This window comes from Labrus mixtus, chromosome 8 (genome assembly GCF_963584025.1).
Source record: "Labrus mixtus chromosome 8, fLabMix1.1, whole genome shotgun sequence".
Lineage (NCBI taxonomy): Eukaryota > Metazoa > Chordata > Actinopteri > Labriformes > Labridae > Labrus > Labrus mixtus.
Window position 1 is genome coordinate 30,014,181 of NC_083619.1, and position 63,483 is coordinate 30,077,663.

At 37.2% G+C, this 63,483-nt stretch overlaps 1 pseudogene and 1 gene segment (V, D, J or C); one reads left to right on the top strand and one right to left on the bottom strand.

Moving 5' to 3' along the window:
- Window positions 1-16,840: 16,840 nt before the first annotated feature.
- Window positions 16,841-18,914, bottom strand: LOC132978410 (E3 ubiquitin-protein ligase TRIM35-like; annotated as a pseudogene).
- A 6,711-nt stretch (window positions 18,915-25,625) lies between these two features.
- Window positions 25,626-60,322, top strand: LOC132978556 (T-cell receptor alpha chain constant-like). The segment is given in 6 exon segments: window positions 25,626-25,682; window positions 26,604-26,745; window positions 58,639-58,836; window positions 58,954-58,995; window positions 59,091-59,198; window positions 59,976-60,322. Coding segments are annotated over 6 exon segments (549 nt in total).
- The last annotated feature ends 3,161 nt before the right edge of the window (window positions 60,323-63,483 follow it).

Genomic DNA, 63,483 nt, shown 5'->3' on the forward strand with positions numbered 1-63,483 from the left:
TATCTGATACTGGGGTCAGTAAAATCCCTAATTTCAGCCTCTTCCTGAAACGCTTCATTTCAGCTACTGTCGCTTTAAGTTCCCACTCCCTCTAAATGGCCAGCTTTATTTGCAGTCGCAGGGAAATTTTATTGGAGTGAGCGTCCGGGTGGGCTTGTCCTACAACTTTGCTCCATGCTCTGCTCTGATACGTCGGTAGAACCTGACGTCAGGTTCTGTCAAAGTGTCGCTAAGTTCTCGTAGTGTCTCGTTCAGAGCAGCAGGAAACTACGTTCAGGGATTCGTGGAACAACTGTGGGCTTTTTTTTGCCTTTTTTATTAGACAGGACAGCTGAATAGAGACAGGAAATGTTGGGAGGAGAGAGAGAGGGTCGACATGCAGCAAAGGAACGAGGACTGAACTCACGGCCGCTTCGATGAGGACTACAGCCTCCGTACATGGGGTGCACGACTTGATGGCTAGGCCACCCTGCGCCTCAAATGTTTTGTTTTAATTAACTCCTGCACACTGACTGAATTGCCCAAAACATTGGCAAAGTTTGTCAGTGACACAGTGCTCTCTCTCTTACTCTCCCGGCTTGGGGTATCAAGAAGTATCGGAAACTTTGACAACCTCAGTAAGAACTAAAAGGAGCAAGGTCTTTTGACCACGTCCCCCTTAGAATCACATAGAGAGCTATTCTGCGTCAGCGATGTTACGAAGCTCAGTGGCCTTAAAGGTCCCATATTCTTCTTTTTCTGGTTTTATATGCTCTTTAGTGTGTTTTCAAAGTGTCCTGTGCATGTTTAGGTACATCTATGTGCAAAATTTAAAAGTCCGTGTAAACGCGGCTTCTCCTACGTCCTCCTGTTAGCTGTAGCATTAGCTGCATGTAACGCTCGGTTCTAGCCCCCCTCTATAAAAATTTGCCAGTGTGACGTCTTGTCAGTGTGATATCACTGATCTAAGCCCATTGGCTCGTTGTGGCCCAGCAGCTCATGTTGCACGTCCATTAACTTCTGTAGCACGCCCACGATATGCCGTAGCCTGCGGTAGCACAGTAGTGCTAAGGTGCTAATGTTTATGCTCCCCTCGGAGCCAAAGTGGCTGCATTCCCAATATGGTAAAAGGGGCGGGACATTTCCGAGAACCGTGCTGAGCAACTGACCAATTACGGCTGAGCCGACAGGCCGACCAATCAGATCAGACTTGGCACACGTGGGGACTCTGAACGTGGGCACTTCAGAGCCTTAGAGAGAGAGTCAGAAGAGAGCCGGTGCATGGAGCGGCAGAACATGAAAACAGACACTTTTTTATAACTTTATCTATTGTGAACATACTTTAGTAGATACATAGATTAAATATACAAACCCCAAAAATTGCATAATATGACCTCTTTAAGACATTCATACTGATTCTGCAACGCCATAATACGAGTTCCCCAGTCTGTGCACTCACATTGCGTTACAGAGACGCGAGAGCACAGCGGGAGCTCTACACACACACAGCGCTGTTCTCCCTCCCTGGCTCAGCTGATCCAGTTTCACCCCTGTAACGCCTCTGTTACTACATCAGAGGTGGATCACTTCGTCCCCCCATAACGCCTCTGTGACATTCATATTGAAGGAAAAACGTCACAGGGGCGTAGCTATCACGCCATGAAACGTCAGTCTGAAGAGGGCTTGAAACTCCAAGACTGAAGGTATTTAAAGAAATGTAACGAGAAACTGTGGGGACGACACAGTCTGATGGTGGTGGCATTCATGGCTTCTGTGGCATTTATATTTTATACCCATTAAATAATCATTAATGAATAAAAACAAGAATATATTTATTGTTTGTGCCTTCCACTAATACATCTAATTACATCAGACTGAGTTTAATTTTGCGCTCGCAGTCTTTCTGCTTTCCGTCCAAACTCTCTATGACATAAACCAGTTAAACACACAAAAAACAATTTCAATACTACCACATCCACAATCTTAATGTGTAATTTAATACTTTTTATGTGAGGACTCATTAAACCAGGCCCCAAGAGTAAATGCAAACGTCTTAAACAAGACTACAACCATCATAAGAAAAGGGAATGACTCATGCCTCAGTCTGCCTCAAGTGGTCACACCGGGATCTGCAGTTTTTAGTATTTTTGAGTTCCCAGCAGCCTCAGCTGATCAATCAATCAATCAATCAATCAATCAATCAATCAATCAATCAATCAATCAATCAATTTTTATTTGTATAGCGTCAACTCATAACAAGTGTTATCTCGAGACACTTTACAAAAAGAAGGTAAAAGACCTTACTTATTGTTATGTTATATAAAGCAGGTAAAAGACCTTACTCATTGTTATGTTACATAAAGCAGGTAAAAGACCTTACTCATTGTTATGTTACATAAAGCAGGTAAAAGACCTTACTCATTGTTATGTTACAAAAAGCAGGTAAAAGACCTTACTCATTGTTATGTTACATAAAGCAGGTAAAAGACCTTACTCATTGTTATGTTACAAAAAGCAGGTAAAAGACCTTACTCATTGTTATGTTACATAAAGCAGGTAAAAGACCTTACTCATTGTTATGTTACAAAAAGCAGGTAAAAGACCTTACTCATTGTTATGTTACATAAAGCAGGTAAAAGACCTTACTCATTGTTATGTTACAAAAGAGCAGGTAAAAGACCTTACTCATTGTTATGTTACAAAGCCTTACTTATTGCTATATTACAAATCACTGTGTGATGCTAATTATCTAGTGTTAGCATGCTAACTGAAGTAGGTAAATCTGTATTTTCTTTTGATGGTCGGAGCTCTTCCCTCTCTTGCAGAGTTTAGGAATTTCATTTCTAGCCACCTTGTAGTGTTTGTAGTTGTTGTTAGTTTGCTTGTCTTACTGTGCTTGTAATCTTGATGCCGTTGTAAATTAGGGAAACCTCAAAGTCATTTCGTGAATATATTAAAGTTTGAATTGACTTGTCAGACCCCTGCATGTTAGCATTGTCATTATAAATTTATTGGCATGCGTACGTATGCATTTGCATTTTAACCAGCTGTTTGACTCGTCTGTTTTAACCCATATGTCATGACTTGTCTGTTTAAACTTGTACGTGGAGCCTCACCTGTTTTAACTCGCCTGTTTCTACAGGTCTGTTTTAACTCGCCTGTTTCTACAGGTCTGTTTTAACTCGCCTGTTTCTACAGGTCTGTTTTAACTCGCCTGTTTCTACAGGTCTGTTTTAACTTGTGTGTTTTGACTCGTCTGTTTTGACTTGTCTCTTTTGACTTGTCAGTTTTAACCCATCGGTTTTGACTGGCTTGTTTTAACTCGTCTATTTTGACTTGTTTGATTTGACTCAACTGTTTTGACTCTGTTGTTTAAACTCTGTTGTTTAAACTCTGTTGTTTTTGACTTGTCTGTTTTGACTCGTTTGTTGTGACTCGTCTGTTTTAACTCGTCTGTTTAGACTCGTTTGTTTAACTTGTCTCTTTTTACTCGTCTGTTGTGATTCATCTTTTTTAACCCGTCAGTTTTGACTCACTTGTTTTAAATCGTCTGTTTTACTTGTCTGTTTTGACTCGTCTGTTTGAACCTGTATGTTGTGACTCGTCTGTTTAAACTCTGTTGTTTAAACTCTGTTGTTTTTGACTTGTCTGTTTTGACTCGTTTGTTGTGACTCGTCTGTTTTAACTCGTCTGTTTAGACTCGTTTGTTTTAACTTGTCTTTTTTAACTCGCCTGTTTTGACTTGTCTGTTTTGACTTGTTTATTTTGACTCGTCTGTGTGAACCTGTATGTTGTGACTTGTCTGTTTTAACTCGTCTGTTTTGACTCGTCTGTTTTAACTTGTATGTGGAGCCTCGCCTGTTTCCTGCAGCTCTGAGGTTTTTGTTCGAGGGTTTTTCACCGTGTATACTTGGGGTACCACTCTGACTGAAAGTGCACACAGAGCTGAACAAAAACCTCCAGTCTGCTCTAATCTTTCTGTTTACTCTCAGAAACATCCAGAACAAACAAATAAACAACAAATAAACAACAGGTAAACAACCAGGCACATTAAGGTATTCAGGTGAGTCATCAGCTCATTCTTTGTATTCTTACTGAACATTGTCTGACTGCTGCTCTGATGTCGATTTGTCTGACATTATCTAAAGAGAATTTAACTCAGTGTGTGTTTCTGTCTCTTACAGCCTGGTGTGTGTGTTTCTGTCTCTTACAGCTCGGTGTGTGTCCATGAAAAGTGGATTTTTTTACTTTTGGAGCCTCTGTGAGGACGATCAGCAGCTCTGAGGTTTTTGTACGAGTCTGTAACACTGTGATGCTTTGCTGTTTGGAAAAGGAATACGTCTCACAGTCCAACCTAAAGGTAAGAAAACACTCTTTATACTTCAAAATCGTGTTTACAACACTTTAAAAAGGCTGGGAATACAAGGGAATATGTTTTATGTTTAAAAATGTAATTTGATGGATTAGTGGAAGAGAGCTTCAGCTGACATCCTTAAGAATTCATTCAGGGTAAAAAAAAAAGTGCACCAAAAATGCATCCTAGTGTAACTTAAACTAAAACTAAAACTATGTTTTAATTTAGTTCAAAACCTGAAATGATCACCGATTCAGTTACTGCAATGTTTTTAAATCCTAGACGTCTTTTATCGTGTGTTATAATGAAGTATAAAATAATAAAAAGTTGCAGGTATCAAAATAGAAAAAATTGTAACGTTGATTTACTGCAGCTCAATTTATATATGTAAAATATGAAACCATCAGATGTTCAGTCATATTTTAAACTAAAAGCTGCCGCGAGCATAAAGAGAGAGCAGTGCTGGTTCTTCAAAATTCAAGGGTCAACAACTTCTGATGTTCCTCAAGTTCTTACGCTGTTTCATAGAGATGCAAAAGTTACATTTATAGCTGACAGCACTCATTAAAAACAAAGAAGTCATTATAAGCACATCGACTTCATCAGACAGGCATGCCTAAAGCTGAATTAAATCATTTAAAATTCTGAGAAATGGACAGAAACCAGAGCAGGAAATCCTCTGAAGTGTCTAAAAGCCATTCAATGTCTTGAATATATGGATTTAAAGAGTCAACAAAATTTTTTAGATGTTAAAATCTCTCTTGACAGCCCTTTTTGTCATAAATGAAAAGCAGAATGCAGACTGTAAAAAAAACAGAAATTTTTTTTTAAAAGATTTTAATTTGTTGTTTTAAATGCAGAACTGCCAAAAAAACTTCAATCAATAAAAGGTGAATGAAAAACTATTTTACAGTTATAGATGAACTTTAAGTTGAAGCCAAATAAATAAAACGATAACTGTTTTAATTCTTAATCCCAGCTGGTTTCTAACTCGCTGTTCACAGCTAATGTTAATACCACTTAAAATGCATTCAAGAGAATACCTAAATGATAAAACATTTAAATGGAAACTTTTAGATCAAAGCCAAATCTGAAGTGAAATAATGTTTTAAGGGCTTTTAAGTATGATTGAAATATTTTTAGTAGTGTGAATAAAATCATGTGAAGTTTGAGTTAAAAGAGTCAAATGATCTCGATAAGTCATCTAAACAAATTGAGAATGTATAAAACTGTATCATCTGCATATCGAATGATGTTGCTTTTATACACAAACCATGTAGGTCAAAGTTTAAGTAAAAACAAATCTCGAAAAATGTTATGACTTAAGTGCTTTTAAGTACGATTAACATGTGTAATTCTTTAATTGCCCACAAATGATGTTACAGTCTCATATTAACCTGCTGTTTAAGAAAAACTAAAAGTGTAAATTGAATCATGTGAAGTTTGAGTTAAAAGAGTCAAATGATCTCGATAAGTCTCCTGAACAAAATGAGAACGTATAAAACTGTGTCATCTGCATATCGAATTATGTTATTTTCACAAACAACCTTGTAGGTCAAAGTAAATAAAATCTATTAAAACCTTATGGCTTAAGTGCTTTTAAGTATGATTCCATTTTTCAATGTCCCACAAATTACGTTTTATTCTAACACTGCTGTGTCGAAAACAATTTTTTTTTTAACATCAATAACCATTTATATAAACTAAAGTATGATGAAGTTATTTTGTACAAGAAATCTATTTTAGAGTAACTTTAAATGTGATAAGAAGAAATTTTATCTTTAAGAGAAGAATGAAAAGTTACTGGAGAAGTTTTTAATTGCACTTAAACCAGAAAAGAGTCTTTAAAAGTCCTCAACCATTCCTAAACATGTCGATGCTGATGAATGTTGTGAGAATTTAGTCATTTTAAAATCAATCAATCAATCTATCAAAGTCATTTTAAAATGGCCTTAATCGTTTGTGTATTGAGCAATGAACTGTCATGATTGGTTTGCATTTTCCCTTTTGTGGAAAAACAACTTTAATAGAACTGTTAATGTGATAAAGATACGATTATTAATTAAGTAAAGTTTAACATGGGGTTAATCGTATAGTGCTTAACTTCAGTCCCTTAATAGTTTAAATTCAATCTTTTGAAATGTGAGTTAAAAGAGTCAAATGATTTCAACAGCTCATCTGAACAAATAGAAACGTATAAAACTGTATCATCTGCATATCGAATGATGTTATGTTTTTAAACGACCCTGTAGGTCAAAGTTTAAGTAAAATTAAATCTCGTAAAACCTTATGACTTAAGTGCTTTTAAAAACTATTAAAATATTTAATTTCCCACAAATTACGTTGTATTCTTAAATTTGTCTGCTGTGACGAAAACAGAAAGCATTTTAACATCAGTAACAATAAATATTAAGTGAAGTGTGATGAAGTTATTTTGTATGTAAAAAGAAGAAATTAAATATTTAAGAGAAGAATTATAAGTCACTAGAGGGGAAATAATCAAAGTTTGGAATTTGCTGTATCATCTGCATATCGATAAATGTTGCATTTATTACACATCCTTGTATGTCAAAGTTTAAATACAATTCAAATCTATTTAAGTTTTTTAAATGTTTGAATGTTTGAATGACTGTGACAGTGAGAAGTTTATTTTTGACTATACTAAATGTTAAAATATTCCTAACTAAAAAAAGGGGTGCAGGTTGCCAGGCGGTTAGTTTGTGCGCCCCAAGTACGGAGGCTTAAGTTCTTGAGATCGGGCAGCCTGGGTTAGAATCCGACCTGTGGCTCCTTTTTCGCTCTCTCTCTGACTCTATCCACTGTCCTGTCTCTCCAATAAAGACATAAAAAGCTCAAAATAAATAAAACTAAAACCGCTACAGGACTTCATAATCAAAATATTTTTCTAAAAGTCTTTGAAATATGGCTTCTCATCGTCTTTCACTGCTGAAGAATGAAATTCATTAAATAAGTCTTCTTAAGCTTTTAGTGCTATTATAACTTCTACCGCTTTATTGTGGACATCTGTTTAAGTATTAAATCATTTACTTGAACAAATTCAAAGGAAATTATTTCAAACAGACACGTGTTAACTGTCAGAGAACTTTTTAAACAGCAGAAAACTTAAAGTAGCCTCAAATAAATATGATTTTGAACCCGTGTTGTTTTAGTTTTATGTAAATGTACATACGTGTGAACCACCAACCTGCCAAGGGACTGCAGATGGACATGAGCCTGGCTCGTGGACAACATGTAGTCTACTCAGCCTTCAGTCTGTTGGACAGTTAAAACTATAAAATCTGCTCCTCTTCTGTGGTTTATGTTGATTTCATTACCATCCTCGACTCCCTGAAGTCTAGCAGCAGACGTTGAAGGACCAACATGTCTAACATGTCACTGTCTATCACAGAGAACGTTTATCCTCTGCTGGGCCGGACACTTTATTTTATTTTATTTAACCTTTATTTTACCAGGCAAGAATTGCTTGAGATCAAATTACCTCATTTTCGAGCAAGGCCTGGGCAAAAACTGTGTACCCGCTTCTTCAGGCACCACTACACCGCTACCACTGTTTAAAGGTCCCATATTGTACCATATTATATTTAGAACAAGAAACTTCACAGACATGTTTTGAGGAGCTCTGAGAATTATTTAAACTGGTTGAAGAGGAGGAGAATATGTGACCTTTAAAGCTGTTTGAAAATAAACATTTTGTCGGCCTTAACCGGTGGTTACCAAATACATTACTAAAATGATATTATGATTTGTTTGCTGTTGTGTTCCTCTGTGGTGTTTCAATATCAGGGTTTGGATATTGTATATTATATTGGCAGTAGGGGGGTCCTGAGTCCCTAGTGCGCTTTTTTGGGGGTTGGTGGGCTCAAAAGTCTGGGAAGCCCTGGCCTAAAACATTCTTAAAATAAACTCCACTTTATTATCGGAATATTTTGATTTGTTGTCTTTTCTTTTCTCCTTATGGTCTTCACTGAAAACTTGATTATAAAATCATAAAAGCGTGTCCAGTGAGATGTTTACGTTTGATAAATAGAATAAAGTGTTGTACGTAGTGTTTTTATTCACTTTCACAAATCCTCGTCCTCAAACAGTCCGTTTAAATCTGCTCTATAACGTTCTTCCATCGTGTTCAGTTCCGCCCCCCGTGGAGTTGTTCGTCCCTGGCCCTCTGCAGCCTGATGGGGTTCCCCTGGACCAGATGGTGGCAGAGGTGTGCCAGAAGAGGACGCATCCGACTGCCGTGACCACGAGCAACCCGCAAACCTACGCCGCTGAAACCACTGTCTCCTATAAGCTGAACGACGCCTCCACCAACAACACCAAAGGTGAGGTAGCGCTCCGTGCTGTGGTCAGGTGAACACGGATTTAAATCCTCAATAAATTTAATCTGATAGCTGTCTTTCATTTGGCTTTTTAATTAAATTAAAAATGTTTTTGATGTTAAAACGTTTATATTTTTATGTCAACGTTATTGTCCTTGAGGGTAAATTTGTGTCTCTCGCCCTCGTACGACCTCAATGATAGTGATGATGATGATGATGACTATGATGATGATATTTAGGATGGTTTTGATGCTGATAAGAACTCTCAATAACAGCTGTCCATGTTGAGCTCTGCCTCTGGTCACTTCCTGTCAGCAGCTCTGGTCACTTCCTGTCAGCTCCTGTGAGTCCGATCAGACTTAAAGCTGTTTGTTTGCATTTCCTGTCGTTCTCTCCTTGCTTGTGTTGTTCTTACTCTCTGATGTTCGTCACTTTGGATAAAAGCGTCTAATACATGAATTGTAAAGTTGTAAAATTTGTGTTCATCGATCATCTACTAGTTTTTATATCAGGGTTTTAAATACAATTCAATTAAAAGCACTGAAAAACATATTTTACAGCACATATCATTTCATCACAAATAGATGGTTTATATATTTTTCATCAGTTTGTCCCAGGTTGGTGGTCCGCAGGTTTTACCCCGGAGGTCCTGGGAGACGGGAGCACTTTTTAACAATAAGCTCCTGCTGTCTCACCTAGTCAAAGGTCCAGCAAACCCTGGATTTTAACTACATTTTAAATGAGGCCTTTTATAAACCCTTCAGGGTTCTTCAAGACATTTCAAGTATTTCTTAATCCCCTCAGTCCCCGAGAGCCTGTGCCCTCATTCTTAACTGAAACCTAACCCTGTACTGAAATTATTCAAACACATAAACTTTGTTTAACTTAAATCAAATCTAGTAGCAAAAAATGGAACCAATACTAAAACTTAAATCAGGTGAATCCAGGTAATAATAGGTCAGACAGGGCTTTGATAAAGTTCATATAGAATAGAATAGAATAGATGTTTATTGCCATTTGCACAGGTACAGGACAGTACAGGTACATTGGAATTCTTGTGCGTTTCTCCCTGAGTCAGCTTCTACAAAAAAAGTTAAAATTATATATAAAATAGACTAGCATGGTAAGAAAAAAAAAAAGAGTAGAAAAAAGTAGAAAAAAGTAAAAGTAAAAATAAATAAGTTGTATTAACAGTTAAGTAAATTAAAATAAACTGTACAGAAGTTATACACTGAAATATCATGAGCTGTTTTCTCTGTGTTCCTGACTGTCGTATTTTCTGTTCTCACCATCCAGCCGACACCTGTGACGACCTTCAACCAGGTGAGTCACTAAACACACTTGAATACCTCAGCTGTTTTTTTTACATTGTGTTTCAGGGTTAGCCCGTTCTAAGGATGTCAAAATATTAAATACTACAACCACCATGTAATCTCTGCATGTTATTTTAAAGATCGATAGTAAAACATCTACACACCTGTCTGGTATTGTGACGACCCTAGCCAGAAGTCACAGATCGATGTTCAGTGAAATCAGACTGAACTTGTTTAATTTCCTTTTTTTCACAGAGAAAGCCAAACTGAACTTCCTCCTGCTGCTGATGAACGGAGTCAGAGTGGTGTTCACGAAAACGGTGGCCTTCAGCACCCTCCTCACCATCAGAGCTGTCTTCGCCTAACAACCGAGCGACTCTTTGTCAAAGTGTTAGTAAAGTCAGGATGAGATCAGGTTGATGATGGATCATCTGAGGCCTGCAGAATGGTCACTGCTCTCACTGTCACATTTAGATTAATATGAAAACATCATCATTCTTCAGTTCATGTTTCAGAATCAGCAACACATGAAAATGCTCTGAAATCACACGTATGCAACACATTTTCACCAAAAACAATTATTTTAGTTTTTTAAAAGCAACAATCTGTAACTTCTCATGCTTCAAACAGTCATTTTAAAGTCTGTCTAATAGAACAATAACCTCCAACAGGGAGAATGCCGTCTCTCGTGTCCACAGAGCTCGCCTGTTTTCAGCACTATGTAACTTTGGCAGTGGGCCGAGGTCATCTGGTGAGATGTGTGTACGTCACTAGTTCACCAGCCTTCAGCTACAGAACATCAGTTAGCCCATATCTGTTCTGTTTGATACAAAGGCTGAGGCTAACTGCCAATGTCCATCAGCGACGCACACTTCTGTTGGGCCACAGTTACTCCGATGGAAATACACGGACCGATGAACATTATTAATGTTGTTTCTACATTTTTTTTTTTTGGCAGAGAGAACTCAAATGATTCCTCGTCAGCCTCGACATCATCTTTTCTTATTGTATTGATTGAGAGCCGCCTGGTGGCGGAATCTACGTACTGTGCCTTTAATATTTTCAACGATATTTAGGCTTCAGGTTGTTCTGCAGCCACCAAGATGATTCATTATTACACAAATACAAAACACATCAGGGAAAAATATACAATATAAAAGTGCTCGATTGTTTCCACCAATAAGGACATATAAGAGAAAGAAAAATCAATACATGTAATCAATGAAAAATAATAAAGTTGTTTGTATTAATCTTGTCTTTGGCATTGAAAATGTGGGGTTCCTCAGGGTTTAATTCTGGGGCCCATTTTTTTATGTTTAATTCAATCAAGCATAGAGTTAGATGTTACACAGACGATACTCAGACTTATGTCTCAGTCATCTCAATGACATGTTCTAATTATTTAACCTGTCTGTTCTCAAAACAACCTTTCACTCATTAATAAATACTTTGACTTGAACTGAAATGTTTTCTTCATTCAGGTTTCTGTCTGTCTGTCTGTCTGTCTGTACATGGTGTATTTTTCTCTGTCGGTTTTTCAGTTTGAGTTTCAGTTGAAACCACATTTCATCAGAAACCATCCCAACAGTCAAACCTGAAAGAGGCGATAATGATCAAACAGGAAACAGGCAGACGCTCAGTTTCACTTCAACAGAACAGACATTAGTTACTGAAAGGTTTTACAATCCGTCTGTTGGTTTGTAAATTGTTTATCAAACAGATCACACTGTGCTGGCTGAAGGAAACACCTCTAAATCTCTGAAAATTAAAAAAAAAGGAGTTCCACAGGGCTTGGACCACTGATATTCACACTTTATTTTAACAGCATTGGTCGTAATGTTTCTAACACAAGTTCTATTTATATGCAGATGACACTGTTATTTATTGCTGTGCTCCTACACAGCATGAGACTCTCCGTTACTTACAGGAGACCTTTTTTACTGTACAGGACACACTATATGAGCTAACTCATGATGTCTACATGCTCAAACCTGCCTTCTGTTGTTACGTCTAAGACAGATGTGACTGAGTCTGTATCATTTGATAAATACCTCAGATTTAGGATACGCTGTCTTTTAAGCTTCCTATTTGGGAGCTTAAAAGTTTCAGCTGGGTTTCTATTTTCGAAATTAGTCTTCATTTTCTTTTGGTGCAAAAAAACGATTTGTTGCTACTTTTATGCCCCTGATGGATTAAGTCGCTGTTCTGTGTACCCGTATGCACGCATTTTCTCAATGCCTTCACTCTTAGTGAATACCATGGAGCATTGAGGTTCATGACTAATCTGAAGTCCCTAACTGATCATTGTGCTCTGTATGATTGAGTTGGCTGTCCTGCATTGAACACTCAAGATACCAAATCATCATTTAATAATAATAATAATAATTATACATTTTATTTGTAATGCACTTTATATTTTTGGCAAAAATCTCAAAGTGCTACAGAGTTAAAAAATAAAAACAATAACATCAATAACAAACCATGGGGATAACAATAGGAAAGCAGCTAAGGAAACTATAAACACTAGGAAAAGGGTCTGTTAAAGAGGTGGGTTATTAGGGCTCTTTTAAAAGTGTCTGCAGACTGTGGCGCCCTCAAGTGGTCAGTATTGAAATGGTTTTCCTCCATATCCACAGTAACACCGCTTTCTGATGTGCCCTTCTCACGTGTGTTCTCACCAGCTGATCTCAGATGGGATGTCTTGACTCTGGCTCCGCCCCTCTCTAGAGGCATCTCTCCATGAGCAAGCACAGAAAAAATGCAGAAGTACAGGTTGTAGTTTGAATCGGCCCGTACATGAGCAGGAAGCTTTCCTCACAGTTAACACTGAGGGAGTGACACATTGTTCATTTACATATAATATCTCTACTGTAGTGATACACAGCTGGTTAAACATCTGCACATTTCCCCTTTAACTAACAGCAAGCTAACGATACGTCACCACGTCATCAGGCCTGTAACAGGGTCTGTTATATACAGATTAAATATCTCAGGTGTGACGAGTCTGAACATTGAAGACTGATGAAGCGGATTTCCATTCATAACAAAGAAGATGTTGTTTTTCTTTGTTTTAGTTTGTAGTTTCAGTTTTTGGGTCCATAGTTTCCTGATTTTCTCCTAAAGATCTGAGTCCATGTTGCTCTGCATGGAGGAGATTTGGGACATTTAGAGGAGGATGACATGCTTCTCATACAGATAGGACCAAATTACACACGTGCACAAACAGGATCTATGGACATGCATTAATGGAGAGATGTCAGAGCTGGGCTGATACACAGAGAGCGTGCCAGAGCTGTTGGGAGGGTTAATGTCTTGCTCAGAGGTACTTTGGCAGTACTCAGGAAGTGACATGGCACCTCTCCAAATTCCAAGCTTTGGTCTGCAGAGACTCAGACTTTGTCTGACAATGAAGTCCAATAGATCAATGTGAACACTAGTGTCCATTTGTAATTGTAAAAATGCTGTTTTTTTCAGGTACAGGCAGATCCCAGTCTCTCCTCCTCCAGTGGTTCAAACTGGAGTATTGTTGTTGGTGATAAGATGGTTAGCTTGTTTTGATCAGAGTTATCAAACCATACTGCTGCTTCTTCACTTTGGTCATCTCAGTAAGTTCCTCTCGTCTCATTGTGTTAGGTCTGTTTTTTGAGTTCATACCTTAGTTTTCATCTTGTTGATGTAAAGTTATATTAAGTTGACCTCTTTTATAGGCCTAGTTCTTATAATTTGATTTGTAAACTTGGTTTTCTATTTTTGGGTAAAATAAAAACCCACCTTTATTTAAATGTACTCCTGGGTCTTGTGCCTTACTGCTTGGTCCCTAAGAAATTGGTGGCAGGGGTGGGATCATTCAGTGAAAGACACAGGATTTTTTTTTTCTCTTCAACTGTTGAATTTTTTGTTGTTGTTTTCTGCCATGATCCCCTGAAAAGAAGACAAATGCATCATGGCGGTAAAAGTGGAGGGTACAAAGGAGGGCCTGCCAGCCCAGTGAATACCCAGGAAAGGCATGCCAGCGATGAAGAGGAAGACAGTGGAGCTTCTGGGGTGGTAGGAAGCACTGAGGGAGACCCCCCACTCCCGTCTGACAGGGATAGTCTCCTGCTGTGAGGAGCATGTATGAACAGCCAGGTCGGGAGAATCTCCGGAGCAGTCCTCCTGTAAATATCTAGATATTATCCGGAGTGCAGATGTGAAGAGGATGATATAAAAAGATGTTACAGGGGAACTCATGGGATACGACTGCTCATATCTACTTCTAAGAGTAAAGTACTCATGTTGTAATGTTTAACCTTATAAAGCAAATGGACTGTTAAAAACAAAGTGTAAAAAGTTAAGGTTCAGGTGACAAAGTGATATTTGTCCCAATTAACTTAGTTTACGTTACTTTCACTAATGTCATAAGTGCCACTGTGGGGATGTGATAAGTTATAATTAGTTTACACGTTTTATTTAAGAATGGAGATAATGCTTTGTGGTGTATAAATGAATTAAACTGTATTTGAATATATCTTTTCGGCCTCGTCCATCTTATACGTTTATCACTGATGTTTTTCCGATTGCATTGTAAGCTGGTTTTGGCTGAAATCATTCTAATTGAACTGACTTTGACATGCAAGTGTGGATTTCTTCATGCTGGAAAAAGAGCCAGATCCAGAGCTGATCCGCGCCACAGTGGAGAGCAGTATCCTGCCTCGTGACGAGCTTCTTCGACAGCATATCAAGGTAAGACAACACCACTGCTGGAACATCAACCCTTGTGCCCTCCACAAATGTTTTTATATTTTCTGCTGTGAAGTTAAACAGCTTCCCACTTGCTCAAAACTACCAAACATTCAATTATTATCAGTATTGTAACCCTTCAGATGCTAGGTTATGAGTTGAATAGTGATTAGAGTCTTGGATATGTGAAAGACTAACAAAGTTGATTTGATTGCATTAATCTTTTTAAAGGTCCCATATTCTTCTTTTTCTGGTTTTATATGCCCTTTAGTGTGTTTTCCAAGTGTCCTGTGCATGTTTAGGTACATCTATGTGCAAAAATTCGAAGTCCGCGGAAACGCGTCTTCTCCTACGTCCTCCTGTTAGCTGTAGCATTAGCTGCATGTAACGCTCGGTTCTAGCCCCCCTCGATAAAAATTTGTCAGTGCGGCTTCATTGTCAGTGTGAGATCACTGATCTAAGCCCATTGGCTCGTTGTGGCAAGCCCTGCAGCTCATGTTGAAATTTCCGAGAAGCGTGCTGAGCAACTGACCAATAACGACAGAGCGGATCGGCAGACCAATCAGAGCAGACTTGGCCCACGTGGGGTCTAACAGTGTGGGCTCAACAGAGTGTAGCTGACGGACTCAGAGCGTAGAGGGAGCAAGGAGCAGCAGTACATGAAAACAGACACTTTTTTCAGACTTTAGCTATTGTGAACGTACAAAAGTAGGTACATAGATTAAATATATGAACCCCAAAAAGGGCAGAATATGAACTCTTTAATGTACCCTCTGGAACCTTCATGGCCAAAATGTACACACAAAATCTGCAATAAAATCAAAATTTTAAGTTAATATGAATCACTTTTCGAAAGTTGGAACACTTTCAATTCGTTGAGGTGACATAAACGTATAATATTGAGTTCACACAACATTTTCATCGTAAAACGAACTTAGAATTTTCTGTTATTTTGACTTTTTTTGTTTTTTACAGTGCACCGGAAGTTCGACCCATAATCACTTCTACAGTAGTGCCCCCGAGAATACAATGGATAATAAATTATGATTAAATGTTAAAGGTTGATATAGACAGCTTATTAATTTAACCAAAACACAAATTTTTCATTTTATCTCCTGTTTTGCGTTTTTCTTTATCCTCCTGCCTGTTTATTTTGGAGTCTGTGTGTGCGTGTGTGTGTGTGTGTGTGTGTGAGTGTGTGTGTGAGGACGGAGGTACGTGCGTGCGCGTAATGAGCGTGCACGGTGCGCGCTCCCGCCACAGCAGTCTTCAGCACGGTCAGAGGTAAGTTACTGATGAGTCACGCTCCGCCGATAAACTCGTATTAAAGTATTTTTGTGTGATTTATATTCAATCAAACTGTGGTGTTATGTTCCTGGTAATATTCGACTTGTCCTGTGTCAGTTTCGCGGAGTTTCGAGTCCGATATTTAAAGTTATTTATTAGTTTCATCTTGATTAATAACGGCTAATTAATGTGTGTATGTGTGGTAAGCTAGCGCCGTTGCAGGGAGGGGTGGAAACCCCGTCGTCTCCCGTTAATGACGCGTTTGCCTTTGATCTGTGAAGATTCTTCCTGCAGACTCACACAGCTCGTGGATTTCTGTATTTCTCTCTGTTGATTCAGGTATGGAGACGTGTTTATTTGTCTTATTAATACATTTAAAGAGTTAATTACTGACGTTTTTTAATGTAATGTTTGTCAGCTGTGTTTTCTACATGTAACTATTAAAGCTGCTAATGTGGATTTATATGCTTCATATTAATGCAGATGTTAAAACATTTTGTGTTGAAATTATTTAAAGTTAACTTTCCTACGTTGTATTTATTTATTCTGACTTTATTTTGGATAAGATAGTTTTTTAAATAATTGTGTTAATCTTGAAATGATGTTTATTTAATTCCATAATTTAACATGAATGTGAATAAGGAACAAAAAGCAGTTTACAGCATGGTCAGAGGGGAGACGCTCGCTGCAGACTCGCAGCACACACAGCTCATGGATTTCTGTGTTTCTATCTGTTAATACAGAGGCAGGACATAAAGAAGAACCAGAACCTACGTACTGTCTCCTGCTCCGTCATTCCCAACCAGAACACAACGCAGACGCAAGATACACACGGGTTACAAACACACTGGTTGTCAAAATATTAATGCATCCTTGATTTATTTTCTGTAAGAATCACAATAAACACAAGATTTACATTTTATAACGGCTTCTTTTTTTTTAAAATTCAGAGCAACAACTTCTAATGCAGCCTCAGGACGTCAGGAGAATCTTAACCACAAAGATACAGATGATGCCTTCAGGGACTCCGTAGAGTTAAAGTGAAAAAGTCTGAAATCAAACGTTCACAGCAGCTGAAGCAACAGATGACAGTTAACCAGTTAACACGCTGAGCAGATTATCTTTAAATAGACTCCAACAAACCAACCAATCAGGATCAAGATTTTACCTGCTGTGGAAATACTCAAAGTTATAATGAATGATTTAACAATACAACATCACCATCACCATGGAGAATCAGAGACGAAGATTCAGAACATCATCATGTATTAGTGTTTAACAGTCACAGAGATCTTCTCTGGTAAAATCTTCAGTGGGAGTTTATCCACAGTGTTAATGAATGGAAACATCCTCTTAGTGAAAGTGTGTTTGAAGGTGTGTATGTGTGTGTTAGTATCAGGATCAGAGAACGACAGCTCTCCTCTCTTACAGTCCAGATTCACTCTGATCCTCTGAGGCTTCTTCTTCACTGAGAGAACAGTGACTGGATGTGATGAGGAGCGTGCTGTGTATTTACCAGCATAGAACCATATTCTCCAAAATCCAGACCGCATGTATCCCTTCCTCTTTACAGACTTTGTTAAAACACCCAGGTCCCAGTCTGTATTTTCTCCAACCTGGACGTCCCAGCTGTGAGTCCCTGAGTTAAAGCCCTCACAGCCCAGGACAGAGCTAAAAGAATCAAACCTCTCTGGATTATCAGGAAGCTGCTGCTCCTCTCCTCCTCTCACACAGGTCAGATCTTCAGACAGGATGAGGACTGGACAAGCAGTGTTTGGGTCCAGAATGACAGGACTGTAGGAGACCATGTCCTTCATCTTGTTCCAGATGTTGAAGCTCAGGTTGCCCAGATGTTTGGCCTGGTCTATCAGAGCTCCTGAGGGCAGCTGTGGATCCTCCAGCAGGGGGCGCTGCTGGACTCTTTCCACTGCAGCCTTGTAGTTTTTCAGGAATGAGACGTCTTCAGCTCTCAGCTCGTCCTCTGTGTCTCTGACTGTGTGTGAAAGAGCTGCTATCTCTCTGCTCAGAGCCTCCATCTCCTCCTTCATCCTCTGACTCTTCTGCTCCTCTTCCTCCCTCAGTGCACACAGCCTGGCCTCCTCTTCCTCTTCTAGAAACTGGTGAAGCTTCTTAAACTGCTCCTTAATCTGCCTCTCTGTGTGTCGGGCCTGGACCTGAATGTGTTCTGCTGTTTGATCAAACTTCACTTTAACTTCTTTAAAAACATTTAACTTCTTCTTTACCGGCTCCAGAGTTTCCTGAAGTTTCTTCTTGTGTTGTCGAGCACCTTCATCGATGGGTCTGATTGTGTGTTTGCACACACTGGCTCCTGATGGTCCAGACAGAAGAGTTTGAGTTTCTCAGAGTGCAGACTGCAGAGATCCTCTGAAGCTCTCTGATCTCTCTCCTGCAGAAAACTCTCACACAGGTTCTTTAAAGCAAAGTTAGGAGGTAAGATATTCTTTGAATGTCTCCTCTTACAGAGTGGACACTCCTTATTCTCCTTCTCCTTCCAGCAGTTCTGCAGACAGTCTTTACAGAAACTGTGGAAGCAGGACAGGATGACTGGATCTTACCCTAACCCTAACCCTAAAGATGTCGAGGCAGACCGGACAGCACAGATTTTCCTCTAACTTGGACGCCATTTTATCTCAGAGTCAAGCTGAAGATGCAGCAGAATAAAACAGGAAGCCACTCCCCGTCCCTCAGAGTTTCTCTCACTTTGATTGTTTTTCTTTGAAACTCTCGTTCAGTTTGTGGATTCAGCAGCAGGTTGGAGTGTTGGTATTCCCAGTATCCCAGTATAACAAGTACTCCCAGTATCCCCTCCTCCTCCTGTCCTCTCTCAGTGGAAGTCGTGCTGGTTTGTGTCTGCAGGTCGGTCCGTCTGTCAGTGTGTGTGTCTCTTCAGAGTGAGGCAGAATAACAGCCTGTTTCCTGGTTTGTCTCAGGTGAGACAGGTGAGGGGGCGGAGCTTCTTCAGAGCAGGAATCCAGTCTCATTTGTCTTCCTGCAGCTTGAAGGGTAATCTCAAAACAATCTTGTTATTAGTTCCACTACATCGCTGTCACAATTTGTGACGTCAGCCTGACGATAGAAGAACTCCTGGAAGGTTTTATATCACTAAACGTGAACTTCAAATGTCTGCAGCCTCACCCGAGATTAACAATGATTTTTAATCATGTATGCGGCGGCTGTGGCTCAGTTGGTAGAGTCATCGTCTCTCAACTGGAAGGTCGACGGTTCGATCCCCCTCTGGATAACATGTCCGATGTGTCCTTGGGCAAGACACTTAACCCTGAATTGCTCCCGCTGCTTCGGTCGGGGTGTATGAATGGGATTAGTTACTTCTGATGGATGATACTACATAGTGATCACTACCATTAAACATCTAGATTATGAAGTATTAAAGTCAAACATAACAGAAGTGGTCTTCCGTCTGGCAGCAGATTCGGCCTGACAGCATGCCGGACAACCTTTGACCTCTCACAGTCATGATAAAGACAACCTCTGACCTCTCACAGTCATGATAAAGACAACCTTTGACCTCTCACAGTGATGATAAAGACAACCTTTGACCTCTCACAGTCATGATAAAGACAACCTTTGACCTCTCACAGTGATGATAAAGACAACCTTTGACCTCTCACAGTCATGATAAAGACAACCTTTGACCTCACAGGGATAAAAACATCCTTGAAGCTTGAAAAGTGGTCTTAGAAAACATGAGGTATGACTGCTTCCATCTAGTGGTGTAGTGTGTGATTACATCCTAATCTTTGTCTGAACTCTTGACACACTGTGAGGGTTCTGAATATCAGCTGCTTGGTGCTTCTTCTGGTTTATAAATCCTATAATTGTTCCTGTTCGCCTTTCAAAATTAAAAACTGTAAAGTCTTATAATCGTATCTTTTAACTTCATCTAAAGTCATTCAGGAGAGACAAGTAAATGATTCAAAGATGAATATTAATTTTTCATGTGATATTGAATGATTGTCAGAGAATCTTTGGTGCATGAACTCTACAGGGAGATGAAGATGGTTGATGGTGTCATATGAGGCTGATGGGATGAAAGTTGATCTAACTAAAGATGGGAAAGGCTGAAGATGTTGTCTGAGGATGAAGAGGCTGACCAAACTGCGCAGACCGGAGTTGACCAGACGGTGGCTGACGCTGTGATCTGAGACTGATATCGCAATGATGGCATGAATTAATTAGTGGAAAAGAGAAATTTTTAAACAAGACAGCAGCAATATGATAGGCTTACAATGAAGGAGTGGAGCATGGCTGTTGGATTGATGTGACCAGCTGATGGTTACGAAAAAAGGAGTGATCATGCGTGGAGAAGCTATGTCACACAGTATGAGAATAAATAATTAAATGAGCGTGCAGAATATAGTCTCCCTGACTGAACTTGCTAGAGCCCTAATATAAAACCCTCTGAGTTATAGAGCAACCAGTCGTTTCCTCTGTGATGCGTTTGTGTTTTTTTAGGTCACAGGTGAGTTCTGGTTCAGAAACGGGTCACATCAGCTCTCCTCTTTCCTTCCTGTTTTCTCCAGAAGCTATAAATGAACTTTTTGTTCTTAATGGAGGAGTTTTAATCTGAGAGGAGACGTGAACCTGATCAGAAGCAGCAAACATCTCATCGACAGGTACGACAGCTGCTGCCCGTCGGGCTACACGGTTGAGTTAGGGTAGGATAGCATAATACTTTATTGATCCCCAGAGGGGAAATTCGGGCATTGATTCGAGTTGTGTGGGCCAAGAGGGGTTGGGTAGGTAATATCTGCATCGTCACCACCTGGAGCATGCATGTACAAATCCTGGGTCTGTTGACAGTGGCAACGCTGTTTTAGTTGCGGTGGCAACTAATGGCCATAGGGAAGGTTGTGTAACGTATCAGTAAGACATCGGGGCGTAACCGGAGCGATGGGTGTCTTCACTGAGCGCTGATCCTTTCATTAGGGCACAGGTATCGTTTGATTATTTAAACTCAGGAGTAAGAAAACATCCTGTATAATTTTTCTTCCGTATTCATCACCATAACGTGCAGATATTGTGTGTAAGTGTTTCTGCAAGTTGTTTCCTGCAGTAAACATATTGCAGTCGCGGCTCTGAAATGTCCTCACTCATCGCTATTCATGGTCACAGAATGTTAATCTTGGATTTTACGACAATATCGATACCTGTTTGATACAACGACGAGAAGAATAGAAGTCCTAGACGCCCAGTGGGTTTTTAATGATCCTAAACTGCTGAAAAGCTTCCACACGGATGTTTTTGTGAAAGTGTGAAGGAAGTTTCTGGTAGATCCATTCCTCTCCTGCTCACTGGTCTGGGAACACAGATGTTGTTCTTCAGTACTTTTGATACCATCGATCATTAAGATAACAGATTGCATCATTTTAAAACATGTATCAAGAAATATCAAAGTATTGAACGTTCTGACGACCTCAGTCAGCGTAAAGTGATGCAGAGTAAATGAATCAGAAAAAAAGGTGTGAGGAGCAAGACGTTTAGAAACAAGATATACTTAATTTATCGTTTACTCGCTCCTCTACTTAACATCTGTGTTCAGTCCTCGCTCTGTGTCTGAATTAATTAAAGAAAAACTTTACACTCTTTGTTTGTTTTGTAGGTCACCGCTTGAAGGAGGTGAAGTTTGAATGAGTGAGTCACCAGCCTGATATGGATTACGGGAAATGTTTCCTCCAGAACAGCCCCAAAATGGATGTTTTATTGTGAAAAGGTGGCCTAATGAGACGTATTTAAGGTTGAGCCTGAAGGACACGATGGACTCTGACGTCAGAGCTTCGGTGAGTTTATTAACAAAACAAAAAACCTGTAATTTAGACCGCAACGTTAAGCGTTTGTGCAATTTAGACAGTGTGCAGGAGTTAATCTACAATGTTCTTTTACACATTTCTTCTGAGATTGATCAGGTTCAGGTGACTTTATTTTCCCGGATGTAAATTTGTAACCGTCAAAAGAAAGCCAAATTTAAAACACGTGGTTACAAAAAGTTTTAATAATGTTGACAAACTTATTTTGAAATCAACGAACCACGTGCCACTCTGTGAGGAGTTTCAAAAGACTTTACAGAAATTCAAAATAAAAGCCTTACATTTTGTAGGTTTAACTGTGAAATAACGGGATTTCAAACATGCGATTAATCTTTTTTTTTTTTTAAGATTTATTTTGGGCTTTTTGTGCCTTTAATGGAGAGATAGGATAGTGGATAGAGTCGGAAATCAGGGAGAGAGAGTGGGGAAGGACATGCGGGAAAGAAGCCACATGTCGGATTTGAACCTGGGCTGCCCACTTGGAAGACTACAGCCTCCATACATGGGGCGCGCGCACTAACCACTGCACCACCAGCGCCCCTATGCGATTAATCGTCAGGATTGTTAGCATCAGTGTGAGCGCAGCAGTTTTAGTCACAGTGTGTTTTACAGTGTGAATAATCGGGGAACATACCAACTCTATTTCAGCACAGGAACAAAACTGACCGTTACACCGGGTAAGATTTATGACTGTAAGGATTTTTACACGATAAAAAGTTTGTTAATTGGTATTTTTATCTGTTTTTATCCTTATTTGACTGCATGTTTTTGTTACAAAAATTCAAAATAAAAACCTCACAATTTTTAGTTTGAATTGCAAAATAGTTGAGTTTCAAACATGCGACTAAAAGTGCGATTAATCGTGATTAACTGTTGAAGTTTAGCGATTAATCAGGATTAAAATAGTTGTTGTTCAACAGCCGTTATAAAACGAATCATCGGGATTGTTAGCATCAGTGTGAGCACAGTAGTTTTAGTCACAGTGTGTTTTACAGTGTGACTTATCAGGGAACAGATAAACTCTATTTCGGCACGGGAACCAAACTGACCGTTACACCGGGTAAGATTTATGACTTTAATGATTTTAACAGTATACAAAGTTTGTAAATTGGTATTTTTATGTTTTTATCCTGATGTGACGGTGTTTGTTTTACAAATACTCAAAATAAAAGCCTAACAATTTTTAGTTTGAATTGCAAAATAGTTGAGTTTCAAACATGCGACTAAAAGTGCGATTAATCGAGATTAACTGCTGAAATTTAGCGATTAATTGGATTAGAAATGTTGTTCGTTAAACCGCCGTAATCTAAATATAACCCTTACACTTAAACACAAAAAGTTCAAATCGATCTGAAACAGTTTTAGTCACAGTGTGTTTTACAGTGTGACTACTCAGGGAGGATACAAACTCTATTTCAGCACGGGAACCAAACTGACCGTTACACCGGGTAAGATTAATCTGTATTTTTATTTTGTTATTATCCTGATTTGACGGTGTTTCTTTTACAAAAAAATGAAAATAAAACCCTAACAGTGTTTGTTCTTAAAAGTGAAATAATGGAATCTCAAACATGCAATTAAAAATACGATTACTCGAGGCGCCGGTAGCCTAGTGGTTGGTGCAAACGTACCGTGTATGGAGGCTGTAGAACTTCCAAGCGTGCTGCCCAGGTTTGGGTCCGACCTGTGGCTCTTTTCCTGCATGTGTTCCCAGTCATGTTGTTCCCCTGTGAACATCAGTGTGAGCACAGCAGTTTTAGTCACAGCATGTTTTACAGTGTGAATAATCAGGGTGCAGGCAAACTCTATTTCAGCACGGGAACCAAACTGACTGTTACACCGGGTAAGATTTATGCTTTTAATGAATTTACATGATAAATTTGTTTTATTTTTATTTGTTTTTATTCTGATTTGACGCCGTTTGTTTTACAAAAATTCTAAATAAAAGCCAAACTATTTTTTGTTTAAATTGCAAAATAGTTGCATTTCAAACATGCGACTAAAAGTGCAATTAATCGTGATTAACTGTTGAAGTTTAGCGATTAATCAGGATTAAAATAGTTGTTGTTCGACAGCCGTTATAAAATGAATCGTCAGGATTGTTAGCATCAGTGTGAGCACAGCAGTTTTAGTCACAGTGTGTTTTACAGTGTGAATAATCAGGCAACAGGCAAACTCTATTTCAGCACGGGAACCAAATTGACCGTTACACCGGGTAAGATTTATGCTTTTAATGATTTTTACACTATAAAAGTTTGTCAATTGTTATTTTTATTTGTTTTTATCCTGATGTAACGGCGTTTATCACAGAGACTGATCAAAACATGTTCAGGCTGCAGACAGAACAGCAACTATTATGAAAATACAAAGTTTAACAGGAGAAGATCAGTTTAAATGTTAAAAAATAAACTTAAAAATCATTGTAGACAGGCAGCACACACAGCAAATAAGATCTAATCGACATCACAGTGGAAGAAAAAGAGACAGACAGCTTTAACCACAGCTGGACACGTGTGATAAACTTTGGTTTCACATCAAAACGGCACGTTACCCTCATGAATAATTTTATATTTCATATATTAGAAAAAAGAGAAATGATTCAGGATGGTTTTATGGTCCTGAAAAGCTTCAGTGAGCGCAGCAGTTTTAGTCACAGCGTGTTTTACAGTGTGACTAATCAGGGAGTTAACAAACTCTATTTCAGCACGGGAACCAAACTAACCGTTACACCGGGTAAGATTCATGATTTTAAGGATTTTTACATCATAAAACCTTAAGTTATATTTTTTTAGTCATCGTTTGATGGTGTTGTAGTACTCACGATCGGTCTTGGTCTCGAGGTCTCGGTCTCGGGGCACTCTGGACTCGGGATACGTCTTGGTCTCGGTTAGTGTGGTCTTGACTACAACACTATTGTCTGATAAATGCAGACTGATCTGAAACCGTGCCAGCTGCAGACAAAAAGTAAAGTCTGATTTAAATGTCTCGTAATAATCAAAACATTAATTTAAAAAAAAGACGAACAAATGAGATCAAACTGTAAAAACTTTACAAGCGGAGCGGATTCATGCAGTGAATCGAAAACAGATTAAAAGTGTGAATAAAGAGATATCATAACAACAGACACACACAAACACACGGGTGTGAGTGCAGCAGTTTTTGTTCCTGTGTGTTTTACAGTGTGAATAATCAGGCAACAGAAAAACTCTATTTCAGCACGGGAACCAAATTGACCGTTACACCGGGTAAGAAAAATCACAAGACCTTATTTTGAGATGAGTTTATTGGAAATGTTTGTTTGGCTAAAATAAAAACTGCAGAAGATAAAAAAATATGAAAGATTCGCTCAGAGTTTGATGTGTGATAACAAACATGGAAACTAAAGACTGAAACATCATGTTCATACTTCTAAAACATGTCCATGTCAATGATTTCACATTTTAAAACAGATGCATCCCTGAGTAGTTCAGACACTAGCTCCTTAATAACGCCGTGTGAAACAAGAGGGGGACGCTTAGCCGTCATTTAAAAAGTTTTAGTTGAATATTTGTTGTAATTTTTTCTTTTAAAAAGCTGATACTTCGACTGAACATGAACGGGTCTGTTGTAAAGAATTCTGACCTAAAGATAAATAACAGAAGTTTTTAATCACAATGTTTGTTTTGTATGTTTTTTATGTTTCGGCAGATGTAGGCTTCCATACTAAAACCATCTAAAATAGAAGATAAGATGAAGAGTTGTTGTGTCGTGAGTGTGTGAGGTTTGTGTATGAGTGTGTGTGTCAGTGTGAATGGAGCTGGAGGCAAACTTGCCTTCGGCGGCGGCACGAAGGTCGTCGTGTCAACAGGTCGGTGGAAGACTTTAATTCATGAATATAAAATGTCGAGACGTTACAGAGACGATCGACTTCACTGAATCACACGTTCTGTCAGCGTGTTTGTTCGACGATTTCTTTGAGTAAAAAACGTTTTTAAAGAAGAGATTTCAGCGTGTGTGTGTGTGTGCTGGTTTTTGTCGAGCTGTGTGTGTCTGTGTGACAGCACAGGGAGGATACATCGTTGTGTTTGGGAGAGGAACTAAACTGAACGTGGAAATCAGTGAGTTACGTTTCCGAACACTTTATTTTACTACATTTAAAAAGAGAATTTAGATCGACGTCAGAAACTTAAAATCTGAGACGATCAAAGTGTGTCGTCTGAAAACAACCAATCCAGAGTTATGTGATCTTTATTTTTTAATATTTAATCAAACTGGGAGATTAATGACGTTTGTGAAGTTTCACAAGCAAAATACTGAAGCTGATATACGTCTTTTCCGAAACCAAGTCGGAGGAAATAATAAGACATAATACGATACAATAGAATATAATAGATCACATCACACGTAGAGTTTTTAAATGCTGTTGATCTGGGTCAGGAGCTGCAGCGCCCGAGCTGGAGGCTCCACTTCCCCCATGATTTGTTTGTAGCCCCGTGTTCTGTGCCTCTTCTTATTTGTCTTGTCTCTCGGTAGATCGTTTTAACCAGACATTCACGCCATCAAATATCTTCTCAGAGTGTTTAAGTGCTCGCTGCATTTGTAGCGTTTACTTGTTTAAAAAATATATATTTAAAATGATTTAACGTCTGAGGAATATTTTGTCGCTTCCTTTCCAACTCAGTCCGAGCTGTTTGAAAACTGAAACGTCACAGAAATATAAATATTTTTAACAGTAACACCTGTTATTTACTCTGAAAGAAACTCATCCGTTGTAGTCTCCGTTTATCAGCGGATTAATAAGTATGAGTTCACGTCGAGTCTGAGACGGTTCTCGTCTCTGAGAGGTTTTCAGTCAGCTGTCAGTCACAGTGTGACGGTCGGTATCGACAGAGTGATTTTTGGGAAAGGAACTCGGCTCATCATCGACTCCGGTAAGATAAAAAACGTCATGTTCAGGAGCCGAGACAGGAGTTACGTTTTTACTAAAGAATACAAAGTAATTAACTTTCTACTTTTAAACGTAAAGGCTGACTTGTGTGTGTGTGTGTGTGTGTGTGTGTGTGTGCGTGCAGATATGTGTCTACAAAGATAGCTTATCTAAAACCACTTAAAAACAAAACGTCTAAAAATGTTTTTGCACCTTTGGTCGTACCTTATGTGCCACTGGAAATAACATGTTTAAACGTCACAGAGCTGCAGAGAAGATGTGAAAGTTTCAGCTGTTGTGAAGGTTGACACTTTAAATCTTTGAATTGTCGAGTCTTTGAGTCTTCAAATCTTTGAGTGTTATAGCTACAGGTTTAATTTGAACGTTTCAGGAGAAGTGGAGGATTGTAACATTTCCAAACTAAAGAAATGTGATCTCAGCTACTTTGTGAAACTCTTCGTCTCAGAAGAGTGTAGATTTTTTCGTTGTTGTTTCATTGGTTTTCCGTCTGTTTGATCTCTGAGTAGTTTGAGGTTTTCGTAATGAGACTCGACACTGTGTGAAAAGTGGAGGCTACGAAAAACTCCTGTTTGGATCTGGAACCAGACTGACAGTCGAGTCCTGTAAGAAGGATCTTTTTTTATATTTTCATTTATAATTATTTGACCTTTATTACATCATTTACCCAAGACACCAAACATGGAGCAGAGCATTTCAAAAGATCAGTAAAACATTCAGATGTTACAGTAAAGATTCAGAAGCCTGCTTGGTCAAAATATAGAATAGAAATAATTGAATCTCAGACAAAATTACACCTTTAAAACATTTCTTATGTCTGAAATGAGACACAAAATGTCTGTGAGTCGATGACTTCTTCTATGTTAAAACAAAAAAAACCTTCAGACATCTTCAGCTGCAGAAAATAAATGTTAACACAGAATGTTTTAAAATAATGTATTTCTAAATTACGTTAGCACAGCATGTCCATGTCAGTCCAAACGCTGATTCGACAGTGTGTACCGGATTTATTCAAGATGCAGACAGTAAAACCATGTCGTTTAACCATTTTTTAACACAAGGAGGGGAGCCTGATTTCTACTCACTCAGGATAACTCTTTTTGCTACAAACAGACAAAACCTCAAAGCTTGTTGTCGAGCAGAAATATGAGTCCAGACATGGTCGGAGAAACCTCAATATTACAGACAGGCTGTCAGGAATCAGCTGTCTGTTTAAATATGTCGCTGTACATCCGACAGATATTGTCCCACAAAGTTTTGAGTTTAGGACAAGACCAGAAATGGTGACCCGGGGTCCCATCTTTTAACCTGAACATGTCACAAGTAGCAGAGACTGCGGGAAAGATTCTATTTGATTTGGTCTTTGAATAGTGCAGCCGATTAATTACTTTGATCTGAATGAGTTGACGTCTTCAGTTATTAGAACATGATTAAGTGAGCTCATCTTAAAAAAGGTAAACTTGAGCAACTATTGAAAACAGTGAACTACCTTTTAATCATCATTTATTGAAGACATTGTCATTATAATACATTTTACAGTTTAGTTTATCTAATGTGTATTTACAGTTAATTAGAACATAATGAAGCGTGTTGATGTGTGTGAATGGAAATCGCTGTCAAAGTTTAAAATGTCAAACATTTTTCTAAGAGGTTTGGCGTGGTTTGACAGACTACTGAGTTTGTGTTATGGTGCTTCATGTTGTGTGAATACTGGTGGAGCTAGGCTTATCTTTGGACGAGGAACCAGATTAACCATTGAACCCTGTAAGTAGTGATACTCACCGTTCACAGTAATTATTGTTTACCCAAATAATCCCAAAACCCTTCAAACTAGACTAGTAAAAACCTTAAATAGAATTTTTAGTGCACTAAAATCGTTCAATCAATAGTGTCACATTTCAAAATGAAGTTTGTTTCTCCCTGCAATAAGTTTCTGAACAAATTGTGACACATTTATAAACAGAGTAAATCAGAGTATCATCTGCATATTGAGTTTGTTCAGTGAGGTTTATGTAGTGAAGATTCAGACTGTGTGACATCTGCATCTGGTGGTTACAAGATTATCTTTGGAAGTGGAACAAGACTTCATGTTAATGACAGTAAGTTGAATAATTTTAGTTCTGTGGCGAAAATCTGACTGTAGGAAATGTATACTGTCGAACAAACTTATGTCAGTATCTACCTCTAGTATTTAATATTGATCCAAACATTTTGCTAGGCCTGGTTGTTGTTGTTTGCTGGAAAGTTTGGATAAAGTCCAAAATATTATAAACATGTTTTCCTACATGGGGTTTGGTCGAGCTGATCACACTTAAGTCAGATTGAGTTTGTGTTATGGTGCTTCATGTTGTGTGAATAGTGACTTAAGGAGACTCATCTTTGGACGTGGATCCAGATTAACCATTGAAACCCGTAAGTAGTGATACTCGGCGCTCACCATATTTATTATTCACCCAAATAATCTTAAAACCCTTGAAACTAGACCAGTAGACACCATACATATATTGTTTAGTGCACTGAAATCATTTAATTCGTAGTCTCAAATTTGAAAATGAAGTTTGATTCCTTTTGCAATAAAGTTTTAAACAAAATGTCACATTTTTATGAGCAAAGTAAATCAGAGTATCATCTGCATATTGAGTTTGTTCAGTGAGGTTTATGTAGTGAAGATTCAGACTGTGTGACATATGCATCCAGTGGTTACAAGATTACTTTTGGAAGTGGAACAAGACTTCATGTTAATGACAGTAAGTTGAATTCTTTTAGTTCTGCGGTGAAAATCTGACTGTAGGAAATATTTACTGTCAACAAACATCCGCCAGTATCTACCTCTAGTGTTAAATATTGACACAAACATTTTGCTAGGCCTAGTTGTTGTTGTTTGAAAAGTAAAAGTCTTGTTTAAGTCCAAAATATTAAAAACATATTTTTCTACATGGAGTTTGGTCCAGCTGATCACACTTAGATCAAATTGAGTTTGTGATATGGTGATTCATGTTGTGTGAATACTAATGGATTTCGACTTCTCTTTGGACGAGGAGCCAGATTAACCATTGAACCCCGTAAGTAATCAAACTCGACGCTCTACATAAATATCATTCACCCAAATAATTTGAAAACCCCTTGAAACCAGACTAGTAGAAACCCTAAATAGAATGTTTAGTGCACTGAAATCGTTAAATCTGTAGTCTCACATTTCCAAATGAAGTTTGGTTCTCCCTGCAATACGTTTTTGAACAAAATGTGACATTTTTGTAAACATAGTAAATCAGAGTATTATCTGCATATAGAGTTTGTTCAGTGAGGTTTGTGTAGTGAAGCTTTAGACTGTGTGACATCTAGTAGTAACAAGATTACCTTTGGAAGTGGAACAAGACTTCATGTTAATGACAGTAAGTTGAATTCTTTTAGTTCTGCGGTGAAAATCTGACTGTAGGAAATATTTACTGTCAACAAACATCCGCCAGTATCTACCTCTAGTGTTAAATATTGACACAAACATTTTGCTTAGCTTGATTGTTTTTTTTTGTTGGAAAGAATAAGTCTGGTTAAGTCCAAGATATTCTAATCATATTTTCCTACATGGGGTTTGGTTTTGTGGCTCACACTTTGATCCAACTGAGTTTGTGTAATGGTGCTTCATGTTGTGTGAATAGTGGTGTTACGAGATTTATCTTTGGACGAGGAGCTAGATTAACCATTGAACCCTGTAAGTAATAAAAATCACCGCTCACCTTAAATATTATTCACCCAAATGATCTCAAAACCACAGAAACTTGACTAGTAAACACAAATATAATGTCTATGTGCACTGAAATCATTCAATCTGTAGCCTCACTTTTTTTTATGAAGTTTGGTACCTTTTGCAATACATTTTGAACAAAATGTCACATTTTTATGAGCAAAGTAAATCAGAGTATCATCTGCATTTTGAGTTTATTCAGTGAGGTTTGTGTAGTGAAGCTTCAGACTGTGTGACATATGCATCCAGTGGTTACAAGATTACCTTTGGAAGTGGAACAAGACTTCATGTTAATGACAGTAAGTTGAATTCTTTTAGTTCTGCGGTGAAAATCTGACTGTAGGAAATATTTACTGTCAACAAACATCCGTAAGTATCTACCTCTAATGTTTAATGTCGACCCAAACATTTTGCTAGGCCTAGTTGTTGTTGTTTGAAAAGTAAAAGTCTTGTTTAAGTCCAAAATATTAAAAACATATTTTTCTACATGGAGTTTGGTCCAGCTGATCACACTTATATCAAATTGAGTTTGTGATATGGTGATTCATGTTGTGTGAATACTAATGGCTTTCGACTTCTCTTTGGACTAGGAGCCAGATTAACCATTGAACCCCGTAAGTAATCAAACTCAACACTCTACATAAATATCATTACCCAAATAATTTGAAAACCCCTTGAAACCAGACTAGTAGAAACCCTAAATAGAATGTTTAGTGCACTGAAATCGTTAAATCTGTAGTCTCACATTTCCAAATGAAGTTTGGTTCTCCCTGCAATACGTTTTTGAACAAAATGTGACATTTTTGTAAACATAGTAAATCAGAGTATTATCTGCATATAGAGTTTGTTCAGTGAGGTTTGTGTAGTGAAGCTTTAGACTGTGTGACATCTAGTAGTAACAAGATTATCTTTGGAAGTGGAACAAGACTTCATGTTAATGACAGTAAGTTGAATTATTTTAGTTCTGTGGTGAAAATCTGACTGTAGGACATTTTTATTGTAAACAAACATGCGTCTGTATCTACCTCTAGTGTTAAATATTGACCAAAACATTTTGCTTAGCTTGGTTGTTGTGTTGGAAAGTAGAAGTTTGGCTAAAGTCAAAATATTAAAAACATATTTTCCTACATGGGGTTTGGTTTAGTGGATCAAGTCATGTATTTCTAATTGAGACAGCGAGGCCTTGGTGATGTTTGAAAAGTAGAAGTCTGATTAAAGTCCCAAATATTATAAACATGTTTTCCTACATGGGGTTTGATTCAGCTGATTCCTCTAAGATCAGACCGAGTTTGTGTATTGGTGCTTCATGTTGTGTGAATACTGGAAGTCAGTCAAAGATCCTCTTTGGAAGTGGAACCAGATTAAAAGTTGAAACCTGTAAGTACTTATTGAGGTTGACAAAATTTTTGATAACTTAATATTTTTATGATACCACGTGTTTTAAAACCATACGCTCTCTGTTATTTTAATGAATGATAGTATTGATAAGTATGCTTTACAGGACTTTGCCTGCAAATTTTGGTAATTTAAAATAAATTATACCCAATATTGACGAACTTTGAAGACTTTAAATAACTTTAAAGGGTTTAACACATTTTAAAATACAACTTAAAGTCTAAGAGTAAGCAGACAACTTCAAGGAAAGGCCCTATCCAATAAAAAATGTTTAGATTTAGAAGTTTTTAACAGTTTGAAATCTTACAATTTTACCATCTTGACGTCCAACAGTAAAGTATTGTATTCGCCTTGAGTTGGATCACTACCAAATATACCTGAAATTCCAAATATGGTAATGTGGCCAATGTGTCAGTGCTATTACGACAGAATTTAGTTCTTTGCCTGCAATATTGGATGACTTAAAACAAGAAATTACCCAATATTAGGTGTTTAGGACTCCTTTTTCTAATTAAAGATATTGTTATCGGTTGATTTTTACTAGAATCGTATAGAAGTATACAATTCTGTTATCATGACAACCCTGTGGTACTGTTACTGATTAGAAATATGAACTAATGAACTAATAGCTAGTATGTAAGATAGTCTGGTAAATATCCAAAATGTAAAAACCATGTTTCATACTTTGGGTGTAGTTCAGTGGATCAAACTTAGATCAGACTGAGTTTGTGTTATGGAGCTTCATGTTGTGTGAATACTGGTTTGAATAACATCATCTTTGGAAGTGGAACCAGATTAATCGTTGAACCCAGTGAGTAATTATATGAAATTATGAACTTGCATGAATATGATGACGGTATTTTTAAAGGAAACTATGTTGATAAAATGGCATGTATATATATTTTTTTTCTTTAAATGCTGAGTTTTTACCACTGAATAGACTTTCTTTTTGTTGTTGTTTTTTTTGTCTTTTATTCTAGAGAGCATTTGTTACTGTGAGCTAAATGATTTGATCCGACAGATCTGCCAGGTTTAAACCCGGTTTATTTAATCCAGTTATAATAAAACTGAGCAGAGTCTCTCTTGCTGTTCTGTGACTTCTGATCTTTAACTATTTCAGTCAGTTTTTAAAGTGGATTTGAAGCTTTTTTAAGAAGAGTTTGTGTTGTTGAAGTGGATCACAGGTGTTTTATTCAGAGTTGTCGTGGTGTTTTCAGCGATGGCCCTCTGTTGGTGGTCCAGTCCAGTCTGTTCTCTTCTATCTGAATTTTCTAATTGTATTATTAGGTGAGAGAGGTGAGCAGCTCTTGAAAGGGATTAAAATGGTTCATTCAGGATCGTATATTAGACAATAATTGATAACCAATATAAATCAGATTATTGTCTGCATATTGAGTTCTGCTGGTGACGTTTTTGTTGTGAAGCTTCAGACTGTGTGACATCTGGAGCTGGTTTTAACAAGATAATCTTTGGTAGAGGAACTAAACTTCATGTTAATGACAGTAAGTTGATTTATTTCTGTTCAGAAGTGAAATATCTGACTGTAGGAAACTTTAAACCGCTGATCTGATGTTTAATTAAACCTTTAATTACGCACCAGTGTTTTTAAGTACTTTAACAATACAGTAGGGCTGCTTGATTAAGGCAAAAATCCTAATCCTGATTATGTTGATTGATATTGAGATCTCGACTATCAAACATCATTACTCGTTGATTTACAACATCTGCATAACACGCATTTATCAAACTTTATTGAATTCTGAACAATTTGAAAAACTAGCAATGAGTGAAAATATAGAAGTTGAAAAATATGAATATATAAAATATAATCATATAAAATAATCTAACTGTGCTTTCCAGGTAGTTGTGATGATAATTTGTGGCCAAAATATAACAAACACTTTGAAACATTTACCACACATGACAAATCCTAAGATTGAAAAGAGCGCAAAATTGCGGCACAGTAATCGCTAAATCTCGATCCTCTCGTTTTCATGACCTTGAGAAGTCAAAATCATAACTGAAATGGAAACAAGATTAATTTCCCAGCCCAACTATACAGTCCACATCAACTAAACTTAAAACTGACTTTTATTATTAAAGAATATAATCAGTGTAATTAAGGTTAGCAGCTCTTTGTTGTGAGTGTAGTGTGATAGGTTCAGTAGACGTCTGAAAAGTAAAAACAGCGTCTTTATTAAATGACGTTTGGTTCAGTTGGTGACACTCAGTTTGTGTAATGAGGCTTCGTGCTGTGTGACTAATGGATTGAAGCTCTTCTTTGGAAAAGGAACCACATTAATGATTGTCCCAAGTAAGTAATAAAGCATAAAATCAATTGATGATGAATTGATAAAGGTAATGCAAAGTATGAATCGTTGAAAACATGTTTAAGTTTTTGCAGAAACATATAAGCCACTTCAAAACAGTTTTTTCTGCTGTGTACTTAATTCAGGTTCAGTTGAATGCCATTAAGCATCTTCTTGTTTCGAGAGTGGTCGGGCGGCAGTAGCTCAGTCTGTAGGGACTTGGGATGGGAACCGTAGGGCCACTTTGGATGGTCACCGGTTCAAATCCTTTTGTGGACCAAAGTATGGAAGTTGGTGTTGTTGCTTGAGAGGTGCCAGGTCACTCCCCGAGTACTCCCGAGGTGACCTTGAGCAAGGCATTAAACTGGGGGTTCAGCTCTGGCGTGCTCCCCGCGTACAAGCCTCATGCTGACATCTCTCCACTAATGCATGTCCACAGCTCCTGTTTGTGCATGTGTGTGTATTGTAGGCAATCATGTGTGAGAAGCATGAAGCTCAAAAACAATGTAAATCTAGAGGATTCAAAAAGTATATAAAATTGAAAAAATAAGTACAAATTAGTGTTATCAGTCAAGCAAAAGTTAAAAAAAATTAAAATCTGAATTTTCTAAAGGAAGTTTGGTTCAGTTGAACACTATGAGTTTTTGTAATGAGGCTTCATGTTGTGTGAATACTGGACAAAAGATCATCTTTGGAAAAGGAACCAGAGTAATTATTGAACCAAGTAAGTAATGAAGCATAATATTAAAGTAATGTTAAATACGAGTAATCATTGATAATTAAATATTAACAAAGGCCTTAAAAATAAAAGTATGTGTTTCCAGGACAAGACACGTTAAGCCTTTAATGATCCCACAACAACTTCAAACTTCAAATAACTGAGAGACAGAAATGTAAAAAAAAACATTCAATTCAATTCAATTCAATTCAGATGTATTAGCTTTATTAGCATGGGAAACATGCGTTTACAGCACCAAAGCTGAAATGAAAATAAAAGCACAAGATTAAGCAGAATTAAGGAATGGTGTACTGGTTTACAGTTTAATATAAAGTGTACAAACATAAAAACAGTTTGTGTCTAACTTACAAATACCTGCTGAATATGTAACTTACAGATAACTATGATAGATAAATATGATTGATAAATATCTGGAGATAAGAATAGTAACAGAGCTGAAACTGTTTTGTGACTTCTGTGATCTGTCGTTGAAGTGGATCACAGGTGTTTCATTCTGAGTTGTCGTGTTAGTGAGCAGCTCCTCAAAGGGATGGAAATTATTCATTCAGGCTTGTAGATTAGAGAATAATTGATAACCAATATAATAGCCAAGATAAATCAGATTATCATCTGTTTATTGAGTTCTGTTGGTGACGTTTGTGTCATGAAGCTTCAGACTGTGTGACATATGGCTCTACTGCTAACAAGATTATCTTTGGTAGAGGAACTAAACTTCATGTTAATGACAGTAAGTAGATTTATTTACATTGAGAAGTGAAATATCTGACTAGGAAACTTTAAACCGCTGATCTGATGTCTAATTAAAACTTTAATTGCACACTTAGGTTTTTCAGTAATTTTACGATACAATCCACATCAACTTAACTTAGTTGTTGTTAGACATTTTATTGCACCATGTAAGTCCCTGTATGTAGAGTGAATGTTGAGTATTTTGCAGTATCTTGCAAAAACAGTTAACTTTTTCTGCTGTACGCGAAATTTTGGTCAAATTGAATTCCCTTAAGCATCTTTTTCTGTCACAGTGTCAACAGAAAGTTAAAAAAGTTCAAATCTGGATTTTCTTGATGAAGTTTGGTTCAGTTGCTCACGCTCAGTTTGTGTAATGATGCTTCATGTTGTGTGAATACTGGATATAAGCTCTTCTTCGGAACAGGAACCACATTAATTATTGAACCAAGTAAGTAAAACCATGAATGAATAGTTAGTAAATGAATTACATGATTAGTAATACATTTACAAACGTAGTCCAGATATGTAATTTTTCATAAATACATAAAACAGCTTTAACTGAACTCCACTCAGAACTTAAAGTTTAAATGTGATGTCATCATTCATTAAAACATCCTAAATGTTGAATTTTTGTAAAAGGAGTTTGGTTCAGATTGTTGGTCGACTGGTTGGTTTGTGTCACGCTGCTTCATGTTGTGTGAATGTTGGAGGTGGAACGAAGCTTTTCTTTGGAAGTGGAACCAGTTTAAAGATAGAAACCAGTAAGTGCTGATCGATGTCAGAAAAGTGTCATAATGTTGTATTTTCATACATTTTGTTAATTTTGTGGATATATTATTTTAAATCTGTTGACCATCAAAGTGGATTCTAGGTCTGTGTAGGGATGTAACAGTATATGTGTAAGACTCTCAGAGCAGCAGATCTATATTTGAATAGGAGCAGAGTACATGTTGAGAGCTTGAGAGTAAACGAGGTTTGCAGAAACTGGAATCTAAATGTCTGACCTTAACAAGTCAGGGTTACACCGTGTCCTAACAGCCTGCGAGCGTAAGATATAATGATCGCATGCTTGCTGTCCAAGCTGCAGCCGTTTAATATTTCATTCTTTGCTCTATGAATTTTAGTTTCCCCTTGCAAACAGTATGACATCTAGTGCTTTTGTATTAAATGTGGATGTGTGGTGCTTTGTTTTGAGGAGCAGCACAGCACACAGAGGCTTGTCAATAAACAGCTTATGTTATTGACGAGTCAAAGCTCAACATTTCAATCACGGGTGTGGATATTAATATAACATTGTCTCAACAAGCCAACAAGCTGTGCTGAGGGAGAAAAGCAAGTGTCAGTGCCTTGTAGAGCCCCCACTTTCCTTGTTCCTAGTCATTCTGCTCGAGCGAGGAAAACAGGAATGGGGAGTCGGGTTAAAACGTTTCTAAATGCAAACATTGCCAATGTATTTTTTCTTTTTTTAGACGGTTTGCAGAAGTTTGCTTGCCATTTTTTTGGTAATTAAACCAAGAAATGACTTGACATTTAGTGTGCAGGACTTCTTTTTTTGCTGTTGCCGTGGTATCCAACAGGTATCATTGTAGTTTGTTTTTATAATTCTCTTGGCCTGGTATCATGACGACGTTAGTCTGGACTGACTGGATGGAAGATATTAATTTAGTTTGGTTCAGTCTGTCAGCGTGAGTTTGTGTCATGATGCATCCTGTTGTGTGAATGCTAACTATAAGATTTTCTTTGGAAGGGGGACCAGAGTAACCATCGAACCCAGTAAGTAGTCGTTACAAATCTAAAATAATCATGACGTCTTTGAGATGTTAAATGTTGCTGTTGTAGGGATATATATCGTGATGTGGTGCTCGATGATAAACATGAAAATAGAATAAAAAATAAGAACCAAAGTGAACAGCAGTACCAAAACTGTCCAAGAACTTAAATAGAATAAAAAACATAAAAAATCTGACGCAACATGAAACGAAAAGTGTGAAATAAATGTCACATGGGAACGAAAAGAGAGAAATGTTCACAGATAATGTCCAAAAATGTCCAAAAGTAAACCCTAACTGACCAACAATAAGAAGCATGTTCTTTTTTAAAGTATTAATGGCGTCTTCAGTGTTTAAATTATGGTTTTTTAAATGCAGTTTGTTAGCGCGAGTTTGTGTCATGATTCTTCTCATTGTGTGAATGTTGCCGATAAGATCATCTTTGGAAGGGGAACCAGATTAACCATCGAACCCAGTAAGTCTTTACAAATCTTAAATAAACATGACGTCTTTGAGCTGTTAAATGTCTCTGTTGCAGGAATATATCAATATCATACTTTTATAAGATAGTTCAGCATCTTCACTGAATCAGAAACTGGTTTGTTGCTCCATAGGTTTCATATCAAAGCTTTTACTTTCAGTGAAAGTGAACAGCAGTACTCGAACGTCCTTAAAACTTAAATACATCAAAAATCTGACAGAATAAGATGTTGAAAATGTAAAATGACGTCTCTGGTGTCCGTAAAGACCCTCAGAGGTTAATAAGTGTCCACATTTGATTTTCATTCAACATAAATTGGCAGATAATTGTTTTAAAATGATAACTAAAGTCTTCAGTGTTTAAACGATGGTTTTTTGAATGAGGTTTGGTGAAGTTTGTCAGCGTTAGTTTGTGTCATGATGCTTCCTGTTGTGTGACTACTGGAAGTAACACTAAGATATTCTTTGGAAGGGGAACCAGATTAACCATCGAACCCAGTAAGTCATCGTTAAAAATCTTTTTTACACATGACAGCTCTAACAATCAGTGCAGGATTTATTTATTTATTTACCGTTATATTTAATGAGATCAGTAGTTTCAAACCGTTTCTGGCTCTTGACGCCACATTGACTTCATAAAACTCTGGCGACCCCAAACATCCAAAACACAAACCGCTTATTGCTCCAATTAATCTGTTTTTAATCATGTCGTAGTTTTTCTATTTGGTTGTAGTCAAGACCACCAAACCAAGACCAAAACAAGCCCGAGACCAGAGTGCTCTGAGACCTAGTCAAGACCAAGACCAGTGTACACTGAGACAAGACCAAGGTAGGACGAGACCCAGACAAGACCAAGACCTTAAATATCAATGAAAAACCATCAACTTGTGTGCAGGGGAGCGTCTTAACTGGTCTTGATTTAAAATTCGGAGTTGACTGAGTAAAAAAGCTCTTGATTCAGAGATGAGACCAAGACCTTCAAAAAGTGGTCTTGAGACTAGTGTTGGTATACAACACTACTGTGTTGCAAGTTTCTTGTTTTGACGTTGGCTATGGCACCCACTATCCTGTATGTGAACAAAAAGACACAGAAATGTTCACAGATAAACCCTAACTGACAGACAATAAGAAGCGTGTTGTTTTTTAAAGTATTAATGACGTCTTCAGTGTTTAAACGATGGTTTTCTGAATGCAGTTTGTCAGCGTGAGTTTGTGTCATGATGTTTCTCATTGTGTGAATGTTAATAAGATCATCTTTGGAAGGGGAACCAGATTAACCATCGAACCCAGTAAGTCGTTGTTAAAAATCTTAAATAAACATGACGTCTTTGAGCTGTTAAATGTCTCTGTTGCAGGAATATATCAATATAATACTTTTATAAGATAGTTCAGCATCTTCACTGAATCAGAAACTGGTTTGTTGCTCCATAGGTTTCATATCAAAGCTTTTATTGTTAGTGAGAGTGAACAGCAGTACTCGAACGTCCTTAAAACTTAAATACATCAAAAATCTGACAGAATAAGATGTTGAAAATGTAAAATGACGTCTCTGGTGTCCGTAAAGACCCTCAGAGGTTAATAAGTGTCCATATTTGATTTTCATTGAAACTAAAGTCTTCAGTGTTTAAACGATGGTTTTTTGAATGAGGTTTGGTGAAGTTTGTCAGCGTTAGTTTGTGTCATGATGCTTCCTGTTGTGTGACTACTGGAGGTAACACTAAGATATTCTTTGGAAGGGGAACCAGATTAACCATCGAACCCAGTAAGTCGAAAACATTACATGTAAACTGTATGATCACCTTTAATTTTAAATGAGTCGTGGATAGTTAATGTAACGTTTTTTAATTATCTGTCAGGAGAAATGATCGAGATCCTCCTCTAATGAAACTAGATTAGATTAATTAGATCAAACTTAAAATACAGACTCCTTAAGATCAACGTTGACCTATTAATTAACTTCATTCATATGATTTTCTTTAACACTTGAGTCACAGCAAAACACTCATTTTACTAAGTACTTTTTAATTGTTTTCTCCAGATCTCAACTTGTTTATTTTTTTAACGCTGGTATTTCCGTGATAACAAATGATTTTCTCAATCTCTCACAAAATGAACTACTTATCACAGGAAAACCAGCGTTCTTAACCCCGGGAGAACCAACGTCAGTAAATCGAGATCTCAAGAAAATAGCCCACATGTACTCGTTATCACAGGAGGGTTAAATAAAGTCAGCGCTCCCCTGGTTTAATGATATATCAATATGTACTAAAAGCACAGTATGAACAGCAGAGATAGAACACAGAAGGTTTAATGAAATGAAAGGCATCTCGATGAGTGGACATCGATTAAAACGTGTAACAAAATGATAAAGAGTCAACAGTAAACAGAAAGACTTGAAAATGAAAAATGAAGTTTGGTTCAGTGAGTCTGTCACTCGGGGTAGTTTGTGTCACAGCGCTTCATGTTGTGTGACTGTAGGAGCAAACCAGAACAAGATCTTCTTTGGAAGTGGATCCAGATTAAACGTTGAGCTCAGTGAGTGCTTTTTCAGATTATAATCCACTCAGGATATCACGATGATCATCAATATGTGGGAATACTTGTGGGCGTATTTTAACGACTAATTTAAATTTGATGTGAACAAAGTCCTTTGTAAAGAAGAGGCAACATAGAGTTCACAGTTTAAGGAAACTGAAATCATTCTCAGTCCATCCTGTTATCGTCTGTCGTTTTCATGGAGAGTCTCTTTTGTTTCTGCTAGTTTCTCAGCCTCTCAGTGAAGGACGGAAAAAGTCTGAACATTGTCCTTAAAATCTTTTCTAAGATGATCGGCGTGAAACAAAGAGATTTGAACTCAGCAGATTCTCCGAAACAAACTATTATTTTGATATGAGTCACAGCAAAAAGCTCATTTAAGTTAAAATAATAAATATTTTCTTGTGATTCACAACAGGTTTAAAAGCAAAGGAAATCCCTAAAAGAATCACGTCTGATGACACGTAAACATGTTTAAATTAAAGTCACCATATTCACCAATAACTAGCTGCTTATTAGCAAGCTAATTAGTATCATCCTGGCTGATTATTGGTCATTATTAATCGCTTATTAGTCCCTTATTCTACATGACCATAGCCTACAGCTGATAGGCCATTAACTGAGTGTTCATCCTCCTTATCACTGATTACTGATAATAAATAAGGAAGCTGTTGAACATGAATTATGATCTTAAAATGCTTTGCTGAGTTTGACCCGTGTAAGGTAGATGTAAGCAGAAAAATGTAAGAAGGTTTTACAAAGAAGCATCACTTCAACACTTAGGTCTCTATCATTGCTGTAACAGAAATATAAGACTTAACACTTAATTTTTAAACATTTGTCTAACATGTTAAATGAAGACATTAATTGCTTTAAAATTTATGAAAGACGGATATCATGAAAGTCAAACTGTAAAATTGGTGTTTTTTTAAAGTGAGTTTCGGTTCAGTCCTCTGCCTCGTTGAGTTTATGTTACGGGGCTTCATGTTGTGTGAATGCTGGAGGAGGATATAAACTGATCTTTGGAAGTGGATCCAGATTAACCATTGAAACCAGTAAGTACTGATATACATTTATAATGTTACTAATAATAATTATAACTTTATTTATATACCACCTTAAAAAACAAAGTAAAAGAAACCAAACACAGAATAACTTAAACAACAGCAAGAATATAGATGACGCAAAATATTCAGAACAACAAAAGACAATCCAACAGCAGAGAACCCAACAAACATATTTAACCCAACTATCATAAGAACCCTGCAAAACACAAGAATCCAGGAAACAAAAGAACCCAACAACACGAGCTGAGACCAAGAGAACCAAAGATTTGGTTTAATATACTATTAAAGAAATCAGAACAAGATAGAAATAAATATGAGCTTTCACACTCGTCTAAAAAGTCCACTTTCAGGAAAACAAAACAGTTCTTGTTTGATCTGGAACATGCTGCAGTTATTTGTGATGAGTCTAAATATTCAAAGGATTGTAAGTTTAACCTTTTATTGTTAACGACTTCAGTTAAAACAGTTAATGTAAAAGTTAATGTTTTAAATGAAGCAGTTGGTTGACAAAAACTAAGATAGTTCACTCTTTAGGTTTATGAAAATTACATTTTAAACAAAATGTAAACTTTTCTCAAATAAAGTAAATCAGAGTATCATCTGCATATTAAGTTTATTTAGTGAGGTTTGTGTATTGAAGCATCAGACTGTGTGACATATGGTGGTAACAAGATTATCTTTGGAAGTGGAACCAGATTTACCATTGAAACCAGTAAGTACTGATATAAATCTAAAACATCACTTATATAGGATTTTCTTTATAAATCTTTACAAAATAGATTAAAAAAAATATAAGCAATTATACTATTATCAGAAGTGCACTTTCCGGAAAACAAAACAGTTGTTGTTTGATCTGAAACATGCTGCAGTTATCCAAAGATTTAAAATTGTGTGATCTGTCTAAATATGCGAAGGATTGTCAGTTTAACCTTTTATTGTTAACGACTTCAGTAAAAAAAGTTATTAAAAGTAATCTCTCTAAATTAAGCTGTTGACAAAACTAAAAGAGATGTTTAAAATTATTATTTAACTGTTTAGGTTCATGAAATTGACTTTTCTTAACCAAAGAAAATCAGAGTATCATCTGTATATTGAGTTAGTCTGTGAGGTTTGTGTAGTGAAGCTTCAGACTGTGTGACATACACGTCTAGTGGTAAGATTATCTTTGGAAGTGGAACAAGACTTCATGTTGATGACAGTAAGTTGGTTTATTTTCATTTGAAAGTGAAATATCTGACTTTAGGAAACACAGTGTTGAACAAAAGTCAGTCTCTACGGGTCAGTCTTTGTCATTACATTAATCCACAAAAAACATCTATTATTATTATAATTATTATCTGAGCTAATATTAGCTTGTTGTGTTTGGAAAGTACAGGTCTGATAAAGTCCAAAGTTTAAATATCCTCTTTAAATACATAAGTTTGGATCAGTCGATGACACGTAGACCAGACTGAGTTTGTGTCATGGTGCATCATGTTGTGTGAATACTGGGAATCAGTTTAAGATCTTCTTTGGACGGGGGGCCAGATTAACTGTTGAAGCCAGTAAGTACTGATTTAGGTTTTCAAACTGTTTAATATGTTTTGATCCACCGTGTTTTTAAAAAGATTAATTCTGTTATTTTAATGATCGATAGTGTCAAAGTCCAGACGCTTTTATATAAAACAACTATTTCATAAGACAGGTCTGTAGGAGAAGTTGCAGGCAAACTGCTTTACACTGTCTGAATTACACATCAACGTCCCAACGCCAGGGTGGCCCTCGCTCTCTCTTGTACCACATGGACTCATACCAACCATCAACTAGACATTTAGGTCTTTGTTATATTTTGCTTCACAACATCCCACACTTCATTTATGACAGGCATTGATTCCACATACGGGATCCTGCAAACTGAGAAACACTAACTCAAACCTTAGAGTTAGGGAACTTTCTCTGATGTGGACCGGTGACTGTAGAAGATCCTTCATGGATTTTACTTCATGTAAAACAAACACTTAATAACCTAATAAACCACGCACGCTGATACCCAAACTGTAAAGTGACATCTTTAATAATGTGTGTAGGATATTTACTTATACAAGTATTCATTCCATGTTAAAGGAACATTTATGTTTTTGGATTAATAGAAGGAAGATATATAAAAACAGATTTGAAATGATGTTTGAATTGCTGAGCGTTGAAGGCATGATAGTGGTGCTGCTGCAGAGTTTGTGTCGTGGTGTTTAGTGTTGTGTGAATACTGGAACCTACAAGCTGCTCTTTGGATCGGGGATCCGACTGAATGTTGAAGCCAGTAAGTCGTTATATTTGAGGTATTCCATCGACTGGTTTACGGTTAGTGAAACAGTGAAAGTAGAAATTATTCCAAAACGTTTTAAAAATGCTCCTCCCATTTAATAAGTGAAAATCAATGAAGCTTTAATGGTTAAATATAGTTTATTCATTTAATTTCCTATTGCAAATATTTTTTCAGATGATTTTAATATTCAAAATTCCATCCCGGTACATGAAGAGAAAACGTGTATTTGAAGTTGTATTTGAATGCTCTCGGTGAAAATCTCTAAACATTTTAGAATCTCAATTACTTAAAGTCTGAATCTATGAAAAGACTGACAACGAATCATGAAAAAAAACAAAAGACAGACAAATACAAGGTCACTAAAACCAACTAACTGGGTGATTTACAAGAAGTATAATTTAAAGTAATAAGTAAATAACAGAGAGTAAGAAAAGCCTCAAACAGAGGCTAAAACAGAGGTTAGGAGGTTTAAAATCATGCTTCTAAAATGTTCATTGCCCCCAAGGATATGTTGATTCTTGTTGGTGTAGAATAAGAAAAAGCATGTATGAGTTCTGTTAAGTATGACGGTCATTATCCTCTGAGAGTTTTATAAATAAAAAGATACCGATGTAAATCAAGTCTTTCTGTGAGAGAGGACCACAAAAATACAATGATGTGGCGTTACCATTAATAAATCTTAAGACCGAGTGGTAGTCGGGGCGAGACGTTTAAAGGTTGTGGCAGGTGAATTATTTACGTGCTTAAATTCATAAACTATCCAGCCAAATAAACCATAATGTGTTCTTGTTTCACTCAGTGAATCCACGTTTTCTCCAAGTAAAATAATAAATGTGTTTCAAAGAGGAAGTAGGATTTGTAGTTCACGCTTTGGTCACATTCACTGTGTGACTCTCTCTGGAAACTACAAACTAACTTTTGGTCAAGGAACCAAACTAACCGTCCAGAGCCGTGAGTATAAAGATTACATTTTGAATGATTTACTGTTTCTTTCATCGTGTAACTTCACACTGCCATCTGTAAATGTTGATGAGGGAAATATCAAATCTTTGACAAATTAAGAGAATTGAATTAAATTAATAGGTTCTCAGATTTATAAGAATCAAAACATTATTTTAAAGAGTTATCTTAATGTAGTTACGTTGACCGTCGTGGATCAGCTGACATTGTCAGGTGTTTTTGTATCTTGAAAAATTAAAACTACTACATCCAGAAAAATATCACTCAAGCTATGTAACAGAAAGTTAGGAAGTTGTTAAACATGAATTATGATATTCATTAAGCTTTGCTTAGTTTGACAGTAAGATTCAAAATATATAGAGCATTAGTCTAAAAAGTCCTTCATTTGACCATTTTACCACCTTTAAATCATTGAATGCAAATAAAATCACGCTTAATCCAAACAATTTTCCCACTAAGGCCGCTCTCTTACACGCAAGAAGTAAATGGATAGATTAATTCATTTTTAATTTATGTTTTTGTTTTTTTACAGTCACAGTTCTTTGTGTTAATCTGCTGTAAAAAGCTGACATTTCTTTGTCAATTTCTAATTAGCTGTCGATGTTAAAAAGTGGTAACAAAATGGTTCAGGAAGTTATCGTTAAGATCGGAGACAGTGTGTGACTTCTGGAAACAACTGGAGGCTCATTTTTGGGAAAGGGACCCAACTAACAGTAGACAACAGTGAGTATAAAGAAGTATACTGCTTCAGTTTTTACCCTCATAGTTTGAAAAGCCTTTTTAAAGAAATACAAGATAGATGAAATAACTACTTTTTTTCAAAGCCCCAATAAAATAAACAGGATTTAAAAGCTGTAATATAAACAAAAAATATTCTGTATGCAGATGATGTGATAAACTAAATTACACAAAATGTTGTGTACGTACTATTTCGACAGCACAGAGGAGTTTGCCTGCAATTTTAGGTTATCAAAAACAATAATTTGGGTGACAAGAAGTTCAATTGTTGTTGCCAGGGCAGTGATCATATACATATTATATATATATATAAAAACAACCACAATCAATTCATTTTTTTTTACAAATTTCAAATGTATTGAACAGGAATCAAAATATATTTAAGATGAAATATAAACTAAAACCATGTTGTGTGCAGACGATGTGATTGTATTGTTTAGTTATTGGTCAGGACAGAAACACTGTGTGACTTCTGGATCGAACAGGAGGCTCATTTTTGGGAAAGGGACCAAACTTACAGTAGAAAACAGTGAGTAAGAAGAAATATACTGCTTCTTTAAACTTTCAGTTTTTACCCTTATAATTAAAAAGCGTATTAAAAATTTTGTAATGAAGTAGAAAAAACAACATTTACATGGTTTGTAAAAGTCCAAATTAAATGAACAGGATTTAAAATGTATTAAGCTGTAATATTAACTCAAATGTTGCTGTATGCAGACGATGTGAATGTGTTGTTTAGTTATCGGTCAGGACAGAAACACTGTGTGACTACGACAGGAAACAGAAGATTACTTTTCGGTAGAGGAATAAAGTTAACGGTCGAGTCCAGTGAGTATGACTTCATCTCTTTAAGTGTCTCAGCTGTGTTTATACGTCAAAGGTCATTTTAAAATGCTCATAAGCATAACAGATTTAAGTATTTTAGTTAAAAGCTTCGACCTGTTTGAGATGCTGGTAGTTAAACTGGTTTGATTTCTGATTAATTGAGCTGAAATTAGTGATAAAGCTGTTCATGGCTAACTGTTAGTCTGTTTTTTTTTTAGAGTAGGTACATTTTTTTATCAAAACCTTTTTCATATAACGTTTGTCTCGATCAGACATACTTGAGTCAGAACAATAGCTCTTATACACAACACAGCAGTAGGAATAAATGAAATAAAAATATGAGTAAATTATTAAATAAAAAATGTGCTCTGAGATGAATTTTTACTGGACCACAGTAGAGAAACTATGACATGATTGAAAACATAATAATTTGACCATAAAGCTGTTTGTGTTTTGGACGTCTGGGGTCACCAGAGTTTTGTTCCAAACAAGGTTGGGACCCTCTGCGGTAACCCTTTAAATCCTTTATTTTAAAACGTTTAAAAGTAATCTTCTGAATTCATGACATCAGTGTCGACTGAAGACGTCCGTGACCGTGAGGTGACGTGGTTATTGTTGAGCTCAGATTCACTGTGTGACTACTGGATCAGGAAACTTTAAACTGACGTTTGGAGAAGGAACCAAAGTAACCGTGGAAACCAGTGAGTAAGAATCATTTAAATTTTAGCATAAAGTTCTCTAAATGTCCGCCACTTTGATTTTCCAGAACCACGTTTCTAAAATCTGTTGTTTCAATGATCCATGTAATCAAAGGCGTCCGAGGCGTCAAAACAATAACTTCTACTTCGTGAGAAAAGAGAGGGAGAGGAAACAATCTGTTGATATGTGCAAATGTTTTGTAGTTGCTACCATGACGACTATAAACACAAAATTAATTTGCTAAAGGAAGTAAAGAAGTGTAGTGATTTTTTCTGAGGGCCAGCATCTTTTTCTTGTTGTTTTCAATGAGGAGAATGTTTTTTTCAGCGCTTTTTTGGCAACATTTTCATATATTTAAACGTTGCCAGTGCTTATTATTTGTTTAATTAGGACCATGTGCAGGAGTTTCTCTGCAATTTTTGGTGAACAAATCGGGAATCTGAATGCCATTTTTAAACTTTTGGTCATTCATCAGGGCATCTAACAATTAGCATAATGAGTTCTATTAGTGCAGATGATCTGTCATGTTGTATCCTCCTTATCGCTCTTTAATTAACTTCATCAGTAGTTTATAACTTCTGTCATGATGAGCGTGTTGAGGCCGAGGCAGCTCCTGTAGTTCTGGTGCAGATCTAATTCACTGTGTGACTACTGGAGGAGCAAACCTCAAACTGTTCTTTGGAAGAGGAACCAAACTCTGTGTCGAGTCCAGTGAGTACCAACACAGGCTCCTCATTAGGAATCAAATATTTAACACACCTCAGTTTGTGTCAGGATAGTAGTAAAAAAAAAGTTTAAGCCAGTTATGCTTTGAAAAGTTCTGATTTGTGGCATTTTTGGTCCACGTGCAGAGGCCATAGTCCTCCAGGCGGGCGACCCAGGGTCGGGTCTGTCCTGCGGCTCCTTTCCTGCATTTTAACCCCCCCTCTCCCCCTCCCTGATTTCTTGCTGTGTCCACTGTCCTGTCTCTGGATGGAGGCATGGAAGGCCCAAAGATAAACCCTTAAAAATGAAATTTAAATCAGGGCTGTCATCGTGACATTTCAAACATGACAATTACAAATGTGATTAATCGTGGTTAACTTTTGAAATTCATCGATTAATTGTGATTAAAAATTAAATAATTAGATAGCCCTAGTTCTAATACATTTTTTGAATGCATGGTGTTTTCTTTTTTTGGTGACTTGTGCTGAAATTTGTCATGGCAGATTTTGTCATGTCTTTTATTTATCTTTGAAATGAACTTGCATTGAGCACTGAGGTGGGCCACATGTGTAACTCATAAGACAGCTTTATAAAAACGATAAAGCAGCCAGTTCTTGTAAAACAAAAACCCATCTTAAATAGTTTCAGTGTGACTCAGTTTTTGTTCTGAGTGTTGATGTTGTGTGACTGGAACTACGTCAGGCTGGAAGATTTTTTTTGGCAAAGGAGTCACGCTAACTGTTGACGCCAGTGAGTATTTATTTATTCATAATTACTTTTTTTTATGTGATGTTTTTCATTTTATCCAGGGAAAAGTAAAAAATCATATCTTCTTTGTCGACTTCATGAACATAAAGTTGACTAAACAGACTGCTGATAGTCGTCAGAATCCTAATCTCACACTTCTAATCTGTTATAAACACTAATCATGACTATATTTTGAAAAAAGGAACATCTGCAGATACATGACTCTCTACGACAAAAAGAGCAATACACAATGATCTGAGGAATAACTTCAATTTAAGGTTTTATTTGGTAGTGACACGGATAAAAATGAATCTAAATGCATGACTGAATATTAAATTATTCAGAAAAAAATGCCAGTTTTAAGTCCTTCTGGAGAAAGATCCCTGCAGACAACGCTCTTTTCCCCGTGCTCAGTGCGGACACGAGGAACAAACAGTAAAAATGTTATTTACATGCGATAATATCAATGTCACTTTTATAAAGAAGAAACATGCCTTGTTTTATTAGTACTTTTTTAGGACCATATAACGTCAAAATCAAAACAGTATGACTTTGATTTTTAGGACTAATAAGGAACAGGTTTTTTTTATCGAGTGAACCCAGTGTTGTGATGCTTATCGTATTGTGAGTAACATCCTTACCATGGAGCATTCAGTTAGACTGCATAGGGAATGATTTAGAATTTTATATCACAAACCTTAAAAAACAAGCAGGAAAAACAGAACCATTTATTAGTTCAGCTATCATGGTAGGTTAATAAAAAGTTTGATTGTTTGCAGATGATGTGATTTCATTTGTCTCTGTTGGGTTCGTTGTGCTGAACTTTTTGTAGCGAGAACAAACACTGTGTGACTGGGACGGGAAGCTGGAAACTCATTTTTGGGGAGGGCGTCAAATTGTTCGTGGAGGACAGTAAGTTCAATCATTATTATGACTTATATTTTTACATTTTATTGAATCTACACAATCTACAAATCTCTTGCACAAAAACATTGGCAATATTTCCCTACTCGTAATTCAAGGTGTCCTTTTGTAGTGACACAACTCAAGGGGAATACAAAAACATGTCAGTTAAGTGCCCAGATGGTAAAAATTTGAATAATTCAGATAAAATTACACGTTTTCCCATAAAAACTTCAGAATCTGAACATTCGTACTGGGACAATTTTGTTCTTGAACATCCTGACAACATCAGTTAAAACTGTTAACACACAAAAATACTTGTTTTCAAACAGTTCTTTATAACCCAACAAAACCCTTTATTTAAAAGTTTGACTGTATGCAGATGATGGGATTACATTCGTCACTGTTGGGTTCATTGTGCTGGACTTTTTGTAGCGTGAACAAACACGGTGTGACTGGGACGGGGATTGGGAAACTTACTTTTGGGGACGGCATCAAATTATCCGTGGAGGAAAGTAAGTTCAATCATTGAGGGTTGTTTTTTTGTTTTTTTCTTTGCATTTTATTAAATCTAAAAAACAACATTTGTCTGTAACGACAGTCATGGTGATACCAGAATTTCAAACTTTGATTTAATTATTTTAAAATGAAATTATATCGACACTTTGTGTATTCTATGACAACAAAAATTGAAGTCCGAGAAACCCAATATGGTGTAATTTCTTGTTTTTTATTACCAAACATCGCAGTCAAACTCCTGCACGCTGACTAAATTGCACAAAGACATTGGCAACATTTCCGTACTTGTAATTTAAGGTGTCCTTTTGTAGCGACAACCCTTGAGATGAATCCAAAAACACGACTGTTACGTGCCCAGATGGTAACATTTTAGATAATTCAAATAAAATTACAAATTTTCCCTTGAAAACTTCTAAATCTGAACATTTTTCCTTGGTCAATTTTGCTCTTGAACATCCTGACAACATCAGTTAAAACTGTTTACACTCAAAAATAGTTGTTTTTAAACATTATTATTTATAACCCAACAGAACCCTTATTATTATTATTAGTTCAGTTATCATGGTATGTTATTTAAAAAGTTGGACTGTTTGCAGATGATGTGATTAACTTCATCTCTATTGGGTTAGTTGTGCTTGACTTTTTGTAGTGAGAACAAACACTTTGTGACTCAGACGGGAGGTCGCAAACTTATTTTTGGGGAGGGCATCGAATTGTTCATGGAGGACAGTAAGTTTAATCATTATTATAACTTATATTTTTCAAATTTTATTGAATCTACAAACATTTGTCCGTAACGAGGGTCGTCAAGAAACCAGAATTGAAAACTTTGATATGATTCTAGAAATATTGAAATGACACGACGGCAACAAAAATAGAAGTCCTAGAAACCAAATATGGGGTAATTTCTTGTTTTTTTATTAACAAACATTGTAGGCAAACGCCTGCACACTGACTAAATTGCACAAAAACATTAGCAACATTTCTGTATTTGTAATTCAAGGTGTCCTTTTGTAGTGTCACAACTCGAGGGGAATACAAAAACATGACAGTTAAGTGCCCAGATGGTAAAATTGAATAATTTAGATAAAATTACAAATTTCCCCATAAAAACTTCAGAATCTGAACATTCGTACTGGGATAATTTTGTTCTTGAACATCCTGACAACAGCAGTTAAAACTGTTAACACAAAAATACTTGTTTTTAAACAATTCTTTATAACCCAACAGAACCCTTTATTAGTTCAGCTTTTATGGTACATTAGTAAAAAGTTCAACTGTTTGCAGATGATGTGATTGCATACATCTCTGTTGGGTTAATTGTGCTGGACTTTTTGTAGCGAGAACAAACACTGTGTGACTCAGGCGGGAGGTTGGAAACTCATTTTTGGGGAGGGCGTCAAATTGTTCGTGGAGGACAGTAAGTTCAATCATTATTATGACTTATATTTTTACATTTTATTGAATCTTCAAAAATTTGTCCTTAACAAGGGTCGCCAGAATTTCAAACTTTGATATCATTCTATTTTAAAATGAAATGACACTACAACAACAAAAATAGAAGTCCTAGAAATCCAACATGGGATCATTTCTTGTTATTTATGACCAAACATTGCAGGCAACTGACTCAATTGCACAAAAACATTGGCAACATTTCCCTTCTCGTAATTCAAGGTGTCCTTTTGTAGTGACACAACTTAAGATTAATCAAAATACGTGATAGCTACGTGCCCAGACGGAAAATTCTTGAATAATTTAGATAAAATTGCACGTTTTCCCATAAAAACTTCAGAATCTAAATATTTTTACTGGGACAGTTTTGTTCGCGAACATCCTGAAAACATCTGTTAAAGCTGTTTAAACATAATTATTTATAACCCAACAGAACCCTTTATTAATTCAGTTATCATGGTACGTTAGTAAAAAATTAGACTGTTTGCAGATGATGTGATTGCATTGGTCTCTGTTGGGTTGTTGTGCTGGACTTTTTGTAGTGAGAACAAACACTGTGTGACTCAGACGGGAAGCTGGAAACTTATTTTTGGGGAGGGCGTCAAATTGTTCATGGAGGACAGTAAGTTCAATCATTATTAGAATTGTTTTTTGTTTTTTTACATTTTATTAAATCTACTAACAACATTTGTCCGTAACGAGGGTCCCATGATACCAGAATTTCAAACTTTGATATGATTCTATTAAAATGAAATGATATATTATATAACCAAACATTGGAGGCAAATTCCTGCACAACTTAATTGCCCAAAAACATTAGCAACAGAACCATTATCATAATTCAAGATGTCCTTTTGTAGTGACACAACTGGCGGTGAATCCAAAAACACGACTGTTATGAGCCCAGATGTAATATTCTGATTACATTCGTCTCTGTTGGGTTCCTTGTGCTGGACTTTTTGTAGCGAGAACAAACACTGTGTGACTGGGACGGCAAATCTGAAATTTATTTTTGGGGAGGGCGTCAAATTATTCATGGAGGGCAGTAAGTTCAATCATTATAATGACTTATATTTTTTACATTTTATTAAATCTATCATCAACATTTGTCCATAACGAAGGTCGTCATGATACCAGAATGTGCAAACTTTGATTTAATTCTATTAAAATTAAAAGATATCAATACTTAGATGCTATGACAACAAAAATAGAAGTCCTAGAAACCCAATATGGAGTAATTTCCTTGTTATTTATTGCCAAACATTGCAGGCAAATTCCTGCACAAAGACTAAATTGCACAAAAAATAAGCAACATTTCTGTACTCGTAATTCAAGGTGTCATTTTGTAAAGACATAACTTGAGGTGAATCAAAAAACCCGACTGTTATGTGCCCAGATGGTAACATTTTTCATAATTCACATAAAATTAGAAATTTTCCCTTGAAATCTTCAGAATCTGAAATTTTTTCCTCCGACAATTTTGTTTTTAAACTTAATTCTTTATAACCCAACAGGACCCTTTATTAGTTCAGTTATCATGGTACGTTAGTAAAAAGTTCGACTGTTTCCAGATGATGTGATTACATTGGTCTCTGTTGGGTTCATTGTGCTGAACTTTTTGTAGCGAGAACAAACACTGTGTGACTGGGACGGGATATGGGAAACTAATTTTTGGTGAGGGCATCAAATTGTTCGTGGAGGACAGTAAGTTCAATCATTATTATGACATATTTTACAGTTTATTGAAATTACAAAAAAACATTTGTCCATAACGAGGGTCGTCATGATACCAGAATTTCAAACTTTGATATGATTCTAGAAAAAAATGAAATGACACTACAACAACAACAATAAAGTCCTAGAAACCCAAAGTGGGGTAATTTCTTGATTTTTATGACCAAACATTGTTGGCAAACTCCTGCACGCTGACTTAATTGCACAAAAACATTGGCAACATTTCCGTACTCGTAATTAATGGTGTCCTTTTGTAGTGACACAACTCGAGGGGAGTACAAAAACACGACAGTTACGTGCCAAAAAAAGAAAATGTCTCTTAAAAAGTAAAAAATCTAAACATTTTAACTGGGAAAGCTTTGTTTTCAGCTTATTCTTATTCTTCTTAAGTTGTATTATAAATATATTAAACCGTTTAAAGTCTTGTTAAATGTTGGGTAAGTTTAATTGCACAAAAAAATGTCAAATGTTTTTCTGCATTTCTAGAAAGAGTTATTCTTGCCATTCACCCGTCTGATGAAATAGATGAAATGTAAAAATGATATCCGAGAAATTAATAATTCAGACTATGTACTTATACGTATATACGTCAAAGGGTGATCTATTTACAGGAATACTAAAGTAAATCTGAGTTTAACACATTGAACCTCAGTTAAAACTGTTTCTACTAAAAGCTTTATTACTGAAACATTTATTTGATTCTACGTATTTGTGCAGAAATAGTCGACTCGTGGTCGAATATTCCCCCTAGGCTCAAAAACTTACTTTAAACACAAAAAACAACCCAAAAACTAGCGACAGAATGATGTGTGTTGGTGCTTAAATCATCGAGGGGATATCAGGGTTTCTGTCATTGGTCTTTGAGCTGTGTGAACGGCATTGGGAATAAGATCTTCTTTGGATTGGGCTCAAAGCTCCGAGTTGAATTGAGTGAGTAACATTTGAAAATAAATGATTTCTGATTCATTATAAATTTAGATTAAGTATTAATCATATAGTTCGACACTGGTAGCTTGTATATCAAACTGTACACCTTTAAATAAAAACATTACAATTTTCGGATCTGTTACAAAAAGACTTAGACTCAGTGTAAGACATTACAAAGATCAAAATAAAAGCATAATAGCAAGTTCTCAAATGCTTAAAAATGAAATTTCAAACATGCGATTAAAGATGCGATTAAATCGCAATTAACTATTAAAATTCAGCGAATTATCACGATTTATAAAACATAATTTTAACGCTCTAACTTGCCAGGTTGTTCATATACATGATTTGTGTTTCTGGCTCCAAACGTCGTCGTTTAATCCAGTAAAATAATCTCTGAAAATAAGTGAGTCAGTATCTGAACTCCCTGAGTCATGGAGCCACTCGTAAACAGAAGATGAATCTTTACTTCGGATAAAGAACATTTTTATAATATTTATCTTCTGAAATATGACGTGGGAAACTTAGATTTGTGTACATAAAGACGAGGTAGTTGGAGTGTTTGAAACCTTGTGGTTTTCGTCGTTGGGTTGTCTATAGTGTGTCTTCAAACACCAAACTCATCTTTGGTTCTGGTTCCAGACTCTTTGTTGAACCAGGTGAGATATGTTCTTGATTTGACGGTTAAAATAAATCGATTCAATTCAGCTTTTTAACCCGGATCTAACCTTTCTGAAATGCCTTTGAACAAACAAACAAACATGGGGTTGTCAAGGTTCACGATTTGTAAACGTCCATGTGATTGTAGTTTAAATAAATGTTGTTTGTTACCATGGCAACTCAATTAGAAGTCCCAGACACCTGAAATTGGATAATTTTTAATCATCAGACATTCTGTAGTTTTGGAAGCATTGCAGATGTTTTGGTGCAGTTTAGTCCGTGTGCAGGAGTTGACCTTTTCCTCTCCTCTCATAACAGACGTGTTTTTTTTATTTGACCGATCTTTAAAATCACAGATTCTCATTTTTAAACGTGAGGTATCCAAGTGTTGAACATTTAGACGAGCTTAAAACAAATGTTCTTTCATTCCTCAGATATTCAATACAACATTTTACTTGTCATTAAACTGGTTCTATTGGGAAGCCTGTGGCCTAGTGGTTAGTGCTTATGCTTCATGGAGGCTGTAGTCCTCCAAACGGGCGGCTCGTGATCAAATGGTAAATGGACTTGAGCTTATAGAGTTCTTTTCTAGTCTTCTGATTACACAAAGTCACAAAGTGCAGTTCAATCAAATAAGCGATTTTAAAGATAAAGAGATCACCATTTAAATTAAAATGTTAAAATGTTAATCAAACACGTTTAAAAAGGAGTAAAAAGAGTCTGTGTTCACGGAACAGTCGGTCGGGATGTTAGCGTTCTGCGTAGCGACACTGTGTGACTGATTCAACAGGAGGAAGGAGGCTGATCTTTGGGAAAGGGACCAAATTAACAATAAACAGGAGTGAGTATCAACACCCAAACACACAGACATCTAAAAAGTGACGGATACAAAGATCACATTGTCTTAATACATTTCTCTGAGGCTCCTAAAACTATTTTCATCTGAAACTAGTTTTTATTTACCTTCCCGTGATAACAAGTTTCCTCAAGCTCTCGACTGATTTTTCTCGTTGTCTCGGGATAACGACCCTGCTTTTCCTTAAATACTCAAGACCTGGAGATAATGGCTAAAATCAAGTCGTTAAACCAGCGTTGAGATAATTAGATAAATAAGTCGAGACGTCGGGAAGACATCAGAAATGTGGTCATTATCAGAGGAGACGTGACTTAAATTAAATCCTTCGATTCACGGTTTGAGAGATGTGGAGTTTTTGATCATACTTCCTGAACTGTGTGACGGGAGATTCTTTTCAAAAACTCCATTTTGGATCTGGAATTAAGCTCATCGTATCTGAAAGTGAGTAAAAACCACACTAACTGAGAGCAAGACATACCCAAGACCAGAACCCTCAGAGACCAACAAAAGACCAAAACCAAGACAGGAGTGATTTAAAATGCTTTTGATTCCGAGACCTTCAAATAGTGATCTCGAGACCCGTCTTGAGACCAAGACTGATTTCGAGTACTACGACTCTCGTAAAAATTTTGTTAATATTTACAGAAACGAAAGATAAAAAACGTAAAGGTCAACCTGTCTAGATCATCTCTTCGCTCTTTAAAATCTTTAAAACAGAAGTTAGATTGTGAGTTAGGCTCATTTACATCAACATAGAATTTAAATCACGTAGGGAAATCTAACGAGAATAAATTTATTTATTTAAAGATCTCTGACGTTAAATAAATAATAATTTTGACACTTTGTGAGAGTTCAGAGTTATTGAAGAAGCAGAGTCGAGTCTTCTGGCACAACTTCACCAACTACCAAGGTTCATCACGGACAGTGAACGGCTTGAAGAGTTCAAAAAGCTCAACTTGATTAACTTTATTAGACCGACCATTTTGGCACGTGCCGTTCATCAGGGTCACGATGTGTACAAATGTTGCTTGAGCTTTTTGACCTGATCACAGTTATCGATCAGCCTCTGTGAACTGTGTGACGACGAGTGGTTACCAAAAGCTCCAGTTCGGATCAGGAATTAAACTCATCATCCAAGATGGTGAGTCCAAATGTGTCTTAACTCATAATAATTAAAAAAGAAAAACAGCCCTGTGATGAAGAAATACAAACGCTGGATGAATCTGCTTCTGAATATCATGAAACTTTAAACCCTCGTAGGACGTTTAGTATTTCTAACAGTACATGAAATAAAGCAAAAGGTGATGTAAGTGTGTTTAAAAAGCTCAGTAACACTTCCTAATGTACATAGAAACCTTGTTTTTATTTATTCTCCAAGTTATTTTGACAGTTTTTATTAATTAAAATAGTGAAGTATATAATGACGTCATCTGCATACAGTGTTATTTTAATGCTGATAATTCAACCCTTTGATATTTATGCGTAAGTATTTTGTAATATTCTGTTGCTGTTTGACGTGATGTCCCAGTGAGATTTTCCATCCAAACACTGAAGTGAAATATTGCATTTAGACCCTTTGATGTATTTCAAAAGTGTAGTAACAGGATTTTTTTAGAGTTGGAAATCGGGCGGACAGAGTGGGGTATGACATTGCGATAAAGGAGCCATAAGCCGGACTTGAACCCAGGCAGTTAGGAGGTTTGTAGCCTCCGTCTATATGGGCCATGACCTAACCGACCATTGCCCGACTCAGTTTGTAAGGACGGCGGAGAGAAGCTTTGTACGCCTCATTTGGTCTGACAATTGTCAAAATCAACCGTTTACCTCGTAACGACTTCATTTCAATTTCAGTTTAATTTGACTAAAACAAACACATTAAAAGAGATTAAAAACTCACTCGTGATCTGTTCAGCAGTGTTTTTTGCACTGAAGTGAGACACGGTGTGAATTACGCAGGCGACAAACTGATGTTTGGATCCGGCACGAGGCTGACAGTTCAAACCTGTAAGTCACTTGAAGAAGCTTAAAATCCATTTTAAACATTTTTAAACTCCAATTTGAAAGATATCTCTGCAGAGTGTTTTCATCAGGGCTTTAATGTTTGCACATTTCTGTTTGTCAGCGTTCGTTTTGTTCTCTTCAGCCAAAGAGAGATCAACACTAACCATGCTGTTTCGTGAGTTGATTGTTCTGAAGTTACGACTCAACTTTCACACATTGTCATATTTTAAATTTCTGATGAACTCATAAGAAGTTCTGGCATGTGAGCGATTAAAGCATATTGGTTAACTAAAGTTAATTTAAATGGTTAACTAAAGTTAATTTAAGTGTTTTAAATCCATTTTCACAATGTGGAGAAGTTGTTAGCGGCGTGTTGATTTGGGAATCAAATGAATGGAAAGAAAAGTTGTCTATAATCGTGACGATACTTAAACTTCGTTTGACAAACGTTTGACTTGAAGGTCCAAACTGCTCAACCAATTAAAAATCTGCTCAAAGATTGAAGGACGACATCTAGTGTTGAATCGTCTCTGAATCAAGGTCGAGGTTCTCGGTGTGAGAACTTTCACGGTGTGAATGACGCTGCAAGAAAACTCTTCTTTGGGACAGGATCCAAACTCTACGTACGATCAAGTAAGACAGAATCAGACGTGTGATTTGTTTTTCTGTGATGAGAGAGAAGAGAGTAGAGCGACCTTTCAGCTGTAACTCAAAAAAGACGGATGAATCATCAGAATCAAACAGGACAAAACTCAAATAGGTCAGCAGCAAGAAATACAATCAAACAAATAAAACACAGCCCTTTCAAAGGTTTGTTCAAACTGTGAGGACGTGTTGCTCTGAGTTTTGTGATCAAACATTCAGTCTAGATTTTAAAAGCAGCACTCTGATGCTTCAGGTGTGTGTGTGTGTTTCCTGACGTGTGTTAATCACAGTGTGTGTCTGTGAGTAACGTCGTCTGTGCATGTTTGTCTGACGTCCTCTCTTCAGTCATTAGCCATGTCTAACAGACGACCTGGACACGGGGTCATCTGGCCGCCGAGCATCACACGAGTGTTAATTGGGGTTTCTTTCTGTGTTTTTCAGGGGACAAGTACGAGCCGTCTTACCACAAACTGCAGGGAAATGACTCGGCGGCGTGCCTCGCCACCGGATTCACCCGAATCAACGAAGTGAACGAGACGCTTTTCAGCGGCACGGAGGCCGTCAGGATATCTGGCGAGTCCGTGTACACCCAGGTCGCTGTCCTAACAACTGAAGACAAAAAACAAAAATGTGATGAATGTAAGTGTGAATCAGATAAAACTGTGTTACCATGACGACGACGCTCCTCCTGTCACCATTTCTATCTAACGGATTCATTAAAGACGGTTAATAAGTCTTTGTGTCCGATTCTTTCAGTGGAGGCCGGCTCTGGTGACTGTGGAGATCCTTTGAATCGAGGTTTGTGTGAAACTCTCGTCTTTAAATCATATGTTTGATTATTCAATGATTCGTCTCCTATTCGTGACCACGCTGCTGTTTTTGTTTTTGTGCAGACCCGATGGTCAACCTGATGTCTCTGACCGTCGTGGGCCTCAGGCTGATCTTCATCAAGACCATCATCTTCAACGTCCTGATGACCTTCAAACTGTGGATGAGTCAGTGTGAGTACAGAACACACACACACACACACACACACACACACACACACACACACACACACACTGTCCACATATAAATACACCCATAGGGACACGTGTTCACCTGCCGTATATTTCTGAGCGGCAAAATTTTTAATTTTTTTAGTTGTTTTCAATGAGTCTTTGTAGAGTCGATGCTCACACAGGTCACCATGTGGTGGACTCTGAAGCTTCAGTGTTTATCCAGCTCTGCATGGGTCTGTAAACCTTTCTGTGTTCTAACCTCTCTCCATTTTTCAAAAGCATCTCCAATATTGATCCTAGTTTGAGCACGTTTCTGCTCGTGGAGCTTATTAGAAACATGCAGAGGCTTTTTAGGTCGGGTACAATCACTTCTATCTGAACCACTTCTCTTGACCCGCTTCCATCGCTGCAACACCTGTTGACCTGATAACTGCTCTCATATCTGACAAACCGAGGGGCGTCCAAAACGGCCGTGTGGGGGGGGTCTTAAAAGTGCCTACCTTCTCTGGTCCAAACAAATCCAGAGCATTCAGGAGCAGAATCTAAAGTTAGAAGGAGGACATACTGGCTGCTGCATTGTTGTCAGAGAAGCCAGCACTTCAACATGTTTCCTTAATGATCAGATAGTAAGATACCTTTATCATCTCACTCTCTACACAGCTCACTGAGTGATCCTCTAACTAAAGAAATCTGCCGTCAGTTGATGACTGTCTTTGTCTCTGGAAGTCTGTTCAAAGTCACATCAATAAAATCTCTTTTTGATGTTTTTTCTTGCAGAAACTTTGCAGACGGCCGACAGAGAAAAGCTCGAGCACGAGCTGCTGGATTCAGAGAAAGACTCCGAACCTTCGGCTTCATGTCGTCTTTTATTTGTATGATGTGTAATTAATTGTATAAATATCAAACTACCTGCTACTCTGTTTATATAATCTCACGTTCAAAACCTTCTAATGTCGTCTCTGTGATGTTTGAAAACTAGATTTGTTGCTTCTGATGATTTCTTTTATCTCTCTGTTAATATCACATTTAAATGATTGTCTGCCTTAGTTAAAAATAACTCAAGAAATGTTTTTAAAACTGCTTTCTGTGTGATGATGTGAAATAAAGTCTGAAATAATAAAACACTGAATGTGTCGTGTTTGTATGTTTAAGAGCTTTATAGCTTTATTGTTCTCAGACATCAACGCAGGCTGTTCAATCAGGTCCACTGAATTTAATCCATTGTAGTTTACACGTAGCGTTAATGACTTATGGACCCGGCCTCCTGCTGCTGCTGCTACCACCTCCCATCAGGGGCCCCACCAGGACCCCAAGGCCCCATGAACAGATCTCACATTGGGCCCCCCCACCACAGCTCAGACTAACTAACCCTAACCCTGGAAAATGTATATAACCACACCATCACACAAATGACCCAATAAAACTTTAAATATATACACTTTGTTTTACAGCCTGAACATGGGGGAAAGATCATCACTGTGATATTTCATCATCAACATCTGATTCTGCAATCTTATTTATTTCATCGGAGACACCTGACGTTTTACACATCATTAGCTGAACACATGCAACGAGTTCTTAAAGCCAAGTGTCCACTTTAAAGTCCATCTAATACGTTAAAATATGGAGATGAAATAAGAACTCTATTGCAGTTTAAAATAATAAAACTAATTCATCCAATTTCAAAAGCACTTCAGTCAGGAATACTCTCGTCACAGATTGAACCATTTATAGCACTGATGGCTGGTTCTGCTCTTAGCTCTCAGCAGGATCAGTGCAGCATGCCACAGATCTTTCTGAGAATGCAAACCTTTAATTCCCCCCATGGGGACATGCAGAAAGTGCATGTAAGGATATGGACATCTTGCAGACAGAACAAGCAAACAATTCCTCCTGGAATATAAAATGTGCTGAGTGAAGCTGGTGAAGGTCGGGGTGGTGGAGGGAGACGTTCACAGCAGAGTGGATGTGATGCAGGAGGAGTGAGAGGCAGAATGGTTTAAACAGACCGCCATGTTGTCAGAGTGTGATTGGTTGGCGTTGGGGAAGATCCAAGAATCTAGAGACCTCAATGAATCTGTTGATATAGAAGATGTTATCGTAGCTCACTTTGAAAGACGCTACATTTCGCTCCACAGTGGACTCTTTTTCCACAATTAAATATTTATAAAATAGTGTCGTATGAAATCGTACTAATAAAGGGGATAAATAAGACACATTTATATCCTCTAATGGCTCGTTTAGTCTTAAGTCGTTCTCAAACTGTGTCAGGTGAGCTCACCTTTCTGTTCAGAGCTCTCCTCACTTGCTCCAGGTTTGGAGGCAGGACTGAATCATTTAATGTAAACATGAATCCATCGTGAGCACAGCACTGAGCAACATGTCGAGTAAACATCCTTAAAGCCGGGCGTGCACTGAACCATTTCAGTCGGAATCGTACGACTGATTCTGAAGTCGGGCCTGATTTCCCCCCTGATCACGGCCAATCAGCTGCTCCCAAACGGCTGGCTGTGCCCGGGAAAACGGCAGGTGGACACGGCCTAACTCCTTCTATTCTGACACCCAACAACACAACAAGACGACATTTTAACACTCCTCTGTGTGGCCTTCTACCCTGGGGTGGAGATTTGTGTTTCCCTGTAGCTTAGCTTCGTTTAGCCTCCAGCTCACACCGTGACGTCGGCCCTAAAAGGGTCATTACCAGTGGTACTCCACCTTGTTACACTTAAGAGCCACATTGACCCAAAAATATTTCTGCAAGAGCCACAATCAAAAAACCTCTTTCTTTCCTAAAATATGTGGGAAACACAGTGACTTGCAAAGAATAGTTTCTGCTGACAACGTTTCCCTTTTTTAAATAATTACTTTGGATTTTTTTTTCCAAGTAGGACCTAAAAGAGCCACATGTGGCCTCAAGAGCCTCAGGTTGAGTATCACTGGTCCATACCTTCTTCTGTAAAATTCTTCAAATGGAGCATAATAACTGATTATCTCATTCTGACATCTCAGAGCGACAGAATCATAAAGAGGACGAAGACTGAACGGAAACTACACCCACAGAGGGAAACTCACAGCTGTGTGTGTGTGTGTGTGTGTGTGTGTGTGTGTGTGTGTGTGTGTGTGTGTGTGTGTAGTCCTGCCCACTTCCACTCCACCTGGTTTCCACTGACACACTCTCAGCGTCCTCGTTCTTCTTTTTAATAAGTTTGATTTTTCGTTTGATTCTTTTCATGTTTTCTATGTTTTTTAATTTTTCTAACAAAGAATCCTAACAGGCAGAAAACAGAAAGAAGTTCTCAGAATTATCAGCACATCAAGAAAGTCCTCTTCTATTGAAATGAGCACAGGCTGATTCTAAGTCAGGGAGAACACAGGGAGGAAGACCTGACGATGCAGACGAGCTGAAGGCCGCTATCAAAGCATAACCTCACACCTTATTGATACAGCCGGTTTCTACACAAACACACAGACACATGTAGAAAGGACAACACAGATTTAAAGACAGCACCTTGAGTCAAAGTTCAATACTGATATGTCTGTAACATCTCCAATATGCCGATATAAGTCTGTTTATTCAATTAAAGTTGATATAGTGTATATCTATCCACCGATCTATTTATCCATAAAGGTTAAAGATAGATCTAAGAAAGATTTCGGCGGATATATCGATATCGGCCCCAAAAATTCCATATTGGTCAGGCATGTGACACGAGCGAGCGTCAGTGACGAAATCATCCTGAATCTATTGCTTTCTATTGGAGTTTCCTCACTGCCTGCGAGCGACGCAGCGTGAAGCAGCGCGCCTTTTTTCCCCGATGCCCCATTTTTATTTTCCTCTGTCGCTCGCGTAGACCGATGAAGAGCGCTATACACGGCACTGACACTCGCTTTTCTCACCCAGCAGAGCTCGTTAGCTTGTACAGAGGGGAGGTAACGGTGCATAAATGGTATCCACACACAGTACGTGACTGAAATGTTGACCTTTGACCTGTGTCAACAAACTTCTCTGAAAGACTCTGAGTGTTGTGATCTGAGTCGACAGAATCGACACAAAGCAGCACACTTCAGTTTGTTCACCTTCAAAATAAATGATTAGATGTCACATTGTTTTTAATGAGAAACTGAAATTCACAGAGCAGAGAATTACATATTTAACGGACACAGTGCGAACATGCACGTACGTGCTGTCAGGACACGGTAAGTGAAACGTGATCGAGCAGCCAGCTTCAGGATTTCACTCCTCTAACAGAAAAAGCTGTTTGAGCAAAATTAAACTTTATTAGCT